The following is a 72,089-nucleotide window of genomic DNA, read 5'->3' as shown; positions in this document are numbered from 1 at the left end:
AAGCACAGGCAAAACACCCTGGAATTTGAGATTGGCATTAGAAGTGGGGAGCCAGTCTTGGGGAGCTGGGTCCTAGATCTGTGAGATCTGATCCTGTCTCCAGGTAGATGGTGTCAGAGCAGAATTAAGTCAGATGACACTGAAGAATTACTTGTTGATTACTACTGGGGAGAAGTCGCCACACATTTTGGGATTGCAGAAGTGATCTGAATTGTGAGTGTAGCATAGGAAAATCTAAGCTGAAGTTTGCTTTTTCTACTCAATGGTTAACTTCTAAAATTAGGGAATAATTACTGCTTTTCTTTGTTTCGTATTTTGGGAGGTTGCCAGGGGTTGAACTCAGGGGCGCTCAACCACTGAGTCATATCCACAGCCCTATTTTGTATTTTATTTAAAGACAGGGCCTCACTGAGTTGTTTAGTGCCTTGCTTTTTTGCTGAGGCTGGCTTTGAACTCGTGATTCTCCTGCTTCAGCCTCCAGAGCCACTGGGATTACAGGTGTGCACCACCATACCCTGCTTTGTTTCATTTTAAAGAGTGGTAAACACAAATTCCTCCATATTAAAGAGCTCCTGGGGTAGCTGCCACACCAGGACCTCTGAGCCATCAGTGCTCATTCAAAGCCCCTATTTGCCTCTCATATTTCTGTGTGCACAGGCTCAGCAGGTTCTCATTTGCCCCAGTCCCAGTACAAGACAAGCCAGAGAGCAAATCCACTGGGCCCAAATGGTTTAAGACAGAATATCAGCAGGGTTTCCAGAAAATTCCCCCTTTAACGGGGCACTGTTCCAGGCTTTAGGCTGTGAAGACAGCATCTCAGAAGTCCCAGTTTTGTGATCTTGAGGCTTGATTTATTTTTCTTAGAGTCAGAGCGGAAAAAACCTTCAAGGTCATCCAGTTCAGCCAGCCTTCTCTAGTCAGTCCCTTCTCGGCTGTCCCCAGAGCACCTGGTGGTCACCAGCTGTGACTTATACACTTCTGGTCATGGGGTGCACACTTGCTTGGGAAACAGCAGTTTATGGGGCCACTTGGACTATTCAAATAGTCCTTCTCATACTGGGATGGAGAGAGAAGTAGAAAATCATTCCATTAAATTATTTCAGAAACAGTGGGTAGGAAATGATTCTTTTGAGGAAGTAAGGCAAGCAGTAAATCTGAAGTACGTTTTCAAGCTATCATCAGTTAAGTGGGGGAATCAAGAAGGAGAAAAGGTAAGAAACAGCTGCTCTGTCATTGTGCACCTCTGTGGAATAAAGACACATGACTCCATTCAACAAATAGTAACAAAATACTTACTACGTGCCAGGCGCTATCTGGGTATCCAGGGGTGAGTAAAATAAACCCGCAGTATACATGCAGGTATAGGAATGGGTCAACAGGGAGCATCAAGAAGGGAACATCAGGAGGACTCGATTTGAGGTGGGTGGAGGTGCATGAATAAGTTTGCCAGGTAGGAAAGGAAACAGTCCTGACAGCAGGAAGGTCATAAGCAAAGGTGGAAGATGAGTTCATACAGCCAGACACAGCTCCTATGTAGCTACTCAATGACAAGGCGAGGGACAAGTTTGAAAGCAGAGCTGGAGCAGGGACAGGAGTCAGAGCAGATAGGCTCTGCTATGAGGAAAGCTAAAAGTTAGGGCTGCCCTGAGAGCCAGGAAGCCAGGGAAAAAGGTCAAGCAGATGCTTGCCACAGTTCTAACAGAAGTCTAATTTATATCCTACATCTGGGTAAAACACAAGCTTTTAAAAGGAAAACAATGAACACTGGGAAAATGTATTTTTCATATCTTCCTTTTTAATTTGTTCTTTTTAGTTATACACGGCAGTAGAATGTATTCTGGAATGTTATACATACATGGAGTATAACTAATTATAATTAGGACCCTAGTCTTATGGTTGTATGTGATGTGGAGTTACCCTGTTGGTGTGTTCATAAATGAGTGTAGGAAAGTTGTGCCCGATTAATTCTACTGTCCTTCCTATTCCCTTCCCTTCATTCCCCTTTGTCTAATCAATTGAACCTCTGTTCTTCCCCTCCCTACCCTCCCTTGTTGTGGGTTAGCATCCACAGATCAGAGAGAACATTGGGCCTTTGGTTTGGGGGACTGGTTATTTCACTTAGCATGATATTTTCCAGTTCCATCCATTTGCCAGCAAATGCCATAATTTCATTCTTCTTTAAGGTTGAGTAATATTCTACTGTGTATATAAACCACATTTTCTTTACCCATTCATCTGTTGAAGGGAACCTAGGTTGGTTCCACAGTTTAGCTACTGTGAATTGTGCTGCTATAAACATTGATGTGTCTGTGTCACTGTAGAAAGCTGATTTTAAGTCCTTTGGGTATATGCTGAGGAGTGGGATAGCTGGGTCAAATATCTTCTTTCTAAAAATCCTATTGGAAGGGCAGACACCCTTCCCATAACTTTTTTTTATATGATAACAAAAGTTAAAAATAGTAATTACAGAAAATCAGAAAAATACCTAGAAGTACAGAGAGAGAGAGAGAGAGAGAGAGAGAGAGAGAGTTTTAAAGCACTATAATCCACTCACCCAGATAAACTCATTCCTGAAGTTGAGTGTTTCTTCCCAGGCACGTGCAGAGGCAGCTCAGCCTGGAGTTCAGGGTGGTGCTGTGGCTGATGAGCTGATGAGCTCATTTGCATGAGCTGGACTGTCTTATGGGAAAGGGGCCATTTGAGGAGAGCTGGCATGGAGGGCTTGGGGTTCACCTGGGGAGAGGGGAGGAGAGCATGGGTCTGTTCCCCAGCTCTGCTCTCTGAAGAAAGAAGGGGATGCTCTCCCTGATACTCAGGGAACTCAGGATGGTCACTGGTACTGTTTGGACTCTCAAGGGTCTGGAGTTTTGAAGGCCCAGGAGGTCACCGTTGCACTGGGAGGTGCTTTCCAAAAGGAGATCAGCTACAGGACAAGAAGAAAGAGATGTCCTCAAACAGCTGCCAGGAAGTAGATAGCCCAGGAACACGAGGGCAGGATGTGAGCAGGCTGGCTTCTGAGCACACGTAGGACACCCCGTTGGCCACCCCATAAACAACTAGGGTAAATTGGGAGTGAACTGAGGGAGATGGGGATCCTACAGTCAGTAAAAGGTGGGCATAAATGCTGATGTCACTTCCTTCGCGCCCTCAAGCTGGAGTCAGAAAAGTTAGGAGCAGCAACTGGGGACTCGCGGTCAAGACGCACTGAGCGCACTGAGGCCTCCTCAGCGGTGCTTTGCACAAGGCCACAGCAGAGAAAGCTGCTTTCAAAAATTTAAAAGACCAGCTGCTCTCAAAAATAAGATAAACGTTTCTGTTGTCCCAAGACTGGAAGAAAGAGGCAATGACAAGGAAGACAGAAGCTTTCCTCGGTCCTCCTCAGCTCTGGGGGCAGAGCAGGTGGAGGCTGCTGGGAGCCACCGCTGGGAAGGGATCAGGGCAAAGAACTCACAAAATCTGGAACTGGCCGTTGCCTGGGATGATGGTTTCTATTTTGTACTCAGGAAGAAAAGAGAAGATGCCCTCGCCTAGCCAGGTGCTGGACAAGGTCAGTTGCTGCCTGATGAACGAGACCATGATACCCTCAGGATCTCCCTGGACAGAAGCCTCAAGCCACCAAGGAAAGGGCAACATAACTGTGGCTCAGGAAGCAGGGTGGAAGCCACCACTGGACCTCTAAATGAAGACTGAGCATGTGCACACATACATGCGCGTGTGCACACACACACACACACGTGCGCACACACACATGCACACACACACACCCCATTACCATTGCAAACCACCCAGCAAACTGGGATTCCAGAAAGACCAAAGTTGGGGGAGGGAAGAATGCTAAGAAAGACAGCCAATCAAAACAACCATAGGGAGAAGAATTTATATTTTAATAAATGAAAATAGTAGAATTTCGCACTGGGTGCTTGTAATCCCAGCAGTTCAGGAGCCTGAGGCAGGAGAAGGATCATGAGTTCAAAGCCAGCCTCAGCAAAGGTGAGGCCCTAAGCAACCCAGAGAGACCCTGTCTCAACATAAAATATAAAAAAGGGCTGAGGATGTGGCTCAGTGGTTGAGCACCCCTGGGTTCAATTTCTGGTACCAAAAGCAAATAAATACATAAAATAAAGGTATTGTGTCTTGTTACAACTAAAAATATAGGGAAAAAATTAAAAGACTTTGATAAATATAACAATTCAATATTTACATATTTATTTATTTGGTATTGGGGATTGAACTCAGGGGCACTGGACCACTGAGCCACATCCCCAGCCCTATTTTGTATTTTATTTAGAGACAGGGTCTCACTGAGTTGCTTAGCACCTCACTTTTGCTGAGGCTGGCTTTGAACTCGTGATCCTCCTGCCTCAGCTTCCTGAGCTGCTGGAATTATAGGCATGTGCCAGTGTGCCCAGCATCATTCAATATTTATAAAAGAATTTAAGAAGTAATTTATTTTTAGGTGAAGTACAGTGGAAGAGAGGAAGTAGGACTCCTGAGGCAGCATTGAGGAATTTACCAGGAATAATTCTGTAACTTTTTCCACTCACCAACATATGTTAAGTATTTGTCCATACTAATAAATATGAATGTGTCAAAATGTGATACACTAGTACTCTATGTTGGGGCATTGATTTTCTTATGCCACACCACAACCATGAACAAGTTTGTGAGAAATCTTGTGATGAATTCTTTGTCCGAGTTCCCAAAGATTTCTCGGAATGGATTTCCCAAAGGGGAATTGCTAAACTGGCCAAAGTCTTGATATAGCTAAAATAGCTTCCCAAAAACCTTCAGCGAATTTTTATTCCCACCCAAGTCGGTTTTGCCAATACTTGGTAATAATAGGGATGACTTTTTAAAATATTTGTCCTGTTAGACAACAAATAAATGAATCAAAAAACTATTTTATTGCTTTTAGTCAGTATTAAGGAAGTAAAACATCTTTGTAGGAGGAAAAATAGCCAAGTTCTCATTTCCTTATTTCTTAGGTAAAGTGAGTCATCTTCCACTGTAAGGGAAAATGACTTAAAAATCCAGCCACGCTCACAATTTGTTTGTGGTCTATTGTTTTGGTTCTTGTAAAAAGGTACTTTTTTTCCCCCCTACATTTTCCCCAAAAGTTATAATATGTTTTCACCCTACCCCTACAGTAGATCGACATCTTAGGCCTAATTTCAGTCCTGAGCCTGTAGCCTGAGGGGTTTCCTTGCTTGGTATGGGGGCGAGGTACAGCTATGGCCACTTCCATCTGCCAGGATGCCACAGGAGTGACCCGCCTGGAGCCTGCCTCCCCTCAGCTTTCCAGGATCTCTGTTACCCCTCCTGCCCTCTGTCTCTCTTTTCCTTTCTCTGCTGGATCATTCTCTCTCCAGACATTGCCAGATTTTTCTCTCTTCTTAATAGCAAGACTTCAGGGTTGGAGCTGGAGCTCAGTATAGCTCAGAGTGCTTAGCAAGGCCAGAGCCCTGGGTTCAGTCTCTAGTACTGGGGGGAAGGAAGGAAGGAAGGAAGGAAGGAAGGAAGGAAGGAAGGAAGGGAGGGAGGGAGGGAGGGAGGGAGGGAGGGAGGGAGGGAGGGAGGAAGAAGAAAAACTTCTTGAAAAGTTGCCTATACTCGTTCTCCATTTCTTATTCTTTCTTTCTTTCTTTCCTGTTGTCTTGAATCCACTCCAGTAAGACTTCTGTCCCCCAAAGAAATCTCTCTTAAAGACTCTCTTAATGACAACCAGTAACTTTTGAACCCAGCCTAATTTCATCTTAAGACTAGGAACCATCTCGTCACAAAGTCATGAAGAGTTCATTTCTGTTTTACTGGAAAATACTAACATTTCTATTTGGCCTGATCATACTTTGATGTTTTAAAAACTTGCCTGGGATTCCTGCCCGAGCTCTGAACTCACCCATGCCCGGCTCTCCTTGACCAGATAACCACTCTCCCTGAAATCCCAGCTGCTCCTCATTAACTCTGATGTTGGAATCGGAGTCTGCTCCCTGCCTTGAGAGGTTGAGCCGCGTAGATCATTAACCTGCCATCTGCCTTGTACTACGTTTGCCTGAGCCCTGTCAGCTCTAAGTTCCCAAGACACCCTGCTTTGTAACTTTTTGTGTCAGCTGCTGTTCTCTGGGTGGGGTGTCTGCTGGTCAGCCCTCTTGTGTATACCATATAAGCTTGCTTTAATTTGGTTTAAAATTGGAGTCAGTGGTCTTTTCTTTGTGTCGCGGGTTCAACATAACCTCTCCTGGCCAAACCCAGTCGGAGGTGGCTCTCAGCCCTCACAGCCTTCCACAGAGGCGTGTGTTCTTTCCTTCTTGAACCAGCTCCTTCCCTTGACTCCTGGGACCCATCCTCTACAGGTCCCCTCCCAGCCCCCGTCTCCTTCTCAGAGTCCTCATTACTGATGGAAGCTGTGTTCTCACCTGACCTTCAAAAGCTGGGCCCAGCCTTCGCACCTCTTTTCTGTGTTACCTGACTTCCCCGTAGAGCTCATCTAACTTCGTGGTTTTCAAGATCATCCGCAGGAGAACATCTGCCATCCAGTTCCAGGCCCAGTCTTGGCCCAGAGCTTGAGCTCATGGTCCCGCTGCTTACCTAACATTCCCATTTGGGTGTCAATAGACATCTTTTTAAAAATTATTATTTTGTTGTTGTTGTAGATGGACATGATACCTTTATTTATTTATTTACACGCGGTGCTGAGGAGAGCACCCAGTGCCTCACACGTGCTAGGCAAGCGCTCCAGCACTGAGCCCCAGCCCCAGCCCCCTCCATGTGCATCTTCTCATGTCTTGAACTGGACCTGTGGTGTCCCTAACTCTCAGTCATCCCAGGGTTCTCAGCAGATGACACCCTCCTGATTTGTTTAGAACACTTGTATCTCCCTCTTTCTTATGGACCTGGCACCTGGCTCACAGGCAAATACTGTTGCTTCTACATTAGAAATGCATCCAGCATTCCCCACTTCTCACCCTTTCGGACAAAGCTACCACCACCCACACCCAGACTACTCTAAGCCTCCTAACCTGTCTCCTCATTCCAACCTCACTGCTCAAAGTCTCTTCTTTCTTCAACTGCTATGGAGATCCTGTTTAAATATTAAGTCGGATGAGGTCACTTCCCTTCTTCAAACCTTCAGGCAGCTTCTCACTTAGAATTATCCCCAGAGCTCCCAAAGCCCCTCCATGACATAGTCTCATAGCCTGTCTGCTCTCATCTCTTGCTTATTCCCTTGGTCACATGGTCCCAGCTATAGTGCTGTCAGTATTTCTCCAACACACCGGTTGCATTTCTACCCCAGGGCCTTTGCACTGATTATTCCTTTGCTTAGAACAGTCTTATCCCAGAGATCCACAAGGCTCACTCCCTCCCTGCCTTCAAGCTTTGTTTATATCACACCTTCTCAATGAATTCTACCCTGAGACCCTGGCTTAAAATTAGATCTCACTCACCCCAAACTACTGTCCCTGTCCCCCTGCTCTACTGTTTTTCCCACAGCACATACCATCTTCTAATATGCTCTAGAAGGTGCTTATTTAGTGGGTTTATTGGATTTGCCTTCCTCCCACCACTAGTTCATTCTATGAAGCTCCATGAAGATATGGTCCTGAATCTGTTTTATTCTCAAATGAATCTGGAGAGACAAGAACAGTTGCTGGACAGTTGTTGGAGTCACACAATATTATGTGAACCAAGTGAGCTGGCTGCAGCAGTGTCCTATGGGGCATCTCCTGACTCCACTCAATGGCCCCACGCCCCAGGCCAGCTGCCTGAAGGACAGGCACAAATCAGCAGAGGCCGGTTCTGCTCTTGGCCTGCAGACTTACTGTGAGACTTAGGCCAGTTGCCCCCTCCCCTCTGCAGGGCCCATTTGCTCCATGGAGATAGCTTTCCTGTGCTCTCTGCCTAAGGACACAGTGTGAGAACAGACACAGGGTGTGTGTGTGTGTGTGTGTGTGTGTGTGTGTGTGTGTGTAAAGCCCAGAGGGTTGCTCCTGCACATTATGCAATCCATGTCTGGGACAGAGGTGCAGTAGGAGCTGTATACTCGTGAGGCTCTGAAGATACACCCCACCCCCACCCCATGGGCTTCTGACACTCAGTTTGGCCCTCCTGGGGTTAAAAAAAAATGCAGAGGTTCTATTTTCTGGTTTTCTGCAGATATAAGTAAGGTTTATTCTAATGAGATGAAATGAGGCCTATCCCCTCCCCAGCCCCACCCTATGGGGTTGAAATGAACTTCTTATGGAAAATAGGGCAGGTAAGTTCCTCCAACATCATTCTAGGTGAGTTCTATTATTATTTTGAACTGATACAAAAAAAATTCAGAGAATACTGCATTTCCACCTTTTAGTCTCCGGCCAGCGCAGACGGTAAACGGTTCAGTCATGCAGGAAAATTCTCAGGGAGTTTGAAATAAAGACACAGACACACAGTTTTACCTTTAAACCAAGCTCCAGGACAGCTCCTCATGCTCTCTGCCTCAAGCTCCCCAGGGGGCAGCGAGGTTTTACAGAAGAGGCTAGCAAGAGAGAGCAAGCAAGGGAGAGGGCTTTTATTGGGGAACTAAGCATTCTGGGGAAAATCCCGTCCCATGAAGGTCAAGGGGGCAGTGTTGCAAGGTCAGGTGAGGTGACTGGATCTTTAGGATAGTGGTGAGACACACATCCACAGGGACACGTTCTCGAACCCAAGAAGGGTGGGGAAAGTCCTGCCACATCTCTGCGACTGGACGCCTCATCACCCAGCCGGGGAGGAAACTCAGTCACGAGCGAGGATGGTCTCCCACATCCACCCATTTTTTTCTTATCTTCTACTTGATCCCTAGCAGGCCTGGACGCATCTTCCTCTTTTCGCATCCCTCGAGGGTGTGGCCAGCAGTGGCAGCTCCACCAGGAGTTGCTGCTTTGGTGCTTGTTGGTTTCCTAGGCCCCGATGCTGTCCTTCAACTTGAAGGCAAACTTAGTAGACCTGTCCCACAAGCAGCCTTGGGCTCACGGTGAGCACAGGCAAGTGTGGAATGTTTCTCAGTTGCAAAATACTTGTGCAAACATCATCTCATGAAATCCCAACCAGACCTGCAGGGGGTGGACTTCTGCAGGTCAGGAAAGTTGTCAGACAAGCTGCAGGGCACAGATGCTATGTGTGAGTTAGCTCAGAGCCTGAGCCAGAATGATCAGCACCCAGCCCCTCCCCTCTGTCTGCCGCAGAGACACCTCCTCTGTATAAGGTGCCCCACTCATTTCCCACACTGAACCCTCGCGGGGGCTGCTTCTTCTACTAGGATGCTTCTGTGAGCTGTCAACTCTCAAAGTCAGCCTCCTGGACACCTTTGGCATTGCCTCCGCCCCAGAGTTACCCTGCGTTCCTGCAGCCTTTACTAACTGGCTCACAAATTTGGCCTGACGTACCTTCCTGCCATATCTCGTACTGTTGCTTTTTAAGGTAATTGGGCCATGGGCTGTCTCTTAACTTTGTGTGTATCTCTTGTCTTCTCAACTGCTGGGAGCCATCAGCCAAGTAGGTATGACAAATTCCTTGCCAGCTTACTCCCATGCTGTCTAGTGGAAGGACTTCTGAAAGGTGACCTTGCTCAAGGACCAGGGCAGGATCCGTGTTTAGGGTGTTCCCCATTTAGAATAGGGCAGTTTAGCATAATAGGAGAGTAGGGTGTTTCCCCTTTAGAATAGGGCGGTTTAGTAATAGGAGATTAGGGTGTTCCTCTTTTGGAATAGGGCGTATCCTGCTGCTGAGTTCCTCTTGAGTGCTTAGGGTCAGACAGTATATTTTGGGAGACAGAAGCCCATGCGGATTGGATTTAGGCAGGAGTGGATTTGGGCGGATTGGATTTGGGAGAGAGTGGATTAGGGCAGAGTGTGGATTTGGAACGAGAACGTGGATTCCCCCAGAACGTGTTTGTAGACGGCCGGTGTGAGTTCGGGAATAAAGAATTGCTGTTTGAATCTACAAGCTGTGTGGAGACTCGTGATTTGTGCCCAGCCGAGAGACTGCGGCACTCAACTAGCCTGTTAGCTCCAGAGAGGAAGGCCCACCTCCACTCATTCACTACTTCACTCGAGCATTCATTGAAGAATTACTTCATGCCATCCCAGAGCTACGTCAACAATCATGAGGAATGGGCTCCCTGCCCTCACAGAGCTTCTAATCCTTGCTTATTCTTTATATCCCCACAGCAGCAGGTATAACCTCCCTGAACCCAGCGGACAAGACCTAATAGTGACAGTCTCTGGCCAGCAAGTTCTAGCCTGTCTCTTTGATTTCGTCAAAGTCCAGCAGGGACTTTTTTACATAGAAGAGCAAGAAAGAGGGCTGAGGTTGTGGCTCAACGGTAGAGGGCTCGCCTAGCATGGGCGAGGCCCTGGGTTGGATCCCCAGCACCACATAAAAATAAATATATTGTGTCCAACTACAACTAAAAAATAAATATATAAAAAAAAGCAAGAAAGACCACAGAGACTTCTGTGTGAAGTGGATTCTGAATGGCAAACCCAGAAAGGAATCCCACTGGGCCTGTTCCTAGGACCCATTGGGAGCCCCACACATGAAAGGGTCACAAGTCCATAAGTCCTCAAGTGGCGTTAATGTTCACCAAAAGAATGTTGGTAGCACAGATGGGGAAACTGAGGCACACAGAGGTTTGTGGCTGGGCTGGAACTGGACTCCCAGCACTGTGTTCTTTTCCCAGTACCTCACTAAAGCACGATTTCCAAGGAAGTTGAGTGGGCTATGGGGGCAGGTAAGCTAGAGTATTTAGAAAGGAGGGCTAACGGGGGCTCAGATGTAAAGGACATGTGTTTAGTGACTGCAGTGATCGCTGCACAGTGCTGAACATATTACAGTGCTGAAAGAACACAACACGGAGTCACCCACCCAACGGCATGCTAGAGACACCTTCCAAACCTTCAGGCCATAAGCTGGTGTGCGGACACTGCACTCAGGAGGCCTCGGAGGCCAGGCCTGAGCCCTGGGGTCCTCAGGAGCAATGGCTGCCATGGCGACTAGAAGGTACAAGACCCTCTGTCCAGACTGCCAAGTCCTTGGGGGAAAAGAGAAGTCCAGGAAGAAAAGAGAGTTTAAGGACATGACGACACCAGACTTCTGCTCAGTCTTGCTGAAGGAAGGCCCTAGAAGACTTTAATTTTCTTTTAATAAGAGCAAGACATGCACATAGTGAAAACTGAGACAGTACAAGAGAGTAAGCAAGAAAAAGTTCTCTCCTTCCTCAGTCCCGCCCAAACAGGAAGAATTTGTTCACTGCTCCTTAGGGGACTGGAGAACCCTCATTTGACTGTAGAAAGCAAAAGGCTACCCCTCCAGGGACGGGGAAGGGTGGGCTCTGACAGCTTTTGTTCTTTCCTGGTAGATCAAAAGCAACAATAAATGATACAAATTAATTTCTTGGTGAATTGATGTGCTACATTAAACTTTTAATAAATTCTTCTCCTTTAATTCAGGTATGTTCTGATAGAGTAAAAGGAAACTGCTGGGAGCCATCAGCCAAGTAGGTATGACAAATTCCTTGCCAGCTTACTCCCATGCTGTCTAGTGGAAGGACTTCTGAAAGGTGACCTTGCTCAAGGACCAGGGCAGGATCCGTGTTTAGGGTGTTCCCCCTTTAGAATAGGGCGGTTTAGCATAATAGGAGATTAGGGTGTTCCCCCTTTAGAATAGGGCAGTTTAGCATAATAGGAGATTAGGGTGTTCCCCCTTTAGAATAGGGCATATCCTGCTGCTGAGTTCCTCTTGAGTGCTTAGGGTCAGACAGTATATTTTGGGAGACAGAAGCCCAGGAGGAGTGGATTTGGGCAGAGAACGTGGATTCCCCCAGAGCGTGTTTGTAGATGGCCGGTGTGAGATCGGGAATAAAGAATTGCTGTTTGAATCTACAAGCTGTGTGGAGACTCGTGATTTGTGCCCAGCCAGAGACTGTGGCTACCCCTCCAGGGACGGGGAAGGGTGGGCTCTGACAGCTTTTGTTCTTTCCTGGTAGATCAAAAGCAACAATAAATGATACAAATTAATTTCTTGGTGAATTGATGTGCTACATTAAACTTTCAATAAATTCTTCTCCTTTAATTCAGGTATGTTCTGATAGAGTAAAAGGAAACTACGGTGAGAAATAAAGGAGAGCGATAAATCAGTTTTCGGGGAGGAGTGGGCTGGAAAAGGGAACACACTTGGTGGCCCCTGAAGGTTGAGCAGTTCTTCACAAGGTGAAGAAATGAGGAGAGCTATTAAAAACTTGGCTCTAGAACTGTGGTCCAGAGATTTCCACGTTGAGATTGCCACGTGGCCGTAGTCCCAACCCCTCTGCATCTCCAGGATTTAAAGAGCAGGTTCAGGTGAACGCAGAGCCTGGAGTGAGGTGGTGCCCCTGCCAGGACACATTCACTCTGTGAGGAGACTGTGATGTGCGCATGTGCCCGAGCCACCAGATGCTCACTACTCTGGCCCTAGGCCCAGTGATCCAGGAATGGTAGGGACTATTGTCCCCAGGAAGTCCCAGGACTGTGGTCCCTCTGTGTGAGAAAGAGGAAGAAAAGGGAAGGGAAAGGGAAGGGAAAGGGTTGGGGGAGAGGAAACAAAAGAAGGCAAGGTGGGGAAAGGCAAGGAGAGCACTTCAAGTCTGCTTTGGGGACAGTTTTAGGTCACCACCCTGATACCAGAGAGGGGCAGTCTTCGGGGTCTAATATTTCCTTCCTCTGGGATTTTCAAGATCTTGGCACCTCTTAAAAAACAGAAAGCAAGAGTAATATTTTTATTTCTTCCAACAAAATGCCTATATTTGTAGTTACTGATCTTATTCCAAGAACCAATTCCTAGGAAGTTGGATTCAGACATAAATTGACAGAGTTTTGGATCAACCTGAGATTTCTTCCCCATTTAAGCCAAGAGGCACCACACCCACCCCGTCCTCCTCCTCTTCTGCAGAGTCTCCACTCTCTAGCCACTTCCTCAAGTGGAGAGAGGTGGAAAGGGCCATGTCTTGGGCAGTGGGGGACTTCGGGTTCTGGTGCCAGCTCCCACTCCTGGGTCACCTCAAAGAAACTACCTCTACCTCCTGGGCCTCAGCTTTCCCATCTAGAAATTAAAAGCACCACTAGATCTTTCATAGAAAAAAATCTGCATACACAAATTTGAGAGGTCAGTTCAAATTTACCTACATGAGTGAAAATGACTTTTTAAGTGTTTGCAAGTCATTGGAATAAGGAATGTCTAAGGCATCTCTAGACTCTTCTAAGCTCAAAGATGGGCATGGAGGCTTCTTTCTGTAGCTGGGTGCCCATAGCCACCCCCCAGTTCCCATCATGTCTCATACATGTCACCTGGGCGCCACACAGCATGGTGGTTGTTGTGGCAACTGGCCCTCACTGCAGGTGTTTTTGATGACCAGAACAGTGGAACTCAAGCTAGGATGCCAGGGAAGAGGGACGAGCGGAGCATGGTGTGGAGGTGGCCAAGGAGGAGAGGCTCTGCCCAGCCTTGGAGCTGTGCCCCATGCTCTCAGGAGAACACTGTCCCACAGGACCCCTCCAGGAAGGAAGGAGAGGAAGAGGAACAACCACACACCAGTGCAGCCTGAGAGGGGCTGGACTTGTGGTGACTCAGGGGAACCCAGTGAACTCACAGGGGCAGGTTTAGTGGCTCCTTTTTATTTTTTTAAATTTTGGTACCAAGGAATGAATCCAAGAGTGCTTAACCACTGAACCACATCCCCAGCCCTCTTTAATTATTATTTTGTTGTTATTGTTGTTTTGAGACAGGATCTTGCTAAGTTGCCTAGAGCCTCATTAAGTTGCTCAGGTTGGTTTTGAACTCTCGATCCTCTGCCTCAGCTTCCTGAGCCCTTGAGATTATAGATATGTGCCATCATGCCCAGAAGCAGCCCCTTTTAGAGGAAAGAAAAATGAGGAACAGGGAAAGGAAAGAGGTGGGCCTCGGGCATTAAGGGAAAGGCCCAAAGGGCCAATTCAGTGGGAGGTGGTGTGAGCAGGAACACCAGGACAATGACCCCTGGTATCAGCTGGGGTCACATGCACTTGGCTATTTCTGCTTCAGGAAAAATAATTAGGATTTTTTCACAGGAATTTGAGGGAAAGAAGGTGGTTAAGGGCAATCAAAATAATCTTTTGAATGAGCAAAAGCGAATAGCGTGTTGTGGGCCAGGTGCTTCCTTGTGTGTTATTTCACTTAATCCTCATAACCACGTGGTTGGAAGGCCAGGCCAGGTGTGTAGCATGGGCTAGAGGAACTCAGGCTCAGAGAGTCTCAGTGACCTGCCCGGGTGGGGTACAGACTGGTTCGAGGCCAGTTCTTCTCACACACTCCAGGTCTTCATCCTCCACTGGAAATACTTGCTTAACAGCTCATTGTCCCACAGAGGCCTCTGAGGGCAGGACCCCCTGCTTGTAGTTATCATTTGTCCTGGTCCCTGGATGCAGAGCAGATACTTCGAGCCAAAGTATAAGTGTTTTCCATCCCATTGCAAATCAGTTGAAGTCACTTTTGGGAACTCATCTTTTTCATCTCTTTCTTACGTTCTCCAACTGTATGCCTCTATGTGCCAAAACTGCCCTACAGCAGAACAACTTCTTGGGGCTCAAGTGGTAGCTTGCTCGCCTGGCATGTGTGAGGCACTAAGTTTGATCCTCAGCACCACATACAAATAAAGAAAAATAAAATAAAATGTCACACACACACACACACACACACACACACACACACACAGAAGAACAACTTCTCTCCTTCCCCTGGCCCCCCTTCTAAGAGGTTACATGGTTCATAAAGTTTTGTTTATGTACAGATATGTGACATGATTGCCAAGCTTCCCAACCACACCACACACAGACACTTGCACACAGGGATGCACATCTACCCCCGTGAAGTCTGAGTGAGGCCTGTGGGCTTGTCACTGTGATTTCCTGGGTTGAATACTGGAATAGAGGTATTTTAAGAGTCACTGAGAGAATCTGGGTGAGGGTACAAAAGACCTCTCTCCCGCCCATGTCTCGCGTGGGCAGTGGGAATGGGATCCCCTCAGTGGAGTGGGCTGGCTGAGAAATAAAGCTAAGAAAAATAGAACGGCGAAAAAAACACAGAACACAGAAAGTAGTTTCAAAGTGAGGTCAGGATGGGCGGCTGACCAGATGGATCACGCTTCTGACAAAGTGGAGCCCTCGAGGTCCTGCTTTATTTATGTCGGGAGACATCAAAGAGATTCTAAAGAATGTTCTTTTCCAAAAATGGTTAAATGTGGGCTGTTCAGTTCCTAAGGGGTTACGCCCATCTCCAGTGCTACTATGAGGAACCTTTCTTTCTAGCAGAGCAGAGGAGAAGGTCATGTGCATTGGGCGGTCTGTCACCGTGGGAGAGGCATGGGAAGTTCCCAATGCCAGGCCCATCCCTCCCTGGCTTCCATGCCAGAGAAGGTCCTCACATGTATCCCAACGGCTTCCCGCACCTCTCTATGCAAGGTTTGTAGCTTCCTGTGAATCTATAATTATTTTGACAAATAAAGTTGAAACAGCAGAGTTTGGAGTCCTCTCCATCCTGGTATTATTTTCCCAGCCTCTCATGTATGGCACGGCCAGAGAGGCACTTGATAAACAGGAGCTGAAGAAACAGTCTCTCCTTTCTGGGCCTCAGCTTTCCCCTCTGTACAAGAGACCACTGGTCGAAGCAACCCCTGGAGGAATCTCCTTTGCTTACATTTTGTTGTTTGGACCATGCACAGCACACCAGCTCCTCCTCCGTGGGCTTTTGACACCCTCAGCAGAGAACTCCAAAGACCCAGGACAAAGATCCACTCATCCTCTGGCCTGACCCTGCTCTCACATGGGGCACACCCTATGACCCAGATTGGCCTGGCCCTGTCTGCTGAGGTAATGGTGGTAATGAGGCACTTGTGTAATCATGTGGAGGTTGGGTGTGCAGGCTGATGGATGGGCGTCCTGAATTCTGAATCCTGTGTTGTCATGCCTAGTTGCATATACTCAGGCTCAGTTTCCTCACCTGTGAAATATAATAGCACAGGGATCACAGAGTTTGCTGAGGATTGGATGAGACAATCTCAGGGACAGCAGGCTTGGGTCTGTGCCAGACTTAATGGTGCCTGAGGCTTGTCTTAATCATTCAGAAGGACACAGAAGTAACTGTTATGAAGATTTGCTGTACACATGGCATGCCATGTGGGGCCCCATGGGGCAGCACCAGGATGATCAGGGGGCAAAGAGGAGAAAGTGTGAGGATGGGAGCTCTTACTGTGGCTTTTGCTGATGTCCCTGAATCTTGACCTCTTCTTCTGTGAAAGGGATGATCAAAACAGCCTTCACTATTTAAAGTGGTTTTCTTCACTTTCATCTGACCTGGCCTCCACCCACACGGACTGTACCTCGCCTCAGTCCACGCCCCTTAGGCAGAGATGTGGCAACCCTTTAGTGGTTGAAGGCCCATATCAACAGATCTGTGACCCCAGGGAGACTCTTAGCACTGAGAGCTTTTCACCGAAGAGTCTCAGTTTTAATTTGTCCATCTGCAAGCCCACTTGGGCTTGTGGTCCAGGATGCAGAGCAGCAAGACTCAAGGAACCAAGAGGATGTGCAGGAGAGAAGGGCAGAGTGGCTGGGTTCACTGTGTGTGTGTGTGTGTGTGTGTGTGTGTGTGTGTTTGTGTGTAAACATGTGTGTGTGCATTAAAGCTGGTGGTGAGTGGGCAGCAAGACCCTGCAGTGGATGCATTAAAGTGTCTAGAACACAATTCTAAGTATTCCCCTCACTGTGAGAAAGATCTACTCTGGAGCATCTCCAGGACCCCATAATGATCATCATCTAATGACAGGCTGCATGGTCACTCCCTAGTGCTTATCCTGATGGAAACTTAGCTGAAACAGAAATGGCTGCTTTTCCGTTTTCCCTCTCATCACAGGGCAGCCATCATTCACCTGGGACAGGACAGAGTACTGGGCTCAGGCAACACCACTGTTCATACTGCATTCATTGAACAAAGTTCGTGTGAGGGCCTTTGAAGACAAATAAGAAGTGAAGGACTCTTTCATCCTTGAAGATGATCTGTTTTGGACATAGGGTAAACAACTCATCCAGATTTGCCTGGGCCTTTCCCCATTTGGCACTAAAAATCCCATCTTGAGAGACCCCTGGTCTCAGGCAAACCAGTGGTTGTTCCCCCAATTTGGACACTGCCACAAGCCCCTTCTGAGGGCTGCTGAGGGTGACATGAAGGGACCAGAGGACTAGTGCAGGATTTATCAGTGGTCTTACCAAGGTGGTCCCAGGCACATGTGCCACACGTGGCTTCCTGAGTAGTAGAATTTAGTACCAACAGCTGGGTCAATCTCCACAGCTCAGATTAGATCCTTACCAGCTGGAAACATTCAGAAAGTCACCAAGGGACCAGAAAATCATGCTTATGGAATGATATGAGGTCAGAGAGGAAATCACGAACTTCTTTTGAAGGACAGGATCTTGGCTGAAAAAAGAAATGTGACAGAAGCCCCAGGAGGTCAGGCATACTTGTTTGTGTGTGTGTGTGTGTGTGTGTGTGTGTGTGTGTGTGTGTGTGTGGAGAGAGAGAGAGAGAGAGAGAGAGAGAGAGAGAGACACACTGGGGATTGAACCCAGGGTGCTCTACCACTGAGCTACACCCCCAGCCTTATTTATTTATTTATTCATTCATTCATTCATTCAGTTTTTGAGACAGGGTCTTGCTAAACTGCCCAGGCTAGCCTCAGCTCCTGTCTCAGCCTCTTCAATTACTGGAATTTTAGGCTTGCACTACCTGCCTAACTACCATGCATGTTTTTAATAAGGAAGACAAGAATAGACTCCCATTCCCAGATGACTGATAAGATTATTACACAGCCTCCATGCTCTGGTGATGATCCCTGCCTCAGGATTGCCAAGTAAAATGTACCAGAGGATATAGGGCACTGTCAGAGTAATAACTGGAATACAAGGAAGACTCTGGTTTCTGTGGGAAGGTTGGAAGTTAAAACCTCAGCTAAGCTTTTCCACTGACTCCTACCTTCCCCAGAGTGCCACTCTTCTGAGCTTCAGGCTCCTGTTAGTTAGTATGGTTGACCTCTCCTTCCAGTACATCATGACTGTCTACCAGAATATTCTGCCATGTTTACAAGATCTGGGAGACTGCAGACCACGAGAAAAAGAGGAAGATGGTAGTAGATCAGAGGCCAATATTTGATGACTTGCTCATTGGTAGCAGTGCCTCTATTGAAGGGACAGAGGGAGAAGGTACTGAAAGTACAGTAAGCACTGGGCTTAGTATCAGCACGAGCAAGAAGTACCTCAAAGTTTACATGACACCAGTCAGAGACAGAGGTGAAGAAGAGAGCCCTGAGAATGACAGGGGCCACAGCATAAATCAAGTTCATCCTTGCTAATTTCAAAATCTGCCCAACTCTTTTTGGTGAAAGCACGAACACAGGTGGCATGGTTGTTCTGCACCACAATGGTGAGGATGGTGTGGGTGAGGCCCAGGGGAAGGGAGGACTCTACAACAGGTCCAGGGTCTGGGGCAGTGCTGGAATTAGACCAGATGACTCAGCCCATCCCCAGTGCTAGAGATAAACCCACAGGAGATAAATACTCTTATTATAAAAGAGTCTCTGGCAAACCCTAATAAGAAGCTGATAATTCAGACCCCCAGGGTTCTGGGGCAAAGTCCTGCCTGTGCAGCAGAGACATAAGGACAGCTTTAACCTAAACACCTAGTCATGGAACATCAAGTGACCATGAAACGAACAACCCATTGCGAGGTGGATGTTGTCAAATTCACCACGTTAAAAGATTGGATGGTACAGCAGGAACCCATCATATAGTGGAAATGGCACATTTGGGATTGGCTCTAAGCAGGCACAGAAGACACAAATAAACTATATAAACAGTGATCAAAACTTCCAAGACTCCATCATCTGCTGTTAATCAGTGCTTCAGCTCAAACTGTCTAGAAGTTCCCTTACAACTAGATAAAAGAGAATGAAAGCACCTGGGTCTAATTTGGGGTGGGGTCAGCATGGACATTGGTCTGAGCTGATAAGGACTGCTGCAGCAGCTAACTTCAGGGGGTGTGAGCCTAAAGTACAAGGCTGGATGCTGGGGGTAGCAGTGGACCCTCTCAGCTGGGAGAGTTTTGAGAAGGACATTTAATTACATTTAATTTAAATTACATTTAATTTAATTTCTTATGGATCAATCTCCACAGCTCAGATTAGATCCTTACCAGCTGGAAACATTAGTGAAAAGTGACCTCAAAGGTACAAATGAAACTAGGAGATCTTGGGAAATAAGTGTAGATGTTCTATAAGGGTGGGTATAAGTGTGAGGAAATTTGTTTCTCCATCAATATCTACCTGAGAGTGTCCACTTCAGAGGAGATACTAAACAAAACAATGAAGAGGACAGTCACTAGTATCTGTCATTGGTCACCTCAGTTCTTAGAAAATGGTTTCATCAATGAAGTAGACAATATCAGGGGTGAGGCCATGTGCAGGCTCAATACTACAAGTTCCCTTTCACCAAAGCCAATCTCGTTATTGCTGCCAACTGTCTGATGTTAGAACAACCTAGACTGAATCTTCGCCGTCAACAGGATACCATCTCTTGAACAGAACAGGCAGATAATTAAATCAAATTCCCTCATCTGCAGGGGACAGTGATTCATCCTTCCTGGGATTGGCACCTTTTCAGGATCTGGGCTTTTGTCTCCTGCCCACAGTACTTCTGCCAACATTACCATCAGAATGTCTGCTTTACAAACATAGGGTCCTGTGTAACATCACTTTGGACTAAGTTAATTATTCTCTGGTACAGGAGTTACAACAATGGGCACGCAGTGTTGGGATCTTTTGGGACTAACATACCTTTCAAAGTGACTCAATTCTTTGGCTTTTTTCAGAACCTAATGCAGTGGCCTCAGCACTGGAGAGTGGCTTGGACAGTCTGTTAGGTTGTCTAAATGAAGACTAACTCAGTCACAACCATGCTGATCTTAGACTTGTTCTTTTCCCAGTCCTCTCCTCATAGAGTAGTGCCACCATGCCCCAGAATGGAATTCCAGAGAATCCTAAATAATATGAACCTTCTAGATCGAATATAATATATATATATATATATATATATATATATATATATATATATATATATATATATTTTTTTTTTTTTTTTTTTTTTTTGCGGGGGCGGGGGAGGGTGCTGAGGATTGAACCCTAGACTAGCACTCTACCAACTGAGCTATAGCCCCAGCCTAAGAGTGTAATATTTTTAAGGTAGGAGGACAGAACTCATTTAACAGGCTTTTATCTTGATATAAACATTTTATATTTCAAGTATTTGGAATTAATGGTTACAGCCCTCCATTTGTACACTTATCCTGGTTTCCACAAATATTAGGAGAATGCATAAGAGTGGTTTAAGTCTCCTGGAATATGTAAAGATTCAGGGATATGGGAAACCCCCTGGCATACATAAAGGGTCTGAAGGTCAGAATGGATCTTGTATGTGCAACCTGCTTAGTATCCCCTCTTTATCAATCATATTCCCCAGGACAGCCTGGAAGATATTCCTTCACCTTGAGGTGGGAGGGACCAGCATCCTTGGTCGTACTCCCAAGGTTGATGACAGCAGAGGGAGATCATGAGATTAGGTCCTCTGTTTATAGCAGGCCAGAGGATTGGGAAATAGCAGAGACGAGGTGGGCACAGTTACTGCACAGGAATGGAGTGGCACACAAAGGATTGGGGCCTCGTGAATCTCTGCCAATGGCTAGGTAATCACTGGATCCCAAAATGTGAACTAGACTGTACATTCTACTAAAAGGCTGTTGGATATGTCCATGGAGGAAAACCCTAGATTTGGGGGACAAAAGTCTGTCTTGAGCCACTGTTTGGGGATTTATAGTCTCTTATTCATGTCCCATACTTAAGCTAGTCCACAAATCCCTGGCTAAAAAACAGGGTTTAGAGGAAGGACTTATAATGTGGTCATAGATGTATTCTCTCAATCTCCTCCACATCTTCTCCAGAGATACCTGTAGTAATTTAACAGGGTAGCTGAGTACTATGAAAAAGAGAATACCCACAACTTCAAAAGGTTGTTAGAGACAGAATCTGAGTGAGGCTAATCCTGATATCTAGCATGCCTTCCAGGGGGGGCCTTGAGTACAGCTAGGAAAGCAAAGCAAAACCCCTATAATTGCAACCCCACTGAGATAGTAAACCAACAGCAATGCCATGTCCCTGGAATTGCAGAGATCAATGCCATCCTCAAAGACATGAGACACACAAGGGTGGTGGTTCCTAATGCATCCTCATTTGATGAATGCAAAAAGCCAGATGGGATGTGGAAGATGGATGAAGATTATCATAGACTTCATAAGATGGCAATGTCACTGGCAGCTGAAATCCTAGTTATACAATGTTGGAATAAATCAACATAATCCCTCACTTCCTAGAAAATGGATTTTCCCCTATTTTCTCTCAGTTAAACAAAAACTTAGAAACAGTTTGCCTTCATATAGTAGGGACTATAGCACATCGTAATACCATGGCCCAGAAGGATCTGGACATCCAGAGGACAGAATGTTGGCCCAGTACTCTGGTGTCACAATACTAAGTGGTCCTGTGAGTAGACAGTAGGAAGCATCCTGCATGCCTTAGTATGTGACACATGTGTGCCAGCAGGTGGACATAAACCTCATAGTTCAGTAGCCTGTCATATGAGTGAAGTTTCTAGAAGTTCAATGGTCCAACACATATCAAAATACCATCTTTAAAGTGAGACACAGTTGCACTATCACCATAAAGGACAAAGCACCAATCACAGTGGCCTTTTTGGACTATGGAGGCAACCTATGTTACTGCTAGTCATGCTGCTGCAGTCTATTTAGTGGGTAAGGTCTCTACATGACATGACCATCTGTGAAGAAAATCCCAAAGAACCTCCACAGACCTCCTAGAACTAAAAAGAGATCACAGTAAAGTCACAGGATATAAAGATTAACATGCTAAAAACAATCTCATTTTTACACACAGACAATGGACAAGAGGAAACCAAAACCAGTAGCTTGGGAAGCTGAGGCAGGAGGATCGTGAGTTCAAAGCCTCAGCAACAGAGCAAGGCACTTAGCAACTCAGTGAGATCCTGTCTCTAAATAAAATATAAAAAAGGGCTGGGGATGTGGCTCAGTGGATAAGCACCTCTGGGTTCAACCCTGTTACCAAAACAAACAAACAAACAAACAAACACATGTATAGGATCTGTATGATGAAAGTTACAAAATACTGATGAACTATATCAGAGAAGACCTAAATACATGGAGAGACATAAATGTGTTCATGGATTGGAAGACTCACATAGTAAAGATGCCAATTTTCCCCAAATTGATCTAGTTTTTAACATAATTACTATCAAAATTTCAGCAAGGTTTTTTTTTTTTGTAGATAAAGACAAGCTAATTCTAAAATTTACATGGAAGGGGAAAACTCTAGATTAGGCAAAACAATTTTGAAATGGAATAAAGTGTAAGGAATCACTCTTCCTAGTCTTAAGACTGACTATATAGCTAGAGTAATCAAGAGGATACAGCACCTGCCCAGATCAATGGAGAACCTAGAATTATATGTGCACAAACATGCCCAATTAATTTTTTACAAAGGAGCACAATATTTCAACTGAGGATGGATAGTTCCCCACCCCTAGATGGTGCTGGAGCAATTGAACATTTTAAAAAACTGAACATTGACTAATGCTTCACACCTACAAAACTTAACTCAAAATGGACCACAGACTTACATATAAACATAAAACTCCAAACTTTCAGAAAAAAAATATGCGAGAAAACCCTCAGCACCTAGGACAAGGCAAAGAATTATTAGACTCAACACTAAAAGCACAATCCATAAAAGAAAAAAAAATTGATCAAGTGGACTGCATCAAAATTTAAAAGTTTTGCTCTGCAAAAGGTCCTGTGAGGATAATGAAAAGACATTATGGACTGCAGGAAAATATTTTAAAATCTCATATATGACAAGGGATTTATATCTAAACAACGTAAAGAACCCTCAAAACTCAATAACAAATAATCCAATTGGAAAGTGAGAAAAAGACATGCAGAAACATTTCACTGAAGAGGACATCAACAAATATGCATGTGGAAATGAGCTCATGAAAAGATGTTGGACATCACTAGGCATTACAAAATGCAAACTGAGAGCACAACAAGCTATCACTACATACCTATCAAAAAGGACAAAATAGTGACACCACCAAATGTTAGCCAGGATGCAGAGAAATTTGATTGCTTATCCATTTCTGGTGGGACTGTAAAATGGTGTATAGCCATGCTAAGAAGAGTCTGGCAGTTCCTTATGAAACTAAACATGTGACTACCATACAACCCAGCAACTGCAGTCTAAGGTGTTTATCTCTGAGAAATAAAAACACATTTATGTTCACACAAAATCCTGTACATACATGTTCAGAGCAGCTTTATTTAAATAGCAGCTCAAAACTGTAAACTAAAGTTCTCTTCAATAGTCAATGTTTAAACAAACTAGTAAATTCATACCATGGAATATTACTCAACAATAAAAAGGAAAAACTCCTTTGAACAAATCTCAAAAGAATTATCAGCAAATTGTTTTAGTCAGCTTTATTGCTGCTGTGACTAAAAGGACCCAACCAGAAAAATTTTAGAGGAGGAAAAGTTTATTTGGGGCTCACAGTTTCAGAGGCCTGAGTCCATAGACAGCAGTCTCCATTCCTTGGATCTCGAAGTGAGGGAGGATATCATGGTGGAAGAGTGTGGCAGAGGGAAGCAGCTCACATGATGATCAGAAAGCAGAAAGACTCCATTCTGAAGATATAATACCCCATAGCCACACCCCCAATTCACACCTCCTCCAGCCATACCCTACCACTTCAGTTACCACCCAGGGAATCAATTCACTGAATGAGTTAAGACTCTCACAAACCAATCATTTCTCCTGAATTTTCTTGAATTGTCTCACACATGAGCTTTTGGGGGACACTTCACATCCAAACAATAACAATCAACCTCAAAAGAATACATGCTGAATGCTTCCTTTCATATAGCATCTATGAAATAATAGAATTATAGAGATGGAAAACAGTATGTGGTTGCCAGGGGAAAATGAAGGGGCAGGGTAAGGAGGCAGATATGGTTATGAAGGGGTATTATAAGGGAATCTTGTGGTAATGATGAAGTTAAGCATGTTGATTGTGGTTGTGGGTTACCCAAAGCTACATGTAATAGAACTACAGAGCTTTTCACACACACACACACACACACACACACACACACACACATGCGCGCACACTTAGAAGTGAATGAGCTCTATAAATTGTACCAATGTCAATTTCTTACATTTTTTTCTACTGTTATACAAGATGTTGATATTGGGTGAGTCTGGATTAAAGGTGCACAGACCTTCTTTGTACATTTCCTTTCAACTTGCCCATTTCAAATGGGGTCTAAACAAAACAAGGATTCTGTAACAGGACCAGGGTGCAGTACAAGTTCCCCTAGCTCTTGGACCTATAACCCAGAAGACCCAATGATACTGGACATGTCTATGGTGGCAGAGATGCTATATACAGACTTTGGCAAAACCATTAAGCACAGAGCAAATCATTGGAGTGAAGCTACACCCTTCACTGCCAATAGAGAAGAGCAGAACCTGACTTGTCACTAGGCCTTGGGGGTAACTAGAAGCCTAACTATGGGACAACAAATGAACATGAGACCTGAACCGCTATCATGAACTGTTCATGACCTAAAGTCATAAAATCAGACAAGCATAATAGTTAGCACAATAGCATAATAATGGTTTACGTTAGACCCAGTCCAAGGTCTGAAATGCCCAAGTAAACTCCACCAGACTCCTCTATGTACCTGCTTTTTTTTTCCCCCAAGTGCTGGGAATGAAACCCAGGTCTTCACATATACCAGGCAAGTGTTCTACTATTGAGCTACATCCTCAGACCCCACCTGCCTATTACAAAAAAATACTTTTAAACAGGATCTTGCTAAATAAATTGTCAAAACTAGCCTTGAATTTGTGATCCTCCTGCTTCAGCCTCCCATAGAGCTGAAATTACAGGTAAGTGTGACCATATCAGACTACCTCCTGACATGAACAAACTGCCTATGGTGGGGAGTTCCCTACCACCACTAATGCAAGAATAAAAACAGGTCTGTTCCACAGGTGCTGGCATCAGTCAGAAGTAGGCAGCCCCAAACCTGTTGTAGTTGAATTGTGTCCCACAAAATAGATACTGTAGATTCCTAAACCCCAGTACCATAGGATGAGACCTTATTTGGAGGTAGGATCTTCAAAGGTAATGAGGTCATTAAGGTGGATGCTAATCCAATTAAAATTAGATCTAAAGGTGGGTGTCCTTATCAGAAGGGAAATTTGGACACAGATCTATGCTCAAGGGGAAACCCATGTGAAGATAAAGGCAGTGATCAGGGTGAGGTTTCTATAGGCCAAGGAGCTCCAAAGGATTGCCAGCCCACACCAGAAGCTAGGAGAAAGGCCTGGAGCATATGCTTTACTCTCAGCCCTAACAAAGAACCAACCCTTCCAAACCTTAGTTTTGAACTTGGATCCTCTAGAACTGTCAGATAAGGAATTTCTGTTGTATAAGCCACCTATTTTGTGGTATTTTATTATGGTAGCCCCAGCAGACTTATACAAATATCCAGGATGATCCTGAAAATCAGTGTTGAGAAGTCCTCTCAGAGGGCACTTTGTGCAGGAAGAGAGATGGCCTGAGGTGTGGATTAATACCTGACCATGGGCAGTGACTCATGGATAGGGATTTTTTTAAGTGTTTTACTAGAACACAACCAAACCCATTGCTCTAATTTCACATGCAATTCCTATTTTGTTACCTGGTTTACCCTGCCCAATCCATTTTTGAAGCAGCCAACAGAGTGGTGGTTGGATTACATGACATGGAGGGAGAAAACATGAAAATATTCACTAACACCCTCAAAAGGAAAGCATACTGGAACCACCCAGTGAACAGCTGTCACACCTGATAAGCTCCAGATACTCTTAGTTCTATAAGCCCACATAATCCCTTGTTCAATGAGCCCACCCAAGTCAAGGAAAAATCAACTTCTTTCTGTTCAGAATACTTTTACTAAAATATAGGAGTGTTCAATATACTTTGGGGTGAATGTCTTTAAAATACCAAAATAAAAGAAAAACACATTAAATGTACTTAAAGTATAAAACGGTTACCTGGAAAATTAAATTTTTATGGAAACAATTAAAAAAATCCTATCATACAAGGCATAACTTTTTAGTTTTACCATGAATGTCCAAATAAATTTAGCAAGATATGCTTAGATGAATTAACATATTCTACTATTTATACATTGTTTTGAATTCTCTTACTATTCCAATTTTGGAATTACTACTCTAACCAAAATTTTTATGTTTAAAATATAAGAATATAAGAAGCGATTTAACAACATTCTTTTAACTCTATTCTGGATAAGTTCTGCTACTATTTCATAATCATATTGTAGGTTAATTAATTAGTTATTCCAACTAAAATATTACCCAGAGGTAAAGAAACACGTCTTACATTTGTCAAAATTCTTGCTCTTCATTAAGTTAAAACATATTTTAGTTTTTATCCTTTTCCTTTAGGCAACTTCCCTACTGTTGAAACCTATTAGCTTTAGTTAGCTAGTTATATCTTATTCAAGTTTTGTTTTCTGAACAAGAAAGAGAACCATGGCCCACCTGTAGCTGACATTTTAACAAAGATCTGTGACCTATTTGCCTACCATCTATCTATCAGCCTATTTATCTCCTTCCTTCTTTCCTTCCTTCCCCAAACAAGAATTCCAATGCAGCAAACTTTTGTTTAAAAATAAGGGAGAAAGTAAAACATTCCCAGAAAAACACAAAACTTCAAGGAGTTTGTTTCTAGTAGACTTGACCTACAAGAAATGCTAAAGGATATTTCTGCAGCTTGAAATGGAAGGACACTAAACAATAACTCAAGGCTGTATAAAGAAATATAGGAGAAATACAGATCACCAGCATTATTGTAGTTTTAGTTTCTAACTCTACTTTTTACATGATAAAAGACAAACACATTTAAAAAATATAAATCCGTTACTGGCCATGTGATATAAAGACGTCATTTGTGATGGCAACAACATAAAGGGGCAGCAGTGACACAGATGTATAAGAGCAGAAATTTTGTATGCTTTTGAAATTAATATCAGTTCAAACTAGGCTGCTATAAATTTAAGATATTAAATGTAATCTTTCTTGTAACCATTAAGAAAATATCTTAAAAGTTACATATAAGAAGAATATAAGCCAGGCAATGTGGCACATGCCTGTTGTAAGGAACCGTGGAAAAACTCCGTAAACTCAACAAGCCAAAACAACCATTTACCTGTCTGAGATTTTCTTAGAAGAGAAGGGGGTGGAGAGAGAGAGAGAGAGAGAGAGAGGGGGGGGGAGAGGGGGAAGGGGGGGTGAGAGAGAGGAGAGGGAGAGTAAGAGAGGGAAGAGTAAGAGAGAGAGGGAGAGTAAGAGTAAGAGAGAGAGCAGAACAGGGTGTTGATATTTATGGGCTCAACGCGGGATGAGGAGGAGCAGGGTGAGTGGGCTGTTACTTCTTCATTGGCCGAGAGTTCGAGCCACTTCAGGGTTTGGAGGTGTGCCATTCAAAGTTCCCGCCATTCACAGGGATTGGAAGTGACGGTTTGCATGCCATTCAGTGCCTCATGGACCTGAGCTCCCGGCGCTCCAGGCGCCATCTTTACCAACACCTGTAGTTCCAAATACTCAGGAGACTGAGGCAGGAGGATTGAAAATTTGAGACCAGCCTGGGCAACTTAGCAAGATCCTATCTCAAAACAAAAATTTTTAAAAAGGGCTCAGGATGTAGCTCAGTGATAGAGTACCCATGGATTCAATCCCCAGTACTATGAAGAAAAAAATAAAAAAGGAAAGGAAGGAAGGAAGGGAGGGAGGGAGAGAAGGGAGGGAAGGGGGAGAAGAAAGAAGGAAGGCAAGATGAAGGAGAAAAAAGAAAATGAGATAGAAATTACTATGGTACACTACCAAAAAGTCAAGTAAACACAAAAGGAAAGAATAATAGAGAAAGTGGGGGTGTGGGTATAAGACAAACATGACAGAAGTTAAGTTCTTATCAGTAATTATTATACATGTAAATGGATTAATTTTTCCAACTAAAGGCAGAGATTTGTAGAATGAATAGAAACAAAAATGATCCAATGATATGCTATCTATAAGAGATTCACTTAGATTCAAAGACACAAATATGTTGAAGGAGAAAGACTATATAAAGATATTCTGTGCAAAGAGTAACCAAAAGAGAGCTGGTACCTATGCTAACATCAGACAATAGACTTCAAGTCAAAAACTGTTATAAGAGACACAAACACTGTATTTATAAAGGGTCAATTCATCAAGAAGATATAATAATTATAAATATACACACATCATATATGAAGCAAATACTGACAAATATTAGGGACAGAAAGACAATACTACAATATTAGTTGGAGACTTCAATACCCCAGTTTAAATAATGGATTGAGAATCTAAATAAAAGATCAATAAGAAAATAGAAGAAAGCAGACAACATGATAAACAATCTAGACCTAAAAGACTTGCAGGAAATTTTACTCAATAACAGCAAAATACATATTATTTTGAAGTGCATACGAACATTCTCCAAAAAATAGATCATATGTAGGTCACAAAAAAAAACTCACAAATTTAAGAAGACTGAAATTAAAATATTCTCTCTGAATAGAAATAAAACAGAAATCAATAACAAAACTGGAAAATTCACAAATATGTGGAAATTAAGCAGCAAATTTTTAAACTACCAATAGGTCAAAAAAGCAATCATAGCAGAAATTAGAAATACTTAAACATAAATAAAAATAAAATGACAATATACCAACTATATGGGATGTAGCAAAGGCAGTTCTCAGAGGGAGATACATAAGCAGAAAATGCAAACAATAAAAAAGAAAAACTTTAAATAACCTAACTTTATACCTTAGGAAACTAGAAAAAGATAAGCAAATGAAACCCAAAATTAATAGAAGAAAATAATAAAGATTAAAGGTAAGTGAAATAAAAAATAGAAAAAAGTAGAATTAAACCAAAAGTTGAGAGAAGATTCAAGAAATTAAAATCAGATTTAAAAAATGGGATACATTACAGCAATAGAAAGTATTATGAGAATATTATATGAACCATCGTATGTCAACAAATTGGATATCATGAAATCTAGGACAAATTTCTAGAAAGAGAAAAGCTATCAAAACTGCTGGGAGCCATCAGCCAAGTAGGTATGACAAATTCCTTGCCAGCTTACTCCCATGCTGTCTAGTGGAAGGACTTCTGAAAGGTGACCTTGCTCAAGGACCAGGGCAGGATCCGTGTTTAGGGTGTTCCCCCTTTAGAATAGGGTGGTTTAGCATAATAGGAGATTAGGGTGTTCCCCCTTTAGAATAGGGCAGTTTAGCATAATAGGAGATTAGGGTGTTCCCCCTTTAGAATAGGGCGTATCCTGCTGCTGAGTTCCTCTTGAGTGCTTAGGGTCAGACAGTATATTTTGGGAGACTGAAGCCCATGCGGTGTGGATTTGGGAGAGAGTGGATTTGGGCAGAGAACGTGGATTCCCCCAGAGCGTGTTTGTAGATGGCCGGTGTGAGTTCGGGAATAAAGAATTGCTGTTTGAATCTACAAGCTGTGTGGAGACTCGTGATTTGTGCCCAGCCAGAGACTGCGGCACAAAACTGACTCAGAAGAAACAGAAAATGTTGGCATTTTTAGTGTGAATTACTGTATCTGTGATTACATCAGTATATTTTTGTGAGTTGAATCTAGTATTTGTTCCTTCTTATATGTTCAATCTTGTTCACCTCAATGTAGAACTAGGAATGCTATAATATGTAGTCAGAGGACTACTAGACAAAAACTACATGTTTTAATTCTTCCAGTTCTTCTTTAAAAATAAAGTTGAAAATTAGCATATACATATTCTATTAAAAAATTAATCAACATGTTCAGTTTTTCAAAGATCTTCATTTAGGCTGGGCACAGTGGCTGGTACATGTAATCCCAGATAGATAGATAGGAGGCTGAGATGAAAGGATCACTTGAACTCAAGAGTTTAGGGCCAGCCTGAGTAACATAGCAAGATACTTTTTAAAAAATACATGTCTTTATTTAGTAGATATTAGAAGGTTACTTAAAAAGAACTTAGATTTCATGAGTCAGATATTTTAATACAGATGAAGGCAAGATTTTTATTCAAAAATAACTTTCTCTAAGTAAAGGATTAGAGGTTTCATTATGAGCAATTTTTTAATATTATGATATTTAAAATAACTAGTAGTTTTTCTTATTGCATGAAATCAATTAAAAGTTGGCTTTAACTCAAAACACTGTAACCCACCAAAACATGAACATATAAAAGAGTATTTTATAATGCTTTAATACATTGTAAACATTTTCTCAAAGAGTTTTAAACACTCTAGCAGACCAAAGATACTTTGAATGTTCTCTAATTACTTCATATTGCACTAGTATTATGAAATCAGACAGTCTCTAAAACTGCAAGTAACATAAAGCTACTACTTAAGTGTCTAATTGTGTATTAGACCCTTCACATGTTATCCCTTTCAAACCTTTTAGCTCATTCTCAACTGATATCCTCCTTTTCTACATCATTGGAAAAATGATAGTAGCTACAATCTGGAATTTTCTCACTTGTTTTTACCAAACCAATAAGCCCATTCTTATCTGAATCTTTTCTTCCTCCTTCCCTATTATTCTACCCTCTCTCAGTTTGATGAAGGCTCTTTAGATCAAACTACCCATTTACAGAAAATAGAGAGGACTAGAGAATCTGTTACAGTACTATGCAATCAGCATAATCAATCCTCCAGGAAACAGGACAAATGTAGGCCCCCCAAAAAAGCAGTTTCTTCAACAATGAACTTCAAGAGTGGGGGAAGAAGTGGGAAAGGATATTTGTAGATTAAAAGAGATTTACAAGTCAAATCAACAAATCTCAATGTGTGAAATTTATTTGTTCTTGAGTCATACAAAGAAACTCCAAATTTCCAATTTAACTTTTAAAATTTAAACATTGACGAGATATTTGATATTAAAAATAATTTTATATGTGATTATACTGTTATATGTATTCTAAAAAGCTTATAGAGATTCATATCATTATATTTAGAGATGAAATGATTAAAGTATTTGGGATTTAATTCAGCATACAGGAAGAGAGCAAAGCAGCAGAGGTATAGATGACAGAAAACTGGCCAATAGTACATATTGTTGAAACAGAATGATGGGTATATGGGTCCATTATATCATTATTTACTTTTGCAAATGTTTGACATTTTTAATAGTAAAATCATGTTTAAAATAAACAACAGTAAATAGTGTTTTATGAAATAAAACCTATAATACAGCTAGTGGCAATTATTTTTGAACCCCACTACTCCCTCAATCACACGTCCATTTAATCACCAAATTCTTTTTTTTTTTTTTTTTTTTTTGTGGTTCTGGGGATAGAACTCAGTGCCTTGTGCACTCTACCAAATGAGCTATATCCCTAGCCCCTTGATTCTTCTTTTAATTGCTGCTTCTTTCCATCTACTCCAGCTAAATTTGGCCTGTGCACAAAGCATGACTATTTTTTACTACTTCTAAAATTAGCCAGTTTTTAAAAAATAAACAAAAATATTTGATCATACTAGTTCTTCACTTAAAATCCACTAATAGATTCTCATTGATCATAGGAGAAAGGCTAAAATATCTAACATACATACCCCGCAGGGTCTACTCTGACCCTGTGTATATCCCACTCCATTTCAGGATGCTCTCTCAAGATGCATCCCCATACTCCAAGTACTTTTTGAACCTGCCACACTCATTCTCAGACCGGAGCTTTCACCTGTGCTCATCCCACGGCTTGGAATGCTCCCTTAACCTAACCAGTAAACACACCCTCTACTTTCGACCTCACCTTAAACTTAAATACCTCTTTTCCCAGAGTAACTTTCCAATTATTCTTGGTTTAGATGAGGTCAAATATCTTACCTTCATAATAACTTGCCACAACTGAAATTTTCAAGTTGTTGATATTGTTTAATATTTATATTTCCTGCTATAATGTGTTGAGAGCCACAGCCGAAGGGGCCCCAGCAAACTTTCAGACTGCCAGCTGATGAGCTGAAGGGGCCCCAGCAAACTTTCAGACTGCCAGCTGATGATTGGCTCACAGCGGCCCCAGCAACATCTAGCTGATTGGCTCCTCTGCGGTGATGCTCATTGGGCTGTTTCCCTGCCCTTTCAGAGCACAGAGCTGCTCATTGGGGGACTTTCTTGGCTCCGCCCATGCGACCCAGCCAATCGGCCTCAAGAGCAGGAGGATTGTGGGAGGAGGAGGTTGTTGGGGTGTGTGGCGTGTGGGAAGCCGGTGGTGGCAGTTGGGCTCTGAGGGTTTTTTCCTGAGCAGCTGTTTTGTTTATCGTGTGTGGTTCTAAAAATAAAGTTAGTTTCTTTTGACAAGTGGCTCCTGAATTGTGCCCAGCCAGACTGCGGCATTTGGTGGCTCGCACGGGGAGCGACTGAGGGTAAGTGAACCGCTCGCCCCTGAGGGCAGGGTGAGAGGATGGGGAGCCATTTTAAGATTCCTCTTTTGTTTTGCTTCATTTTTGTTTTAAGTTGCCTGTCCCTGGAGATGAGTGAGACGGAAGAAAAACCGCTCACTTCTGAGGAAAAACTATTTACGTCTGAGGAACAGATAGGGAGAAAGGACGGATGCACATGTCAGGAGGATAGAAAGGCTATAATGAATTTTTGTTGTTCCATTTTTATTTCATTCTGTCTCGGTTTTGTTTGGCGTCATCTTGTTGGGTTGTATTATAGTAGAAATACGGGATCAGAAACTAGTAAAAAACAAACTGAAAGAGTGTTAAGTAAATTGTTAGAGGAAGAAGGCATCTCAGTAAAATCAAGAACAGTCAGGGCATACGTTGATACAATGCAAAAATGTAGCCCATGGCTTTTTAAGGAGGAGTTGTTAAATATATCACAATGGAACCATCATGGTGAAGATTTAAAAAGAATAGAAAAGAACAGCCCAGGAACTCTGCCAGCTGGCACATTGGCATTGTGGGCATTGGTATCTGGTTTTCTTAGTCCAAAGCCTTCAATTCAGACAAAGGTAGAGGAAGGAGAAGACATATTGATTCAAGTAAAAGAGGAGGTCTCTCAAGTTAGTCAGAAAGAGGAAAAGATTCAAGTAAAAGAGAAGGTCTTTCGAGCTAATCAGACAGAGAAAGAAAGTTTAGAGCAGAAAAAGCCATCAGGGGGAAAGTTACAAAAGGAGACTGCTACTAAAACCTTTCTATCACCAGAGGGCTTAAGTGTCCAACCAACAGCACCACCTCTACAGGAGACTGCTACTAACACCTTTCTATCACCAGAGGACGTAAGTGTCCAACTGACAAGGCCACTTCCATATGCTGAGAGGCCCCCAACCCCCGCAGTGGATAGTTCAGATCCTGAGACAGGATCTCAAGTATTAACATGCCCTGTATTTGAGGTAGGAGGGCAGCGAATTTACCATACTTTAAATTTCAAAACAGTGAAGCAGCTAAGAGAGGCTGTAACAACCTATGATCCTCAAGCACCCTTCACCGTAAGCTTGGTCGAATCCATTACCAACTTGAACATGACGCCAGCAGATTGGGCTAATATGTGTAAAGCTGTGCTAAATGGAGGACAATACCTGTTATGGAAGGTTGCCAATGAGGAATTTTGCAAGGAGACGGCTAGGCGAAATGCAACAGCTGGTTATCCTCAGAGAAATCTAGATATGTTGTTAGGAAAGGGACCTTATGAGGATCAGCAGCAACAAATTGCATATGATCCTGGTGTATATTTACAAATTGCTGTAGATGCAGTTAAGGCATGGAAGACTTTACAAGGACATGGAGGTTTACAAGGTCAATTATCTAAGATAATACAAGGAACTAATGAATCTTATGCTGAATTTGTAGATAGGCTTATTCAAACAGCTACCAGAGTTTTTGGGAATACAGAACAAGCAATGCCATTAATAAAACAACTGGCTTATGACCAAGCGAATCGTTGGTGCAGAGATATCATTAGACCATGGAAACATGAAGATTTAAACACATATATTAAATTATGTAGAGACATTAATGAACAAGAGCAAGTCATGGCAGCTGCAATAAAACAGGCTTTAGATGCCAGAGACATTAATGAACAAGGGAAAATTGTGGCAGCTGCAGTAAAACAGGCTTTAGATGCCAGAGACATTAATGAACAAGGGCAAATTGTGGCAGCTGCAGTAAAACAGGCTTTAGATTCCAGGCCAAGAACATTCTACAATTGTGAACAAACAGGACATTTTAAAAGGAATTGCCCCATAGGAGGAGGGTTTAACAAAACTAGGTATCAAAGGAGTAAAATACCGGGTATTTGCCCACGATGCCGTAGAGGGAGACATTGGGCTAATGAATGCCATTCTCAAACCACCATAGAGGGTACTCCATTATCAAAAAACGAACAAGGATCAAGTGTTTATCCACGATATCATGGAGAAAGGCATTGGGCTCCATTGCCAAAAAATGGACAGGGGGGCCCAATGCTCCGGGGCCCCAAACCACAAATATACAGAGCACTGGAGGAACCCAGCAACCCCATCAGGGTAGTGCCCAGGACACATTGTCCATCAGATCCCTCATCAGACAAACCAGAGGGAGCGCAGGGTTGGACATCTGCGCCTCCGCCAGATCAGTACTAACTCCAGAGATGGGAGTTCAAATCATTCCCACAGGGGTGAAAGGACCTCTTCCCAAAGGAACAGGAGGCTTATTATTGGGACGCAGCTCTTCTACTCTAAAAGGACTTATGATAAGTCCTGGGGTAATTGATCCCGATTATGAAGGTGAAATAAAAATTATAGCCAGTTCTCCAAATGGTATATCAGTAATTTCACCAGGAGATAGAATAGCACAGTTACTAATAATACCAAGCCTACATGATAAATTTTCCAGTCGTGCTATAGAAAGAGGTTCCAAGGGATTAGGCTCCACAGGTGTAGATTGGGCTATGCTGTCTTTAAATTTAGATTCTCGCCCCATGCTAAAACTAAATATTCAAGGACATGAATTTAATGGGCTACTGGATACAGGTACAGAACTTAGCATCATCTCTCGTCAAGAATGGCCAAAACATTGGCCATTACAACAAGCCACTCAAACGCTTCGAGGCCTAGGAGTGGCGACTAATCCCCATAGAAGTGCAATGGTATTAGATTGGAAGGATCCTGAAGGATGTGAAGGAACTATACAGCCATATGTATTGGATCTTCTTCCTATAAATTTATGGGGACGAGATGTCCTAGATCAATTAGGTTTGACATTAACAAATAACATCAACCAAAATGCACCCACTATTATGACTAGACAAGGTTTTAGGAAAGGAAAAAGATTAGGAAAACAAGAACAAGGTATAGCAGCACCAATACAAATAGATCAAGGAACAGACAGACATGGGTTGGATTTTCAGAAAGGGCCACTGAGACAATAAAAATTACTTGGAAATCAGAAAGACCAGTATGGGTTCCTCAGTGGCCCCTGACTAAAGAAAAGATACTAGCAGCCCATGATCTGGTCAAACAACAATTAGCAGAAGGACATATACAACCTTCTGTATCTCCCCATAATACTCCCATTTTTGTCATCAAAAAGAAATCTGGTAAATGGAGATTATTGCAAGATTTAAGAGCCATTAATAATGAGATGGTTATTATGGGACCTGCTCAATCGGGGATTCCTCAATTGTCTGCTTTGCCAAAAACTTGGTATGTTTTAGTTATAGATATTAAAGATTGTTTTTTTTTTTCAATTCCAATTCATCCTGAGGATAGTCCACGTTTTGCATTTACTATCCCTGCACTGAATCATGAAGGTCCTGATCAGAGATATGAATGGAAAGTACTCCCTCAAGGGATGGCTAACAGCCCAACTATGTGTCAAATTTATGTTAACAAAGCAATCCAGCCACTTAGAAATCAAAATCCTGAACTACAAATATTTCACTATATGGATGATGTATTATTAGCACACAAAGCTAAAAACACATTGCTAGACTGTTATGCCACACTTACAAACTTATTAAAAAATTATAATCTAGAGATAGCAATAGATAAAGTACAATTAAATTTTCCAATTAATTATTTAGGAGTTCTATTATCCTCAACCATGGTCCGTCCACCAAAAATTCAAATACGAGTAGATCAACTCAAATCACTTAATGACTTTCAAAAGTTATTAGGAGGCATAAATTGGATAAGGCCTTATCTAGGTATACCAACAGGAGAGTTGGGACCTTTATTTGATATCCTAAAAGGTCCATCAGATCCAAATTCACCCCGAATGTTAACGCCTGAAGCAAGAAAGGCATTAAAAATCATTGAAACATATATGGAAAATATGCATTTGGATAGAATTGATATAAGTTTGCCTTTATTATTTATTGTACTACCAACAAAAAATATTCCTACAGGAGTATTTTGGCAAGAAGGCCCATTATTGTGGATACATTTATCTTATTCTCCTAACACTATTCTTACTAGGTATCCTGAGGCTGTAGGACAATTAATACTCAAAGGAATAAAAGCAGCAAAGGGAGTGTTTGGAATTTCTCCCAATAAAATTATTACTCCATATACTATGAATCAAATTGATGAGTTAGCTAATGAGTTAAATACTTGGGCAATAATCATGTGCAAATCTAATGTTTCATTTGATAACCACTTACCATCTAATCCTTTATTGTCTTTTTGGTCATCGCATCCTGTAATTTTTCCAAAAATGACAAGAAAAACACCTATCGGGAATGCTCCAAATATATTCACTGATGGATCAAATAATGGCACAGCAGCAATAGTTACACCTGATCAAACTTTTACATTTTTAGTACCCAAACAATCAGCTCAAAAGGTAGAGCTTAAGGCAGTATTACAGGCTTTTGTGATGTTTAAAAATTCTGTATTTAATTTATTTTTCGATAGTCAGTATATAGTTAATGCTATAGTATCCCTTGAAGATGCTGGTAGGATTTCCCCTTCCTCTACTATTTTCTTTTTGCTTTCCACTATACAAAATCTAATCTGGGACAGAAAAGATCCATTCTTTATAGGACATATCAGGGCACATACAGGATTGCCTGGAGCCCTTAGTTTGGGCAATGATTTAGCAGATAAAACTACACATGACATACATATTTTCTCTACACTAGAAGAAGCTATAAATTTTCATAAAAAGTTCCATGTCAATGCTAATACTTTACAAAAGCGTTTTAAAATAACTAAGGAACAAGCTAGACAAATAATAAAACAATGTCAAAATTGTGTGACCTTTTTACCACAAGTTAATCTTGGAGTCAATCCTAAAGGATTGATACCTAACCATATTTGGCAGATGGACGTCACACACTTGCCAGAATTGGGAAAATTAAATTATTTGCATGTTACAGTTGATACTTCTTCTGGATTTTTGATGGGCTCCCTTCATGCCGGAGAAAAAACTAAAGATGTTATAGCTCATTGCTTACAAAATTTTGCCACTGTGGGCGTTCCAAAACAGTTAAAAACAGATAATGCCCCTGGTTATACTTCTACCTCTTTTAAACAATTTTGCTCATCATTTGGCATTACTCATATAACAGGAATCCCATACAATCCACAGGGACAAGGCATAGTTGAAAGAGCTCATCAAACTATTAAAATGTACTTATTAAAGCAAAAAGAAGGAATTGGGAAGGGGTATATATTCCCCAAAGATAAACTTAAAATAACCCTTTTTACTCTAAACTTTTTAAATTTGGATTCATCAGGGCTTAGTGCTGCGGAAAGGCATATGTGTCCAAAAAATGTATATAAGCCCAAGGTACTTTGGAAGGATATTCTAACAGGACAATGGAAAGGTCCTGACCCAGTAATTGTCTGGAGTCGGGGGTCTGTTTGTGTGTTTCCACAGGGAGAACAGCAGCCGATTTGGATTCCAGAGAGATTAACTAAGGTCCTGACCCAGTGATTGCCTGGAATCGGGGGTCTGTTTATGTGTTTCCACAGGGAGAACAGCAGCTGATTTGGATTCCAGACAGATTAACTAAAGCGATTTCTACAGACCAAAAAGAAGATGTGATATCCAGAACTCCAGTTTGGTTATTCTTACATCTGCGACAGAACCAGAATGCTTTTTTCAATATCTATTTTATTATTGCCCTTTCCCATATTTTTTTTTTTTTTTGAGCTCATAGAGACCTAGGTTAATGTTTTGCTGATCAGTCCTATTTTTTGACTATAGAGTTTTTAAACATTGCAATGGAGATTTCACCTGTAAAAAGTTATAAGGCCTTTACTATTATGTTATGTGTCGTATGTATTATGTGTGCACACTTGTGTTTTGTGTTTGAATGTACTTATGTCCATATGTCATATATGATGATCGCTCATGAAAAAATGGATCCAAATAATTTTTTTTATTCACGTGATTTATATGGTTTAATTTAAATTGGGTAAACAGCTATTGAAGATTGTTTTAAAATGTGAACAAAAAAGGAGGTTAACAGATCTGTTTGTTTACTTTCACCTTTCCTTTTCATTATATTTAATAATTCTCTTAAAGATAATGTAAATTGTTAAGAAAATTGTTTTCTTTTAATGCCTTCTGGAACGTTACATAATTTTTTCTTTAGCCATTATTGCCAGAATTCCTATCTTCAGTGAAGACAATGTAAATTGTTAAGAAAATTGTTTTCTTTTAGTGCCTTCTGGAATGTTATATAATGTTATATAATTTTTCTTTAGCCATTATTGCCAGAATTCCTATCTTCATCCCAGTGCATGAAGACAAAGATAAAACCAATCTACAGCTTCTGCAATAGCCATCACTGAACTGCTTGCAGAACTTGCCTGGACTATGTATCACTTATATGCATTGTGAACTCACTTGTATGCATTGTGAACTATCTGTTGGTGCAGCAACTTCTGGTAGTGTTGGGGTATTTGTGCTGATGGTGTCATTGGTGGTACAATTTTTCCAAAAGAAGCCTTCAGCTGGCTTGGTGTATCTTCCTCCCTTCTGTTTGTCATGATCGTTCAGCTAAAATTTGGGGGCCAACAGAGGTGAGGCAAAGAACCTCACCCCCCCACTGGTACGAAGACCTCTACACAGGTGTGGCTGTATACTGGACTGGTAGTCAATGACGGGTAAGATCCAATTACTATGGTACCAACCTAAGACAGGAGGCTGACGCCTTGAGGTCAGCTCATCCGATAAGGGGTAAGGACCATATGTACTATTGGACAACCTAAGGCAGGCACGGTCCCTAAGCCACATGCTTGTTGTTTAAACAGAGAGGGGGAGATGTTGAGAGCCACAGCGAAGGGGCCCCAGCAAACTTTCAGACTGCCAGCTGATGAGCTGAAGGGGCCCCAGCAAACTTTCAGACTGCCAGCTGATGATTGGCTCACAGCGGCCCCAGCAACATCTAGCTGATTGGCTCCTCTGCGGTGATGCTCATTGGGCTGTTTCCCTGCCCTTTCAGACCACGGAGCTGTTCATTGGGGGACTTTCATTGGGCTGTTTCCCTGCCCTTTCAGACCACGGAGCTGTTCATTGGGGGACTTTCTTGGCTCCGCCCATGCGACCCAGCCAGCCAATCGGCCTCAAGAGCAGGAGGATTGTGGGAGGAGGAGGTTGTTGGGGTGTGTGGCGTGTGGGAAGCCGGTGGTGGCAGTTGGGCTCTGAGGGTTTTTTCCTGAGCAGCTGTTTTGTTTATCGTGTGTGGTTCTAAAAAATAAAGTTAGTTTTTGACAAGTGGCTCCTGAATTGTGCCCAGCCAGACTGCGGCAATAATGTAATCTCAAAGAGAGAAGGAAATAGGTCTTCATTATTATAAAGTCTAGCAATTTATCCTATTAAAAAATAAATTTTGATTAAACCACAAATGACTAGCTAGATGAAGGAATAAGTATATGAATTTGAATTAATACTGGTCAAATAAAGAAACAATTACCTGCACCATAATAATACTATTATACAGTTGACCTCAACGATGTCAATTATACTTCCTGACAAAACATTTGCAAAGCTTTGATGTGTATGTACACAAATAAACCAATAGAGAAAATAAGTCAAAATTACTTCATTACAAATTTCAGGTCCCTCATTGATACTCCAAAAGCACTTGACGACAAAAGAACAGGGATGGGTCTTATATCATTTTTCAAAGGAGGCACATATATGTCCAAATAAAAGTAGTTCTGATATGAGTCCCAATTGTGCTATCCAGAAAGAAAACTGAGATTCTCTGAATTACTCCCTGAAAGAGCAATAAAAACCACATACGTAAAATTATTTCAAACTAGGTACAAACTCCTGAACCAAATTTTTATTTTAAATTATTAGATTTCTGTGCATATGAAAAATTTTAGAACATGACATATAAAGATGTTAGTGTATTAAATTATAATAAAAATATTTTTAAACAACTTTTGAAATCACTAATATGCTTATTTTCCTGTGAAAGAATACTGTTTGCTTAAACCAACTTTATCGAGGAATATCAAGTAGGTTTAGAAGTTTTATATTATTGCTTAATAACTTCTTAATAAGATTTTGAGTTTCTACTTGACCTGCACATAATATATTTTTCAATGTACTGAATACTGTATTAGCCCTTTCTCTCATCTCAGCTGGAACATATTTAATATCTAAATATTCCGGTAATTTAGATCTAGAATTATACAACGTATTAATAACAGTTTCAATGTCAACAATTTGATTACTGGTTCGTCCTTCTGCCAATGCCTCGGATGTATACATTTTTTCTAATCTATATTCTGCTGCTTCTGCTAGAGCAAGGCTTCGTTTCAGGAGCTCTTTAGAGGCTTTAATATACTCTTTATATTCTGGATTATTGCTGTCACCAGGAGGTGCCTGTTGCATTTGTGCATATATTTCTGAAATTTTTCTCAAAATGATATCATTACGCATATTGTCTGAGTGTTGTTCATATATTGGGAATTTAAATCTGCTTGATGCAGAGTCACCTGAGAGCTGGGGAACATCTTCTGAATCTGTCCACAGGTACATTTGAGATCTGCTGGTAGAACTGAGAGTTGTAAATGGAGATAGTTTGGCAGTAGATGATGTGGCAGTAGATAATTGGGTAGTACGTGGTGACAACGTTGAGGCCCGGCTGCGTTTTGTAACTGTCACTGTCTCTGGCTCTGGCTCTGGCTCTGGCTCTGGTTCTTCTTTTTCAATATAAGGTTCTTCCGCATGTAAAACAACAGAAATGTTGTTTGGTCTGATTGACCAGAATGGTGTATTTTCAGTCATTAGTTTCTTCCCTACTCCTGGTGATGTGAAGTCTCTAGTAGAGAAAGGAGTACTTCCTGCACTAACATCCTTGATTAAAACATTATTCTCAGTTGAAGGTGTAACTGTCTCCTCAGATTTTGACCTCTTTGATCCTATAGAATAAAGATTTTTTGGAGATTTTGATTTTTTCTCAGGGCCTGGTTCCCTAGTGGGAACACTTAGTATTAGGTTCTCTAAAACTTGTACGTAATGATTCAAGTTTTGTTCTTCATCACGAGACACAGTAATGCCTTGAAGAAAAAAAAATTAATAATAAAATTTATTATAAATGATATAATGACAGAATCTACTGAACTCAGTTTATCTCCTATGCTGTCACTTAAATTTGAAATAAAGAACCAATAAACAAAGCATCTTACTCTAACTTAAAATTATTTTTATCAGGTTTTTATTAAAATGAATGGGCAAGATTAGTGCAAAAATCACATTAACAGTATTCTTTATATTTTTTTACATATTTTTTCAATGTCGATTAACCTTTATTTTATTCATTTATTTATATGAGGTGCTGAGAATCGAACCCAGTGCCTCACATATGCTAGGCAAGTGCTGTACCCTGGGCTATAACCCAACCCAAATTCTTTATATCTTTTTACATTTATTCTTTCATGTAACTTATGATTCATCAGGCAACTTACTAAATAAAAATTTTGGTTATATCCTTCAACCAAGTAGTATGTTCCAATGGGCTCAATACTGATTTACTACAGCCAAATATTAAATTTTTAGAATTTTTGTGAGCCATATGTAAAACATAGGCATAATTAAAAATTAAATTATATTAAAAACAAAGATAATAATATTAAAAACTCAACACTTCTTAATAATTTTACTATTATATATGCTCTTAGGATTATTTACATCTAGGGTATCAGTAAGATGTACATGCAATATAATGATTTCAGTAAGCACCTATCACTCAATATAATAAACCATTAAAAGTCACATTTATTTTTTATGTTTTAAGTTTCAAGTAGTTATTGGTGCCCAGGATTGAACCCAGGGGCACTTAACTACTGAGCCACATCATCAGCCCCATTTTTTTTTTTTTAATTTTGAGATTGATCTAAGTTGCTTAAGGCCTTACTAAGTTTCTGAGGTTGGTCTTGAACTTGCAAGCCTCCTGCCTCAGCATCCTAAGTTGCTGGGATTACAGGTCAAGTAGTTTCTTTTACCTCCTTTATTTTTAATTGACAAAAATATATAAAAGTCATATTATTACAAAGGAAAACAACTTATTTATATATGCTCATGTTTATAAAATATAATGTCCTGAGTGTAGAGTGTTCATAAAGGAAAATACTGAGTAAAATGAATATGTAGTTTTAAAAAAAAAATTAATTTTTATGTGGTGCTGAGGATCGAACCCAGGGCCTTGCACATGTGAGGTGAGTGTTCTACCACTGAGCCATAACCCCAGCTCCCCCCACCCCCCAAAAATGTAGATTAGTGCAGTGAAATTAAAATCCTTGATTGTTATCTTGGTTCTACCATGTTATAGCAGCATGACTTTAGGCAATTACTTAATTTCTCTGAATATTTATTTAAATATAAAATAAAGATACATGTGTTTTTTATCTCACAGATAAAAATGAGTTGGATTTTTGAAAACACGTCAAAATCTATAGAGTACTATAGAAGATAATATTATTTTTACAAAGGTAACTGTTTATATTCCTTATTGTAAAAAATTAATTTCAAAGTTCCTAGAAAATATAATATTCCCTAGTAAGATATTCTAAAGTATACTTTGGATTTTATTTAATAGGAAACATGAAGTTTTCCTTTTAAAGACAGGTACACAGTAAGGATACCCAATATCCCATTACCATTTAACATCATTTGGAGGTACTAGTCAATGCAATTCGACAAAGGAAAATGTCTGGAGGCATAAGAATTCAGAAGAAAGAGGTAAAACTATCTTTATACACAGATGACATAAATATAACAGTATAAAAATCAATTGAAAAATTATTACAATAAAGATAATTCAGTAAAGTAGCAAGTTATAAAAACCAATATACAAATGTTAACCATTTAGAAGATAAAATGAGAGAGAAGTTTCCATTTACATAACAAAAAAAGAAACAAAACATCTAATCATTAAATTTTAAAAGACATGCCCAAAACCTAGTGTGGTATTGCAAGAAGCTAAATTCATGAACATCTAAAGATAATAGGAACTGATACCTAGAATCTGAAAGAAGAGTCTTTCCAGAAGTGATTATCCTGGATTATCTGGGTAGACTTTAAATCCAATCAGAAATGTCTTTCTGAGAGACACACAGATTTGAGAGAGAAAAAGATATGGCAATGTGGAGGAATAGGTAGAAATAAAAGTGATGTGGCCACAAGTCAAAGAATGCTGGCAGCCACCAGAAATTGGAAGAGACAAGAATTATATTCCTGGGCTGGGGCTGGGGCTGGGGCTCAGCGGTAGCACACTTGCCTAGCATGTGTGAGGCACTGGGTTCGATTCTCAGCATCATGTATGAATAAATAAAATAAAGGTTTATCAACAACTACAAAAATATTTAAAAAAAAAAAAAAAAGAATTATATTCCCTAGAGCTTCCCAAGGGAGGATGACCCTACCTACATACCTTGCTTTGGGTTTAGTGACTCATTTCAGATTACTGGCCTCCAGAATGAGAGAATAAATTTCTGTTGTTTGGAAACAACAAGTTTGTGGTAATTTATTACATTAGCCATAGCAATATATATAATATATGAAAATATTAAACTTATGAAATACATAATATAAACATCAACAAATGAAAGATATATCATGCCTTTAGTAAGAAGGTTCAACATCATAAGATGCTTAGACATCACATAATCTGATAATTTATATATTTTATATGCTTCTAATTTTAAAAACCACTGAATTTTTTTCTAGAGTTACACAAATTAATTTTAAAGTTCATTTTGAAGAATAAATAATAACCAGGAAAACAGGCCTTGCTGATATTAAAATCTGATATTAAAATATTACAAAGCTTTTATTATAAAAACAGTATTAGCATTGGCACATGAACAGATTAATAAATGGAACAAAAAAGAAAATACAGAAGTAGACCCAAATGCATATGTAAAAATAACTCAAGGTCAGCGAAGGTTTCAGTTATAAATTATTCCAGTTAGTAAATGATGAAATCATTTATAACATGATCACTTTGTAGATATTTTCTATGACTGCTATTATTACAAAGATACACAATCAAAACACTATGTACTTCCTGAAAGAACACAATATCATCTATGAGGTATTTTTTCAAAAGAAAAAGGCAAAGTCAAACCTGATTCCAATGGACCTCGCTAGATCTAACCAATATATGAAAAATATACACTACAACAAAAGAAGATATTAAACTCTCCATGGGGATATAATCTGCAAAATCTAGACTGTGGGAAACTATAAAGCATTTGATCCAGTTTTTTCAACAACTAAATTGCAAAAGGAAAGGAGGTGGAGGATTATTAACAGGGATATCAATAAATTAAATGCATGATTCTTATACCAATATCATTCCAGTCAAATCAACTGGAAATAAAGAGAAAGACAATAAGAAAAGTTCTGACCAGATATTTGATATTAAGGAATTACTATCTTTTTAGATACAAAATTGCATTGTTTCTATGTTTTGTTAAGTGTTATAAGGGGAATTAGGGAAGAGAATAAGGAAGGAAAGAGGAAAAGAATGTAGATGGAGATACTATTGATATAAGATTAATCATGACTTAACAATAGTTGAAGCTGTTTATAGATGTATACAGATTTTGTACTGTTCCATCTATTTGTGGGTATACTTAAATTTTTTATACTACAGTGGTTTTTAAAATCTTTGGGGGAAATATTTCAATTATGAAAAACCAAAGCAAATAGCAAATCATAAGCAAATTTAAAATGTACAACCAGCAGAGGTTTAGTTGCCATTAAGGAGACACTGCCATTATAAGTCTACTAAAAGCTAGATTTCCAAATAATTTAACTTTTCGTTTCTTAGTGTAAATAATATACCCAGGTAGTCATTAGACAAGTTAGGGTGTCAAAGGACAGGAAATACTAGCTCTTTCCTAAAAAAACAAAAACAAAACAAAACAAAAACCTGACATACTCATTAGCTCCTTCTACTGTTACTCAGGCAACACCCAAAAGCCTGTTCATGGCTACCTAGCAACAGAGAACCCTTCCTCCTACCTTGGTTTTCTTCCCTTTGTAATGCCTTTGTCTCTGCATTGATCTGTTCTCATACTTATCTCCACACACTTCCCACCTCCTGTTTTTGTCCCCCCTAAAACATCTACATATGTCACACTGACTTTCTCAGTTATACTAATCATAACTGTTCTTGGAAATCAATCTGATATTTATAAAAATTTCTGCAGGTAAGGGTGTAAAAGATAGCCTCAAATATCCTTACAGACAGACCTGGTCACAGTGAAAACCTGCTTTTCTCCATACGTCAGGAAGTGCTAGGAAGCTAAACAAAATTCAAATTCTTACAAAAAACAGACTACCCTGATAAAAGTTGGATTATTTTACCTCGAATATTTGTAGTGTACAATGGTATAATACCTTCTCTATTTTTATCAGTTAGGGAGCTAAGCAAATAGCAATGTCCCATAATGTGGCTAAAGTAAGAATCTCTTCCAGCTTCAGACATCAGGATGTCTCTCTCCAATGCCTTCTGTAGCAAGATGGCTAACTGCTAAGCAGACTCAAGGTTTTGCCAGAATTTCATTTGTGGGGCTAACCTGAGCTTAAGTTGCCTGCACTTCTCTTCTTCAAATAGTACAAGGAGAATTAGCCACACAACAGAAATAACAGGACAGTAAACAAAACTGTACTAACAATTGTAGAAACAAATGTAGCAGGAAATCTGAAGGGGAAATTGGAAGACAGTGATTAAAGGGATCATAATAGCTCTCACTGAGTAATTAATATGTGCAGGCACTACATTAAGGACTTCGAGTGTGAGGAATGTTTTGATAAAGAGGAAAGGAAGATACTTAGGATAAATAATGTGCCTAAGATTATATTCAACAAGTAAGCAGTAAGGATGGGATTTCAATATAAGCTGTCTCACTCCAAAGCAGGTACACATAACATCTGGACAATGTTGTCATAAAGAAATGCCACAAGAATGCTGGCAAAGCAGTAAGATTATGGTAATAAAAACCATCCTTCAGGAATACATCTCTATTTTAAAATACATGGGAATATTAAGATCAATAATTCAAAATTTTGCCCTATTGTCAAAAATGCATTCTTTATATACATCAAGATATATCTAGAAATATTGAAGATAATCCAAATATAATGTTTTCTTACTACAAAATATGAGTGAGAATGGACAGTCAATGACTTAAAAAGAATAAATCCACTTCATACAAAGGTAAAAGGCAAGTTAATTACTTTTGAATTTATTCTGAGGAAACTAAGAACATAAGTTCTTTTTTAGATAAACTCAGTTTTGAAAGTATCATAAATTTAGAAAATTGTTTTCCTTCATATTTCTGTGCTAGATTTCAAACATTTGTACACATTAAAATATCATGCTTGTAAACTAATTGAGGCTAGTAATATTTTCTTTGGTTACACTGGTTACACAGGGGTGAACTATTGTTTCATTAAGCTCTACCTTGAGTTTTGTGTGTCTTGCATACTTAAAATGTTATGCTATAATTTTGTTTGCATTGTAGTAACTCTGTTTTCCATTATAGTTACATCATTATAGTTAAAAACAAAGACACCTGTTTTTTAAAGAACTAAAGTTTACAAAAACTTAGTTTTGCCGGCAGCTCAGAAGGCTGACACAGGAGGACTGCAAGTTCAAAACCAGCCTCAGCAAAGGCAAGGTGCTAAGTAACTCAGTGAGACGCCTATCTCTAAATAAAATACAAAATAGGGCTGGCTTTATATACTTGATATATACTTTATATCAAAACTGCAAAATAATATAGACCAAAGCATTAAAAATCAAATTCCAATATATCTTGACCAAAATTAAAACAGGTCACCATATAATTCCCTTATATGCTCTAATTAGTTATTTTGTTCATTTTCAAAACACATTGCCTCTTCCAAAAGCCCCTAATGAAACGGTTTAAAAGAACATATTTGGGTTTCTGCGTCCATGAGGATAGAGAACATGTAGTTGTTCCCCTTTGCTTCTGCTGACATAGTTAAAAATGCTGGTTATTGAACATAAAGCAACCATATGAAAGTTGCTAAGAGAAAAACAAACCACTGGGGTCTTCAGGACAACCAAAATGACACATTTTTCTCTGGGTTTTCTGTTTGCCACATATATCCCACACTGGGGCCTAGAGAATTTAGCAAACAGGAAATAGCAATGTGTACAGATGTTAAAGACAAAAAAGAGAAAGAAGGTGGTTCAAGATAATCCTGCTCTCTCTGTAACTAAAAGTCCAGGAAGGGACAGACTAGCAAGACAGAACATCTTTTATATCATAACTGCAATGCTCCAGTAAAGTAACAGAGAAAATTGCAGCATTACTCCCATCAGCAAAGGCTAGTAAATGGTGGGGTTCCACCCTCATGGGCTGTTACAAGATGCTCCAACTCACTGCCCTTATCCCATAAGTACTGCTGCTAAGTAAAAGCTAATACATTCTCTCCCAATAGAGAAGGCCAAATGAGGAGCTCCGACTTTCATCTTCACCCTATGAAAACAAGGCAAAACCCTTCTTCCCCTGCCAAAGTGGGCAAGAGGCCTATTTAAATCAAACCCAAAGATTTAAATAAGATCTAGAGTCAACACAATATAATAACTAAATATACAGGCTTAAATTTTTAAAAAATCAGTTTTCACACCAAAAACCAAGAAAATCTAATTTTGAATTTAAAAAAAAAAAAGATGCCAATACTGAAGCAACACAGAAGTTAGAATTATCCATCTTGGATTTTAAAGCAACCATCATAAAAATGCCTCAACAAAGGCTGGGCGCAGTGTCATAGCCTGTGATCACAGCAGCTTTGGAAGCTGAGGCAGGAGAATCATGAGTTCAAAGCCAGCCTCAGCAACTTAGTGAGGCCCTAAGCAACTCAGTAAGACCCTCTCTCTAAATAAAATACAAAACAGGGCTGGGGATGTGGCAGTGGTTAATTGCCCCTGAGTTCAATCCTCTAAACAAAAGGGAAAAAAAAAAGCATCAATAAGCTAATATGTACATGTTTGAAACAAATGAAAAATAAAAAATCTCAGCAGAAGAAAAAGAAAAAATAAAGAAGAACCACACTGATAATTTAGAATAGAAAAACACAGTAACTGAAATGGAAAAAATCTCAGTGGGTAGGCTCCACAGATGAAAGAGTGAAGTGGAAGACAGAATGATGGCAATTACCTGATAGAAAGAACAGAGAAAAAGAGGGGTGGGGGTGATGAACACAGCCTCAAGAACTTGTGAAAGTATAACAAAAAAAATCTAACATTGGTGTGATTGGAGTCTTAGAGGAAAGGAGGAAAAAAGGGTGGGCCTGAAAATACATTCAAAGAAACAATGGCTAAACATTTCCCAAATTTGGCCAATATAGGAACTTATAGATTCAAAAAGCTGAAAACCAAACACAAAGAAAAAAAAAATCTTAAAAGAAGCAAAAGAGATGGGGAAAAAAGATTTGACAATTCTTATCAGAAATCCTGAGTATAGGAAGGAAATAATGTATTTTTCAAGTGCTGACCAAAAAAGGCCCAGCAATGCAGAATTCCATATTAAGGGAAAACATCCTTCAAGAATGAAAGGATCATTCACTGTTAGACAAGGAGAAATTAAGAGAAGTCGTTACCAGAAGACATACCCTAAAAGACTAGCTAAATGAAGTTTGCCAAGCAAATGGTAAAATGGTAAAAGAAGAAAAAGACTAGAAAGGAAGAAAGAGTAACAGAAAGAGGAAAAATATGGGTAAATACTCCCTTTGCCTCTTGAATTTTCCAAATGATGTCTGACAGCTGAAGCAAGTAGTATGTACCACTCTGATGTGGTTCTGTCAAATGGAATTCTTAAAAAAAAAAAAAAAAAGATATCCCTTAATATAAAATGGATACTGATAATGTGCTTTAATACAATTTATGTTTTAAAAACTAAGGTTTAAAAACAAATAATATTGTTAATTTAAAAATGGATTGATATAGGAATAGATATCTGGTAAGTTAAAGGTAGGAGCAAAATGTAGCATATAATAGGAGGAAACTTGGTAGTTCAGTAAAGAGAAAAAGATTAATTTTAAAACATTCAAATAAAGACAAAAACGTTAAAGTTCCATGGAATACGTCTGGTCTTTGTGCTTTAAGAACTCTTTATTTTTCATTTTGTCCTTGGGCTATAACTTTAACATGGCAACTGGTGATTACACCCAAAATTTAACCAGGAATTCTGGATGCTCATTTGTTAAAGATTCAAATATAAACAGGATTTCTATTACCACAAGAAAGGAAAAACAATGTCTTTATCTATAAAGAACTTAAGTATATAAAACTTAAAATATAAAAACCCAAGCATAGATGGTACAGATTCTGGCTATGCAGAGTTATGTCCTTAACTCTGGAGAAAAAAATTGCTTATATTTTCCATCCAGGTCATATAAATGGACTCACAAAGAATAGAATTCCTTTATTTTACAGCAATTAAATGCTGCAAGTAAAAACTAATACCTGAAAACTGTCACCATGTAAGAATTCCAGTTAAAACACGAACATCCATCAAATTAAAATAAACTTAAATATTTCCAATACAAATCAAAGTAGGAATAACTGCTTCATTAGGAGGATGTACTCAAAAAGAATGGTCAAAAGAGCTGGGTTCAATTTCTAGCCTGCAAGCTCACACACACAAGCATCACACAGAGAATGGTCACAAAAGGAAACATAATATATAACATATGTTATTCATCCAGCAGTTTCCCTGTAAATTATTTAGTTTTGTGCCGATAGACAAAAAACAAGGAGACAGCCGAACAAGGAATTATGTTCAGATTACTCAAGTGTTCGATTTAAAGAAATGTAACTTCACGGTTTTGCACTTCCTGGTATTTATGTTATTGGGTTCACACTAAATATGGGCTTGCCCTATGTGACTTGTCTTGGCCTATAAGACAGTACCAAGTCCAACATCAATGGGCTTGATAAAACGTTTTCATATTGTGGCTTATAAAGATTCCTCTTGGAAGCCAGCTAATGTGAAACCTAGGCTAGATAGTGAAAGACAAGAAGTCATAGAGAGAAAGACCTTGAAAGACAAAAAGCCATCTTGGGTCTTTCAACCCAATTGAGTGTTCAACTAAATGGAGCTGTATGAGTGACCTCAGCTATACCAAATAAAGCAGAATTGCCCAGCTGAGCCTAGTCAACTCATACAATCATGAAAAATGATAAATGTGGGGGGAAGTCTTTCATGTTACCATAGGTAACAAAAATAGTTTTATTAAATTTGTTTTTTAAAAAGGAATTAAAGTTTGGTTTGGGTGAAGAGTTAAAAATCAAAAACTTTATCCTATGTGTAATGTTAAAATATAATGGGAAACAACATAAATTCCCGACCTTAAATTTTATCTCTTTTAATTCTATTTAACTACAATGACTGACCCAAATAACAATATCATTTCACCACACAAGTCTGTTGTGTCCTAGATGCTTTGGTCTTTAATATCACATTGTACTATATTTCCTTGGAAGCATGACTAATTCTATTCAGAGCAGGGGAGATACAAAGTGGGACAACCAGTTAATGTCACAAAATAAGAAATCTTTAAAAATATATGGGATCTTGTGTACATCCACAATACTGGGCTCCTAATAAGATATATTTCCATGCTTATATAAATGTATCAAAATAGATTCTACTATCATGCATAACTAAAAAAGGAACAAATAAAAATAAATAAAATAAAATATATGGGATCCTACCAAAGTAACATAGAAAGCAAATTGCAGGGGCTCCACCATGTCAAGGCATGAATATTTAGCCTCAGAAAAAAAAAATTATATAAAATAACTTGTTTTAAAAAGTCACAAATACATAATGATCCTAAAAAAGAAAATATTTTCTTTTCAAACAACTTGTATTATACCTCTTTTATTCATATAGTGAAATTGTTGCTTAATTTTAAATTTTACATACATTATAAGGAGATTAAAGTATCTCCACTTAAGGGCTAAAATGATCAAAAGAACAAAAAGACAGAACATTTTCCTCCATTAAAACATTAATGGATAGGCTAATGAAACTTCCTCCTTCTCCCCTAAGGCCTTTCTGGACATTCACCAATTAGAGGACAAGCTCATTATCTCAAACATTAGGAAGTGTGTCAGTACATTCCATTCATAGGTTTGGGAGACCTTCCAGAGTGTCTTAGCTTTGAGCACTGAAAGATGTAAAGTGAACCTGCAGCACTAAAAACCAAGTGAATTTTACCTTTAGAGTGTACTTAAAATAAATGTTTTCTCTCAGTGTATTTAGTGATAGATTTTAACAATTATTGCTAGTTGCCTCCTTAATATTTCCCTTGCCTTATTTGGCTCATTAGGGCAAAGGACAAGGATGAAGGTCAAAGACTCACATACTGCACTTCCTTTTAATATCAATCTAGAGAAGCAAGTTAAGAGGTTTTGTCACTCTAAACTGACACCTACCATTAACTCTATTTTGCTGATCTATATGAAGAGATGCCTAGGAAAAACAATTTACTCATGAAAATTAAAAAAATATCTCTCGGGCTGGGGATGTGGCTCAAGTGGTAGCGCGCTCGCCTGGCATGCGTGCGGCCCGGGTTCGATCCTCAGCACCACATACAGACAAAGATGTTGTGTCCGCCAAATACTAAAAAATAAATATTAAAATTCTCTCTCCCTCTCTCTCCTCTCTCTCATTCTTTCTTTAAAAAATAATAAAAAAAAAAATCTCTCCCAAACTACTATTTCACAGTCTTGTATGTGTAGCTTCAGGCCCTTAATTTAGTGACTTGAAATTTTAAAAAGCAAATTATATAATTTTAGTAATAGTTAATATTAGGTAGTAAAGCAAATCACAGTGAAAACACATTAAAGAGGAATGATTTTTAAATTAGAAAATATTTCAAACTAAAACTGAAAAATCAGATATACGAAATTAATTTAATGTTATAAAAAATTAAGTATATAGGATATTTACCCAGCACCATCAGGATGTGTGTATATGTAGGAAAGCATATACCCAAGCCTCATTCATGTCAGGATGAATTCAGATTAAACCAGAACTGAAGTTTTTTTCAACATATATATTTAATATGCCTATGATCATTGAACTGCAATTTTCATTATAAAAACCTATCTTATCATTGGCATGAGAGAGCATTATTTTATTTGACTTTCTCATCAATAGTTGTTCCAATAGTGGCCATATAAAAGAAGGCTTAATTGATTTAAATCAAACCTAATAACATAAGCCTAGTTTCACTGGTATACTTATTTTTTTAATTAAAAAGAGAGAGAGAGAAAGGAGAAAGTAGTCATGTAATATTACCCTACATAACTCTTTTTTTTATAACTTTATTTTATTTATTGATATATGGTGCTGAGGATCAAACCCAGGGCCTTGCACACGAGTGTTCTACAGCTGAGCCATAACCCCAGCCCCTACCCTACATAACTCTTAATCTATTTCTGTAGAAAAGAGGTAAATCACATTTTCCAAGATATCTTCTATGATCTACAATCTGGTTAGTTATTTATTTGTCTTATACTACTTACATATTCAACACAAAATCATTCCTTTTTCTGAGAAATGTCTTCATTTCCTAACAGCCTTAAAAAATCTTAGCTAGAGGGGTGCAAAGAAAAAGAACAGGCCACAAAATTGTGTAGTTAGGCAGGAGATTGTACTGCATAAAGTGAGTATCCAGGACTGCTGAATAGCAGTTCCAGGCTGTACTGTGTGACAGTTAATGTCACTTTAGTTAAAAATTTCCATATATTTTAGTCAGCTGTGACCTACTGCTCTACTACTACCAAAATGCAATAATAGTATTAGTAATAACAATCACCAATTATCCAGAAAAGACAATTATCTTCATTGTGTTTTGCTCACTTATGGCAAAGAAGAAAAATTTTACAAAGATTTTTATTAAAAACAGCTAAAAATCATAAGTGTTACTTGATTTTTTGGGGGGATGGCGATACTGGAGATTGAACTTAGGGGGACTTGACCACTGAGCCACATCCCCAGACCTATTTTGTATTTTATTTAGGGGCAGGGTCTCACTTAGTTGCTTAGCACCTCCCTTTTGGTGAGGCTGGCTTTGAACTTGCGATCATCCTGCCACAGTCTCCTGAGCCGGATTACAGGCCCATGCCACCAGGCATAAGTGCTAGTTTTAAAGGGCTAATTTTAACTACTAAGACACTTCCTCAAGAACTTTTCCCACTACTATTCATGATAATTTAGGTTGTGTTACATTTTAATTTTTAAATCTAATTTTCAACTACAATCTTTTAACAAGTCTGAAATATAGGTCTGCATACTTAACATGCACTATAAGACTTTTTCACACATACCCCGTTGAGTGAATTTTATTTATTAATTTGGTTAAACCAAACTAACGTTATTAAATACTGCAATGAATTACAGTTCGACTAGATGAGCAGGCCTCACAGTTATTATCTGGAATATCATTATCAGAGACCATACTTAAACACCTCCAGATGTCCCCAAGATGTTGGTAATGTAGTGAAGTCTCAGCACTGCGGAATTTGACTTTACTGGTTTTCAGCTCTTGGGGAGGAACAAAAGAGCTCCTCGGGAAGATCTAAGTTAGAATTCTGCTTAGCTAAGGCTTCTCACCCCTTGCACGCCATGACTTTGTGGGAATGAGTTAGTGAGTATTCTAGGCGGTAGCCCCCAATCTGCATGCTAATTTTGGCCATCCTTTGACCATTGGGGTCAGACAACCTTTTCATGTTAAAAGGCCGGGTTGTAATGATTTCCGACTCTGCAAGCCACACTGTGTGCGTGTGCTACAACCCCTTCACCCCCTTCCAATGCAGGAAAGCAGAATAACTGCTGCTGTGTCTCACTGAAACTTAATATTTATGAGCAGTGAAATCTGAACTTTTTACTTTTTCACATATCATATTTATGTTTTGAAATGTCAAGGCCATTCTGGGCAGATCAGCCAGAAAAAAACAGGCTGGCATCGCAGGGAACGCGTCCTCCTCCCCTGCTGTCTCACCCAGGCGTCTGGAAGAGGCCAGGGTGGCACAGGGCGAGTCTCCCCGCGGAGGAGGCCTCACTCCAAGGGCTCCGCCTGCCCGACAGCGCCTCCGCACGCTTGCGGTCCTGGGTGCGCCCGGTGGCGGCGCGGACGCGAGCAGAGGGACACATCTCGGTGCCGGGCCAGCACCCTGGACATTGGGGCAGGAGGAGTGCCGGACCCGGGAAAAGCAAGAGCCGCACTTCCGGTGGCCGAGACCTGGAGGCTGTCCGAGGACCCTCGGGTCGCCGCCGCCTAGGCCGGTCACTCACTTGGAAACGCCGGCGCTGACGAAGGCCATAGCAAAAGCGCGACTAGAAGGACCACGGGCTTCATGGGCGTCGTCCGCAGCACTCCGCCATGCGACGGGAACGTCCTGGGCCACCAGGCCGGGTACCTCGGGGCCGAAAGGGAAGGGTGTCAGCGGCCGACCGTCCCACCTCAGGGCCCGGGGCGCCCCCAACGGTCGGGTCGTCGCCACCGCAACGTAGCGGCGGCGTGGGGGAGGGGTGGCGCCGAGGTCGGCCCTGCGCGCCTGCCAGTGCGCATGTGCGCGCGGCCTCTGGAGCGGGCGCGGAAAGAGGGGTCGTGACGCCGGCCGCGCTGCTGCGGGGTCTCACGTGGGGACACAGCCCTGGCCAAAACCCCGGCCCTGCGCAGGAGGAGCTGTCTGATGTCTGAGACAACCTGGCAATTAAAAAAAAAAAAAATAGCGTGAGCTGACTATAATAGAGGGAAGCACCCCGCGCCCCTCAGCCCAGAGGCAGATGTCCTGCCGTCCCTAGGGCTCCAAATGGAGGAGCACCCCAAGAACTGAAGACAGTAACCATAAAGCATCTTTTAAAAGTGAAAACAGTTCAGGCTAATTGCATGGGGGGAGGTAGGCAAGTGCATTAAGGACACCTTAAGGGGCTTAGGTAGTTTTGTTGGTTTCCAAAAGATTGTTTCTTTGATGATGGGGAGGGTGTGACTACAAAAGGGGTCATGAGATAGCTTTGGAGAGTTACAGGCAATGGCGGTGGCCATAAGAATCTATACTTGTGTTAAAATTTTTAGAACTGTACACCAAAAAATACATCTTACTGTACAATTATTTTTTAATTGACATATATTTATATCTTTGCCCTGGGAAGCAAGGGGTTGGATGTTGGTGTGAGACACTAGGGACATACTGCAGGGTATTGAGCTGGGGAAGGTTGTGATTAAATTTGCATTTCAAAAGTCTCACTTTTCCTGCAGCCTCTAGAATTGGTTGAACTGGCACATGCTCATAATTCCAGCAGCTCCGGAGGCTGAGACAGGAGGCTTGATAGTTCAAAGCTAGCCTCAGCAAAAGCGAGGAGCTAAGTTACTCAGACCCTGTCTGTAAATAAAATGCAAAATAGGGCTGGGGATGTGGCTCAGTGGAGTGTACCTGAGTTCAATTTCCATTCCCCTCCCCCTCGCCCCCAGGAAAAAAAAAAGAAGAAGAATGGGTTGAAGGGAAGGAAGACTAGAGACAAAGAGGAGCCAAGTTAGGAGGCGGTTCCAGTAATCCAGGCATGGACTGATAAGGGTCTAGACTCCTGGTGGCAAGGGACATGGGACATGGGACATGTGGACAGATCTGAGACATTAGAACTAACATCAACAAGATTAGGGTGTTGTTTGTGGAAATGAAGAGAGGAGGAGGTGATACCCCCATTCCTGTTTTGTGCATCTAGAAATGAGGTGGTACCATTTACTGAGATGGACAACAATTCAGGCACTTACAGGAGTAGAGCATGATGATGGGGGAGAGGGGTTTGTTTTCATCATTATTATAGTGAGGTGGGCTTAGGATTTCCTCCCACAGTGGCCTGTCCAGTGAGAGGATGGATGTGGGGCCCTGGAGAGAGCTGAAATGGAAGTGGAGGTTTGGAAGGCATCCAGCATCTAGAAGTGGGGATGTCTACGGAAAGTCTGTAGAGCAAGTAGGCTGTAGAGCCTAGGAAAGATTCCTGTGAAACATGGCAGGCTAGAGAGAGTAGGATGGACCTGCAAAGACCAAAAGTGGGGCAAGGAAACTTGGAGAACCAAGAACCTTGTGGAAGAGTAGGAGTTTCAGACTGTCAACTGAGAAGCCAACAAAAGAAGGACTTTATTTAGCAATGAGATGGTTGACAGAAGCAGTTTCAGTGGTGTGGCTCAAGCAAAAGCCAGGCCACAGTGAGTTGAGAGATGAGTTAGAGGTGATAAAGTGGTGACAGCACAGTATAGACAACTTTTTCAAGATTGGTGCATGAGTCTTCAATGCACTCCAGAAGTGCTCAATCCACGTACAACAGCATGTTACAATCAATTGCTACTATTTGGAAAGCAATCTGGAATATGTAACAAAAGATTTAACCTATAAACACTATGATATACTATAAATTCAGGGGGAGAAAACTTTGTGTCCTAAAATAACCATAATCTATTATTATGAGCTATGATAATCAAAATACAAATTGAAAGAATGATAAAGTTATAGAATGAACTTTTGTGTCCCCCACACCCATTCACATGTTAAAATCCTAATCTCCAGTGTGACAAGGAGGAATGGGAGCTTTTGAGGTGTTTTGGTTATGGGGGTGGAGCCTTGAAGGATGGGATTGGTATTTTTGTAAGGCAGCTCCCTGAACCCTGCTTCCATGTGAGGATCCAGTGAAGACAGTCATCTGTGAACCAAGAAGTGGCTCCCACCAGGTTCCAAATCTGCCAGTGCCTTGATTTTGGATTTCTCTATTTCTAATTGTGAGAAATAAATATTTGTTATTTAAACCATCTAGTCTATGATATTTTGTTACAGCCGCCTATATAGACTAAATGGCGAAACGCTCTCATGGTGGATCGTATTTTAAGATATTAACTAAGCTCTCACCTTCTTTGGCTGCCTTGTACCATTACCTTTTTTTCTGCATTGAGACACTAGTAATAATCTTCTTAATGTACTTGCTACGGGAAGGATAGCTAGAATCTCAAAAGAGGAAGATTTCTGGGAGCAGAAAAGAGGGGTTGAAGTGTGTACATGGAACCGCCCAACACGTTTTGGGAGTCACTGAAAAGGCTTCTGTTTCTTTCTTTTCAGGAGAAAACTGCCAACTTTTCAAAACACTCTGCATCCAACATGGGGCCAAGTACTTCCGCAGGTCTGGCTGACTCAGTTGCTTTTGAAGACAATCTAGGTAGACTGCTCACCAGGAGAGCTCAGAAATGCTGAACAAGGTCCTCTCACCTCAGGAAGGCCTACAGTGTAGACCAGAAGGAAGCCAAGTATATGGATAATTACTGACATACAGCAAGTACTCATTAAATATTAGCCTGAACATGGGCCGACCTAATTCTGATTCTAATGAATAGAATATGACAAAAGCAATGAGATGTCACTTTGGAGATGAAGACACAAAAAAACTATGGCTTCCATCTTGAGCACACCCTTTCTCTCTCTCTGACTTACTGAGGGAAGGCAGGTGCACTTGTTAAGGAGCTGATGTCTTCAGCCCACCACCAGGGATAACAATCATGTGAGTGAACTTGAAACACATCCTCCCCAGGCAAGCCTGGAGATGACCACAACCCAACTGACATCTTGAGACCCCAAGCCTGAGGCATCAGACTAAGCCACACCCAAATGCCCAACCTACAGGAACTGAGATAAGAAATGGTTGTTATTCCGTGGAGGGAAAAGCATTTGCCCAAGCAAGAGCTGCAAACAAGGGCCTCTGTCAGTTTGCTCCTCGAAAGAGGATGCATGTGGAAAGACACCTGCATTTGACTACACTATTTGATTGAAGTTAAAAATCATTCTTCTTCAAGATCCATCCATTTTCATCAACCAATCAAACTGGCAGGTTAGGTGTATCTTTAAATCTCTGATGGTGACACTTATTATAGCTAGACTCCAAGGGACTGATAGAACTTCCATTTTCCTATGTGGACTGGGGGAAGGGGAGGAGAATAAAGCTCTGTGGGTATAAATTCAGGTTAAAATTTCTTTAATCACTTCACCCCAATAAGTCCTGCTCTAACCCATAAAATAAGGTGGTCCTCTGAATCCGTGGGAGTTAACATAGCTACCCAACTGTTAATCTCAGAGGATTAAGACTTCCCTTTTTTTTTTTTTTTTTTTTTTAATCTATAAAGGACCAGTACCCATTCCCAGAAGGGAAAGTCAAGGAGTTAGGAGTCACAAGCACATTCCTATGATGCTACCACTGAGTTCTTTCTGGAGGTTTCTGACTTTTCCTTTCACTTAGGAGATTCTGCATTTGTCAACAGACTGGGCTTTGGGAATTTAGTGAGGGGTTATAAGTGAAAGGATCAAGTGAGATGTCTGTTTTGTTAGGCTTCAATTTGGCGTTATTTTTTGCTTGTTTGTTTAACTGTATAAATCACATAAGAACTTAGCAGCTTTCGTCTTGTGAACTATCAAAAAGGAAATGGTGAATGAAGCAACATGTATATTTTTACGGTGGAATTCTAGTTTAAAAGAATGAATTTTAACTCTGTATACTCTGTGATCTGTGTACTAACAGAAAACTTTCTAAAATATAGTATTCAATGGGAACAAAAACAGTGCAGGATGGGCTGGGGTTGTGGCTCAGAAGTAGAATGCTTGACTATCATGAATGAGGCACAGGGTTTGATCCTCAGCACCACATAAAATAAAGGTATTGTGTCCACCTATATATAAATAAATAAACATTTAAAAAACAATAATACAGGAAAACATATATTTGTATTTATGTAAAATCATAGTACAATTATGTGTATACATGAAATCACCAGAAATTATTTGGGAAAGAAACACAGCAAGATGAAAACAATGTTTGTTTCCAGGAAGAGAAATGGAAATGGGGAGAACAGGAAATTCCAAAAGGAGAATTTTACTTTTTACTCTTAAGTATTTTTTTTTTAATATTTATTTCTTGGTTGTACACAATACTTTTTTTTTTTGTTTATTTATTTTTATGTGTGCTGAGGATCGAACCCAGGGCCTAGCATGTGCTAGGCGAGCACTCTACTGCTAGCCACAACCCCAGCCCCACTCAAGTATTTTTATTATCCATTGAGTTTTTCCAAACAAGATTACACTGTTTTTTTTTTCATTGCTAATGTAGTTAAAAATAAAAACAAAAACTTTTTACAAAATCTAGATGCTTGGAGAAAGGAGGCCCAGAAGTAGAAACATGAATCTGGTGCCTCATGCTTTTCCTTACTGACTTCACTGAATTTTTTTTTAAATTTTTTTTGTTGGGGGGGTGCAACTGGGGATTTAACACAATGACATTCTCTATCACTGAGCTATACTCCCAGCCCTTTTTATATTGAGACAGGGTCTCACTAGTTTGCCAAGGCCAACTTTGAACTTGTGATCCTCCTCCTCAATCTCACAAAAATCTGGGACTACAGGCAGTACCACTTCATTGAAGTATTTTTAAGGTGGTTAATTGACTCTCCCTGTCCCAAAAGGTATTTATCCTGCATTTCTGCTTCACCTCTGAATTCTGTAACTGTTCTGGCAACTGATTACATGATATGTGACTTTTTCTCAGGGATATATTTTGTCTCTCCTTTACAGTTCTTAAGCTTCTCCACTTCACATTACACCTTTTCCATGCTCAGTGAATACTTAATAAATAAAGGCACATGTTCTTCCAACCTGAAGGAAAGGAGTCCTTCCTCCAATGGCTTTCAAAATCCTCTGGTGTTCTAATGCTGCACCTGCTGGGAGTGCCCGGTATGCCACCCCTCCCATTAGAATGTATTGTGTCCTCCCTATCCCATATTTCCATACTGCTATGCCATGGCATTACTTCATTGAATTATTGAATTTTATGCTTTTGCAAGCCACTCATGCCTAGATCAAGATCTTTGAAGAAGGGAGCCAGGAGGTTGTCCCTGTATTGTGTCTTCCCAGCCCAGCTAAAATCTTGCATCCACCAAGTGTTCAATAAACCCATGTTTGAGTTCTATTGGAAATAAAAGCTTGGGAATTTCTGTGTAGGTTTTTGCAGAATCCTAAAAGGAGCTAATTCCAATGACTTAAATATTGAGACACATTTCTTAGATTCCAGAAGAAACTCCTCTACTCTAAGAGGAGTTTGGGTGACTCCTACTGTGTAACTTCATTATTTAATCCCAGGTAAAATTAGTGACATATGTCTCATCTGGTTTTTTTTTTGTTTGTTTGTTTGTTTTGTTTTTTTTTTAAAGAGAAAGAGAGAGAGAGAGAGAGAGAGAGAGAGAGAGAGAGAGAGAGAATTTTATTATTTATTTCTTAGTTCTCGGCGGACACAACATCTTTGTTTTTTTGTATGTGGTGCTGAGGATCGAACCCGGGCCGCAGGCATGCCAGGCGAGCGCGCTACCGCTTGAGTCACATCCCCAGCCCTGGCTTTTTTTTTTTTTTTTTTTTTTTTGGTTGGTGATTTGTTGGTTGGTTTTGGTTTTGGTACCCAGAATTGAACCCAGGAGTGCTTAACCACTGAGCCATATCTCCAGTCCTATTTTGTATCACTGAGTTGCTTAGGGCCTCACTAAGTTGCTGAGGCTGGCTTTAAACTCTCAATCTTCCTGCCTCAGCCTACTGAGGCTGAGATTGCAGGTATGTGCCACCACATCTGGCCCTTCATCTATTCTTTTCTATATATACCCTGAAAGTAATTTTGGAAAATAAATTCATGATTATGGAATTTCTGTGAAAGGGAATCTAACAGCGTCCATATCTACCAATAGTGTAGTAAATTACTAATACATGTCAAATATCATGTTTTAAACCCACATGCTTTGTTTTTTCTGCCTACTCTCCCTTAATGATCCCACCCTGGGTTTTCAATAACAGACTTTTAATGCACTTCTAAAACCCACATTTGCTGCCTTTGTTGTTTCCCCTGTCAACCAATAGATTTGAGTAAGTAGGCCATGGTTATCCAGAGACATGTTTGTCTCCATAGAGGAAAAAGCATATTTGAGAAATCCTTCCTCCATCATCACAGGTTACACATTAACCCCCTCTGGGACCAACACACAGGGCAGTTCTGATATAGCCATTACCTACTTAATTAACACCAATGCCTTTTTCACATCTGGGTTCTCAAATATTACTTCCTAATAGCACTTGGTCTACTGCCTAGAAAAATAGTTGGAATCTGATACTTATTAAATGAATGAACCCACCCATCTCTCTATCCAGCCATTTAATCCACTCCACCATTCTCAGAATCTCCACTTTCAGAGGCATTGTCAAAGAAGGACTAACGCCACGTGGGGGCAGCAGAACCTCACCCACCGCAGGAGGCATCACTTCAGAGCATCTCCAGCTGTGAATCTTAACTGGATTTTGATTTTGCTATGCTGGAACATGTTTTGTTTTTGTGTATTTTGCTTTATTTCCATGCTTTGCATTCTACATGCACCAAACAGCATGTACTAATGTTTAAATGATTTAATAAGAACAGTCATTGTTCTCCAAACTAGATTTTTTTTCAGTGCTGCTATCTAGAGGAAAGCTGCACATCCAGTCTTCCTCTGTTAAAGCCAGTCCCTATGCAGTGCAGCTGCATCACTGACAGTCCTGGATTGAAATCAGTTTGTGAAATGAGACCTGGGAACACACAGAAGAGGCAGGCTGTTCCTTGGGAGTACCTTCTTTCAAAAGTTCTGCCCCACCTGAGGCAGGTAAAATGCATTTTTTAAAAATTCACTATTATAGGACTCCAAATTGGATCCCTGATTTTTCTTTTCATTTCAATAAATGGATGTCAAAGAAATCCTGAATGGGGGTAATTGGAAAGGAGTTACAAGCATGTGAGTTTTTGTGTCTTTTTAATTCTGTCCAGGTTAACTCTCTCTTTTTGCCTGTATCTTAATGTGCAGCCCCATGAAATCGAGAGGGAAACTGGTGACTTACAGAGATGTCAAAACAATGATTTATTGTTCTGTGGATCCATCAACCCAGGAGGTCCTGAAATTTTAAAGGAGTCTTCAATATAAATTTAATTTGAATTCACTTAGGTTTTAAGAAATAAAATATGTCCACAATAAATAAAGAGATGTTTAAGGACAGAGATGATTTGTGTGTGTGTGTGTGTGTGTGTGTGTGTGTGTGCGCTCTCGCACGAATGCCTCTCAGGGACTTTTCACAGTGCCTGGCAGAATGTGGGATTTGTAGGTATGTACTGAATAATTTGTGACACTTTCTGGCAGGTGCCACCAAATCAAACAGAAGGTAACTTTGAGTAAGGCAGATCTTAATCTCCTTGGATGTCATTTTCCTTACCCCTGAAATAATAACTGTACTTTCATTAAAATTTATGGACTCCATATTTCCTTTTACACTCACAAGTCTGGGAGCATAGGCTAAACACATATTGGCATCCAAATTCCATAGATGAGGAAACTAAGGCTCAAGTTAAATGATTTGGCCAGGTCACCCGGCCACATGCTGACCCACTAAGTCTATAGGAGCAGGTCCTTTGGCTCTCAACACAGCACATGTTCCCTCGGCCACTCTGGGTTACAAGAGATCATTGGATTAGTCAATCTCCTGGAGACTTTCTTCTAGATCCAGCAATGGTTTGCAGCCCTCACTGAGCATAAGTGCAGAAACTTTAAGAAAAAGCCAGTAATCAAGATTGTGGTATTGGCAGAAAACAGAATAAAAAATCCAGAAATAGAGCTACACAAATATGTCAACTGATTTTTTAATGCAAAAGCAGTTTTATGGAGAAATGATAGCATTTTCCACAAAAGATGCTGGAGCAATGGGACATGCATAAGTAAATACATGAACACCACCCAAATCTCACACCTTACACAAAAATTAATTCCAAACAAATCCCAGATGTTAATGATTTAAACTTCAAGGGAAAAAAACAGGAGAAAATCTTCAGGTCTTAGGATTAGGCCAAAAGTTCTTAGACTTGACACTAAAATCATAACCCATAAAAGAACAGAAATGACAAATTTAAAGACTGTGCTTTTTGGAAGATCCTGTTAAGAGGATAAAATACACTATAGACTCAGAGAAAAATATCTGCAAATCACAACTCTGACAAAGGACTAGTTTTAGAATATATAAAGAATTCCTTGGTAGGGGCAGGGGATGTTGCTCAGTGGTAGAGCGCTCTCCTATCACGTGGGAGGCATTGGGTTCAATCCTCAGCACACAAATAAAATAAAGGTATTGTGCCCAACTATAACTGAAAAAAAAAAAAAAGAATTCCCAGAGCTGGACTTGTGGCTCAGTGGTAGATTGCTCACCTAGCACGCATGGGGCGCTGGGTTTGGTCATCAGCACCACATAAAAATAAAATAAAGATATTGTGTCCACCTAAAACTAAAAACTTAAAATATTATAAAAAATAATTCCCAAAACTTGACAATTAAAAAGTCATTTGGAAAATGGGCAACAGAAACAATCAGACACTTCAGTCTATACAGATGACAATCAGTGCACATGGAAAGATGTTTGACATTATTGGCCATTAGGAAAAGGCAAATTAAAGCTATCATGACATATCACTATACCCATCTCAAAAAGACTAAAATAAAAATAGTGACAACAAATGCTGCTGTGGATGCAGAGACACCGGATCACTCAATTTAAACATGCCACTTAAATATGACTCAATAAGTGTACTCTTGGACACTTCACCATGAAGATTGAAACTTTAGATCCACAAGAAGCCTGTACATGAATTGTAATGACAGCTTTATTCATTATAACCAAACAGCTCAGTTGTTCATCAGTGGGCAAATGGTTGAACTCTCCAAACTCTCCATGACACAGCACACCAAGGGATACTACTCAACAATTTTTTTTTATAACTTTCTTTCTTTCTATTTATTTATTTATGGTTCTGGGGATTGAACCAGGGCCTTGTGAATGTGAGGCAAGTACTCTACCAGTAGAGTAGAGTTTAATTGCTGGCTCCAGCCCAGCAATTAAAAGAAAAAATGAACCATTGATAACATGTGGCAACTTGGATGAATGAATTTCTAGGTAATTTTGCTAAGTAAAAAAATTCAATCCCCAAAGGTTACGTGTTGTATGATTCTATTTACATAACATTCTTGCAATGACATAATATAGAAATAAAGAAAGAGAGGCACTGAAAGAAACATTAAGTTCTACTATTCCTCCCAGATGTCACTCTGAAGGTACAGCTCCTGGAAAACAGCCATCTCTTTAGGTTGACTTATCATGGATGTTTCCTACAGGTGGAATGATCCAGAAAGAGTTTACCCAAATGCCGCAGTCTGGCTGGGCACAAAATCACGAGCCACTCACAGCTTTGTTGATTCAAACCAGCAATTCTTTATTCCCGATCTCACACCGGCCCTCTACAAACACGTTCTGGGGAAATCCACGTTCTCTGCCCAAATCCACCTCCTCTGCCTCCCAAAAACTCTCTCTGAATCCCAGGAGAGACTCAAGGGGAACTCAGGCAGCAGGATACGCCCTATTCCCAGCAGGAATAATCTTAAACCTGGAACCGCCCTAAACCCGGATCCGCCCTGGTCCTTGAGCAAGGTCACCTTACATGCAATGTCACTGCAAAATGTCTAATGCAAGTCCTATTTCCACGAGTCCTTCCACTAAGCAACATGGGGTACGCTGGCAAGGAAATTGTCATACCTACTTGGCTAATGGCCCTCAGCACCCAAAGTCCCAGCATCAACGTGGACAACAAGAGGAGAGGGAAGTCAGGAATCTCCACTGCTTGCTACCTGCCAGCTCTGCCAATAAAGATGACATGATTTTGGGAAAATCACTTCACTTCCAAGGGACTTGATTTCCTCACCTATGAGATAAATAAATTCAGCTAAGAAAACCCTTAAGATCCTTAATTCTTCATCATTTCAGATTTCTACAAGTGAGTTTGACTTTGATGCCTGCTGATAGATGCTAATATGTGATGGTATATCTGGTCACTCTTACCAACCAGACTATTAATTTTTTTTAATCTTTATTTTTTAGTTTTCGGCAGACACATCTTTGTTTGTATGTGGTGCTGAGGATCGAACCCAGGCCGCACGCATGCCAAGAGAGTGGGCTACCTCTTGAGCCACATCCCCAGCCCCCAGACTATTAAATTAACCAGAACAGCTATGTTTCAAAGAACTGTAGAGAAATGAGAGTCTACTATATGTGGAATAGCTAATCAGACAATTGAAGCACAGTTTCAATAATACACAAACTCTTTTACCAGCCTTTTGAAAATAGGTACTAATTGAGAAAGACAAGAAATGTTTATTGAGCTTGGGGTTGTAGCTCAGTGGTAGAACTCTTGCCTAGCATGCATGAGACCCTGGATTTGATCCTCATCACTGAAAAACATATTTATTGATTCTTTCTACATGCCTGGTACTTTCCAAATTATCTCATATAATCTTCAAAACAGCCTCTTAAATTAAGTATCAACCCCTCTTCATGGTAACCCAGTGAGGGTAAGCCACTTTGTCTCTGTGTGGGTTTGCTTGGGCTGCCTTTTATAACAAAGGACACAGATGGGTGACTTAAACAGCAAAGATGTATTTCCTCACAATTTCGGAGGCTAAGATCAAGGTGTTGGCAGGTTGGTTCCTTCTAAGGCCTCTCTCCTTGACCTGTAGGAAGCCTTGTGTCTGCAATATGGTCTTCCCTGTGTGTGTGTGTCTATGCTGTCATCTCTTCTTATAAGGACATTGACCATATTGGATCGGAGGATCCATCCACATGATGTCATTTTATCTGAATTACCTCTTTCAAGGCCTTCTCTATAAACATGGTCCCATTCCGAGGTGTTGGGAGTTAGGACTCCAACATATAAATTGTGGGGAGACACAGTTCAGTCCGTTACACAGCCCCAGTGGGTTCTGGGAACTTAGCACAGACTCCCTCCACGAGACCCAACTCCACAAAAGGCCATTGAGGGATAGATGACAAGGCCTGGAAGAGCAGATAGGAAGGCAAGGCAGGGTACTCTCACCAAGGGGAGGCAGGAATGGGTTGCAGAAGGAGGAACAAGCCTGGGAGTCTGGGAATGGATCAGTACCCAGGGCACTGTGAGAAGGTGAAGCCATTACGGGTGGAGAGGTAGAGTCCTTTCTGATCACAGAGGCCCTTCCATTCAAGATGACTAGGATGGAATAAGGTAGCTGGAACCACAGCTCTGTGACAGTCTAGGTGGCAGAGAGATGGAAACGGGGGGAAATCTGGTGGTTTCTGTGAGGCAAGGCAGGGACACTTTAGGAACAGAGTCAACAGAGAAGCCTTCTCTACCAACCCAGGTGCCATGCACAGGGTTGGGGCAGGTCTGGGCAGTGGGAACCTAAAAGGGAAAAAAGCAAAGGCAGAGTGAAGGGAGGACCAGCAGGCATTGGGGAGGTGTGTGCCCCTTGCATGCAGATATGTGTGGCAGGCTCTAAGTAGTATGCATCAATTCAGTGCTTAAGGCATTTGAATACATAAACCCTCCAAAAGATAAGCAGGTCAAAAATAAATGTTAACCTAAATGTGTATTGACAGATAAATGGATAAAGAAGATGTAGAACAATAGTCCTCCCTTATCCAATGGGGATATGTTCTAAGACCCCTTATGGCTGCCTCAGAGAGAACAAAACCTCTGTATATGTTATACTTTTTCCTATACATATATACCTATGATGAAGCTTAATTTATAAATTAGACATAGTAAGAGATTAACAGCCATATCTAATAAACAATGATTATAGCAATATACTGTAATAAAAGATATCATAATGTCGCTTTTACTTTCAAAATACCTAAATGTACTGTATTCAGTCTTCTTGTGATGACATGAGATGATACTCCAAAGAAGCACGTGTGGCTTCTCTTCAGCACATCTTAATCACCAGCATCACTACTCTTGCACTTTGGGGTCATTATTAAGTAAAATAAGGGCTACCATGTGTCATGGGCCACAACCAAGTCAAGATGGCGCCTGGCACTTTGCCAGGAGGAGTGGTTTGTGAGGCAACACCACCGAGCCATTAAGATGATGGAGATTCCTTATTGGCTGATTGCTGTATCTAGATGATGCTAATTGAGTCAAGCTGTGTATAATCAGTTAGGGATATATACCTCTGCTGTCCTGCAATAAAGCAGCTCTTGCTACCCTGAGTGCAGGCTCAGTTCCCGCTGAGTTCCACCGCAATAAAGCAGTTCCTACTTCAACCTTCAAGTTGCTTGTCACCTCCCGGTTATTTTGCCCAGCCGGACTGAGGTAAATGGTGACCCGTACGGGGAGCTCCAGGACACTCGGGGGTAAGTGACAAGGTAAGCTGCCCGTCCCTAGAAATAGATAGGACAGGAGGAAAGCTGCTTGCCTCTGGGAAATAGATAGGGCGAGAGGACGAATGGCCATTTCACGAAAATGGAGAAGATTGATACAGTGTGTTTTTGTTTTGCTTTATCTTAGTGTGTTGTGTTGTCTTTGTTAGGGAAATGTGGGATCGGAAGTTAGTAAAAATCAAACCGCAGGGGTGTTAGGTAGATTGCTAAAAGAAGGAGGCACCCCAGTAAAACCAAGAACAGTTAGGGCATACGTTGATAAAAGTCCAGGAACTCTAGTCAGAAAGAGGAAGAAAGTTCAGAGGAGGAAGGATTATCAGGGAAGGAGTTACTCAGGAGGCTGCTACTAATCTCTTTTCATCACCAGAGGGTGTGTGAAGCAGTGCGGTGCTGCGGCTGCCACGTGCGCGAGCCAGTCCCTGTGCAGCGGGGTGCAGCCACGGGGGTGCTGCCACGGGACTCCTCACTATTCCTGTGGATACAAATGTTCAGAATTCTATTTTATCTCAAATCCATAACAGCTGATATCCAGAACTCCTGTTTAGCTATCCTTACATCTGCGACAATGGTTCTCCCACACCTGGAGGCTAATGAATAATGAGCACCATCAAAGCCTATTTCAAATGTTAAAAAAAAAAAAACTTGAGGCTTACTTGTGGGAATACTTTCAAACCTATATGCAAGTTATAGGAAGAATGATGAGATATCAAAAGAAGAGTCAAACCCAGGTGGTAGCCAGGATGCTTTTTTTCAATTTTATTTTTTGAGCTCATAAAGACCTAGGTTAATGTTTTTCTGATCAGTTCTATTTTTTGATCAACTGTGGAGTTTTTAAACATTGCAATGGAGATTTCACCTGTGAAAAACTACAAGGCCTCTACTATTGTGTTATGTGTGCACACTTGTGTTATGTGTTGTATGTTTGTATGTGCGTATGTCCATATATCAGATATGAGGAGCACTCATGAAAATTTTTTTTAAAAAAAGGAAAAATGGATCCAAATATTTTTTATTCACGTGATTTAAACAGTTTAATTTAAATTGGATAAACAGATGAAAGTAAAGATATCTTTAAAATTAAGCTTACAAGTTTTTCTAGGTGTTCAAAATGTTGATGTCTATGAAATAATCTACCTAAATTCAGAAATTTACAAGGAATGTTTTAAAATATGAACACAAAAGAAGGTTAACAGATCTGTTTGTTTACTTTCACCTTTCCTTTTCATTATATCTAATAATTTTGTTCAGGATAATGTACTAAATTGTTCAGAGGATTGTTTTCTTAGTGCCTGCTGAAATGCTACACGGTTCTCTTTAGCCATCATTGCCAGAATTCCTGCCTTCATCCCAGTGCCAGTAAAGACAAAAATAGAAGAATTTCCAGTACTTCGGAATTACAGCTACCATCATCACAGCTGTTGCTGTTTCTGCTGCTGCTACTACAGCTTCTGCGATAGCTATCACAACAAACTGTACAAACTGCTGCATCAATAAGTAATGAGACTCAACAAGTAGCACAAGAAGCTGCTTACAGAACTTACCTGGACTGTGTATCACTTATATGCATTATGAACTAATCTATGGATAATTGTAATAGTACCAGGGTATCTCTGCTGACGGTGTCATTGGTAGTACAATTTTTCCAAAGGCCTCTCACTTAGAGCCATCAATGGCTTGGTATCATGGCATTTTGTATCCTCCTCCTTCTGCTTGTGACAGGTTGTTTATGGTAAACTACTATGGTGGCTAAATATGTTGGGTCGATAGTCAAAGACTGGTAAGATCCAATTTCAATGGTACCAACCTAAGCCAGGAGGCTGACGATTTGAGGTCAGACCATCCAATGAAGAGTAAGGACCATATGTAGTATTGGACAACCTAAAACAGGCACAATCCCTAAACCACATACTTGTTGTTTAATTAAACAAAAGAGGAGAGATCTTGTGGGACGCAACCAAGTCAAGATGGTGCCTGGCACTTTGCCAGGAGGAGTGGTTTGTGAGGCAATGCCACCGAGCAATTAAGATGATGGAGATTCCTTATTGGCTGATTGCTGTATCTAGATGATGCTAATTGAGTCAAGCTGTGTGTAATTAGTTAGGTATATATACCTCTGCTGTCCTGCAATAAAGCGGCTCTTGCTACCTTGAGTGCCCGCTCAGTTCCCACTGAGTTTCCCTGCAATAAAGCAGTTCCTGCTTCAACCTTCAAGTTGCTTGTCACCTCCCGGTTATTTTGCCCAGCTGGACTGCGGCAACCATGATACTGGAAGAGTCAACTTGATAATTCAGATGATTTCTAAGTGACTAACAGGCGTGTAGCATATACAATAAAATGGCAAAAAGATGATTCGTCTCCTGCGTGGGAAGGAGCATGACAGTGTGAGATTTTATCACACTATTCAGAAACATGGATTTTTACTTCTGAAATTTTATGTTTAATATTTTTGGATTGTGAATGACCACAGGTAATAGAAACTGCTGAAAGCAAAAGTGTACATAAAGGAGGACTACCTACAAAAAATGTATAGAGCTGGGAATATGACTCAGCACTTGCCTAGCATACACCAGGCTCTGAGTTTGATCCCACACACACTGAAAGACATTGTATACATACAAAGGAATATTATGTATATTATACATACAATGGAATATTATTCAGCCTTAAAATAGAAATCCTGTTGCATGCTACAATATGAATGAATCTTGAAGTCATCATATTAAATGAACCAAGTCTGTTATAAAGAGACAAATGCTACCTGACTCCACTTATGTGATGTATTTAGTGCAGTCAAACTCTTAGAAACAGAAAGGAGAAATATGGTGGTCAGGGGCTGAGAGAAGTGGGTAAGGGAATCTATTGTTTAATGGGTATCAAACTCCAGTTTGTAACAAACAAAAGTCCTGGAGCTCTGTTATAAAACAGTGTACACATAGTTAATACTACTGCACTGTGCACTTAAAATTGGTTAAGATGATATATTTAAAATTATGTGATTTTCACCACAAAAATAAATAAATAAATACATTTTAGAAGACTTCATCTTTCTGAAGATTTTAAAAATTTGATATAGGACATCTATAGTACCCACTATTTACATTCTTTAGATATTGCATATTGCCTAGAAATTTTATTGTCATTGCTCCACTTAAATTGGAGTGACTCAAGTTGCAGTAACGACCTTCACAGGTGGAGGTGTTTTACTCAGATGATGAAGGGACACATCTTTGCATACTCTTTACAGATTATCTCTACCTGTTGCTATCAGTTACTCAGGTGTCATGAAGCAGTGTTACCTCTCTTTCAACACACACATTTATGGGTTTAAAATCTTTCCCTTTAGACTAGGAAATTAGTGATAGAATCAAAATGAATCCACATTCAGTAAAAAAAAAAGTTAACAGATATTAATTTTATTATTCAAGCATGACCAATCAAAGTAGCTCTATCATTCTGACTTTAATTAATAAAATCCCAGTCTAGCTCTCAGTGGGCCCCCCACGAAAAAAAACACTTTTGAGTTTATTCTCTTCTGAAAGGGTTGAATATTTTGGCTTGAACTATTTGGCATTTTTGTTCATTTGGTTACTAATTTGTAATAAGATTTAACAGATGACCACACATTCAAAAAATGAACTAGATAAAACCTCTGTGATCTATACTCTTCTCAATCCGAAAGGCTGTGAACACCTGGCCACATGCTCAAGTGTAACGTGATAGAAAAGTCATGAGTCTCAGGGAGACCTGACATGCACTCTTGATGGGGGAAGCGGAGTGAGCATCCTTTTACACATTTAAAAGTCAGAAATGAAATCCTGTCATTTGTAGCAAAATGGATGGAAATAGAAGACATGATGTTAAGTGAAGTAAGTCAGCCACAGAAAGGCAGATATCACGTATGTGGATGTTATGAAGTTGATCTAAATGTATAATAGAGATTGCT

The 72,089-nt window shown here is 40.5% G+C and overlaps 1 protein-coding gene and 1 long non-coding RNA gene across 2 annotated transcripts; one reads left to right on the top strand and one right to left on the bottom strand.

Annotated features, from left to right (window-relative positions):
- Window positions 1-40,677: 40,677 nt before the first annotated feature.
- Spesp1 (sperm equatorial segment protein 1) lies at window positions 40,678-55,316 on the bottom strand. The gene is made up of 2 exons (XM_076848663.1): window positions 55,119-55,316; window positions 40,678-41,828 (listed from the first exon to the last, which is right to left on the bottom strand). The coding sequence occupies exons 1-2, from the start codon at window positions 55,180-55,182 to the stop codon at window positions 40,765-40,767; spliced, it is 1,128 nt and encodes a 375-aa protein (XP_076704778.1). The 5' UTR covers window positions 55,183-55,316; the 3' UTR covers window positions 40,678-40,764.
- On the top strand, window positions 54,957-59,565 carry LOC143394129 (uncharacterized). Its single transcript, XR_013090664.2, has 2 exons — window positions 54,957-55,239; window positions 57,935-59,565. It is a non-coding gene; the product is annotated as an uncharacterized LOC143394129 (long non-coding RNA).
- Window positions 59,566-72,089: the final 12,524 nt, after the last annotated feature.

Source organism: Callospermophilus lateralis, chromosome 3 (genome assembly GCF_048772815.1).
Source record: "Callospermophilus lateralis isolate mCalLat2 chromosome 3, mCalLat2.hap1, whole genome shotgun sequence".
Classification (NCBI taxonomy): domain Eukaryota; kingdom Metazoa; phylum Chordata; class Mammalia; order Rodentia; family Sciuridae; genus Callospermophilus; species Callospermophilus lateralis.
The sequence above is the reverse complement of the archived record's forward strand: the minus strand, read 5'-3'. Positions and strand labels throughout refer to the sequence as shown.

Coding starts and splice junctions, on each gene's coding strand:
- Spesp1 (XM_076848663.1), bottom strand. CDS start 55,182: ATGAAGCCCGTGGTCCTTCTAGTCGCGCTTTTGCTATGGCCTTCGTCA. Junction 41,829..55,118: donor GTCAGCGCCGGCGTTTCCAA/GTGAGTGACCGG, acceptor TTTTTCTTCAAG/GCATTACTGTGTCTCGTGAT.